Below are 71,606 nucleotides of genomic sequence, written 5' to 3'. Positions count from 1 at the left end.
AGCCACGGCTGCGTTTCTCTTCCTGCCATGGCTCGCCTTCTGGGCATATACACGTGTAAGGGGGCACTGCGGCCGGCGTAAAAATGCACGTACTGCGTTCTCGCCTTTTTTTTTTCTTCTCTTTTTTTTTTTTTTTTTGCACATGCTCAATGCCTACAGGCGCCTTAAGTCAGTCCTACTAGATATGTGCAGTGGTATCCGAGCAAAAAGGCATTGAAATGCTCTCGGCGCCATTTCTTACCTGCCACGAAGTAATGCAGCGAAATGTTGACAACTTCTGAGGAGCAAGCCTCTTGGGTTTTCCGAGGTTTTTGAATATATATTGCTGGAAAGCGATTCTCGATACGATCATAAAATAAGACACGCTATATGCCAAACAATAAAGGCAGCGTGACAATGCTTTGTTAACATGAGGCTAGAGCTTCTTTTATTGAGAGGTAGGAACTTCGGACTCAGAGGCGCTGCACTGAATTCCTGATAAGTTGTATAGCTAAAGCCTTGCCAGACACGAGGGAAAACGAAAATGAGAGCTCCTATAGGGGAGTGCAGGTCCGTAACAGGAGTGCCAAATACTCTGGAATCCATCCGGGACGAATGAGATCACCATCTCACGTCCCCTGGAGCCAGCTCATTTCATTCTTTATTTGGTTCTTGTAGGGTCTAGTCCTTGCATGTCCATGTTGTTCCTTTCTCCTGCTTCTATTTCTCGGCGATCAGGATTTCTTCTCTGCGGCTGGGCAACTTTTCTCCGAAAAAAAAAAAGCGGTCTGTGTGGAGAAACTCGCACGGATCATGAAGAGGCGGGGAAGCATCTCTCGCATCCTTGGCACTGCCCAGCTGCTTTGACTCGTGTAGTTTTTTGGCCTCATGGGAGGCCGGCCTCCTCCGCTTCTTATATCGCACCCGGAGTAGGGCTAGTCACGTTCGAGGCATCGAGGCGCCCGTCATGGATCGGTGATGCTCCAGTAATACAATGTATGTACAGAGTGTTTTGTAGGCTCTGTTTATGATTCTCAAATGTTCCCCTTTTTCTTTACTGACGGTTTAAAGGAAATAAAGAAAGGCCTGACAAAGGGTCAATTAAGCGACGTCTCTACAATTCTGGGCCATGGTGCAGCGGAATTAGCGGCGCGTCCTGCGAGCGCCCTCATTGCCATCATCGGTGTAAACTTCTCGGTCGATAACGGTAATGCGCGTCTTTTGCAATTGTGTCGGCAGAGAGTGTTGCGCTGTCGATAAGGCGACGTTAGAGATCGGGCGCCCAATGTCGCACAAAAGGCGGGAACTGCATACTTCGCAGGGAAAAAAAAAAAAAAAAAAAGCAGCTGCTATCGTCATGACTGGAGCGTCTCCATTGCAGTCGCTTTATGCACCGACATCTTCTGACTTCAGAGGGTTTACGAAGGAAGGAGGACGTGGCGGGAGACGAACAGCTCTCATTTCTCTTCCGTTGCTCTGCTGTGGGCCACCGGCGCTCACGATGGAAAGGCATGAAGAGATCTTTCTTCTTTATGAACTCTTGAGACGTGTTCCCTTTTTTTTTTTTTTTTCGGGAATTCCTGATCACGGTATGTCGTTGCTTCCAAATCTCGATGATATCTGTTATATCTCGTAAGAAATATGCTGAGAATCAATCAATCAATCAGTCAATCAATCAATCAGTTGAACGAATTTATTGAACAAACAAGCGATAAAGCGAGCAAGTGAACTAGCTTGCGAACTGGCAGCCTTGTAATCGACTTAAAGTAAAGTTCAGCAGAGAACATTCAAACAACTACGAAAACATGACAAAGAGGGAAGCCGTCACGAAACGATTCGTAAGTTGTATCAAGAACGAGCGGCTTCAGCAGGCGCTTGAACCATCTTCGGCGTGCTCTGTCCCTACAGATAAACAAAAGGCTACGGCGGCAAAATGCGCCAGCGATCAAGTGAGAAGCGACTAAAACGCGACCCTGTAGCCTTGCAATCACCGTGTCGTTGGAGGATTACTGAAACGGCCTTGGAGGCCCTTAGTTCATTCGCTTTCTCTCTATATCGGAGAGCTCACAGAAACACTGATAGCGCAAAGCCCGAACAAGGGGGCTTTTCGCCGTCAACCTATACGCTTCGCAAAGTACGAAATCACGCCCCCGGAACCTCGTTAGCATTTCCGCGATGTCCCGCGAGAGCTTCGCAGTCTCGGGAAGAGAGATCCGCAAATGGACGGAGGAAGAAGTGGCGTTCCGGAAGCCCACACGAGTGCTTTTTTTTCCGCCGCTTTCTGTTTTCGCCAGCTCCTCGAGCAAGTATCGCCTGTGTAGTAGAGCTCGGGCGAACATTCTGCCTTAAATCGCCGCCGATTTCCTCCCGAACGCCACACATCTCGATTCCCTTTCATTCACTTTTGTTCCACTGCGTCGTATTATTCCCCTTTGTTGCGCTGTTTTTCCTACCATGCCCCCTTTTTCGTGTTTTTTCTTCCTTTCTCGTTCCTTTTCGCATCGTTCACTTTATATCGCATTCGAGACAGTTCCAATTTGCTGGTTTTGTTTTACACTGCTGCATTTCTACTTCGTTAACCTTTATTTCCCTTTTTTTTTAATTTACTTTTGATTCTGTATTCATTTTTTTTTGTTCCTTTTCCCCCTTTTTTATTTCTTTTCTTTCTTCCCAATTTCCTTTATCATTTGAAGAATGAAAGGTGGGACACTGTTTTCATTTCGTATTCGGCTTTGGTTCCTTTCGCACTCTGCTTTGTACCGTTCCTTCTTTCTTTCTTTCTCACTTCGTTCCTCTATTATTCACTACTTTTTCCTCTATTTTGATTCGTACAGCACGCAGTCATCCAGTCACACTCACACAATCTCTCTCTCTCTCTCTCTCTCTCTCTCTCTCTCTCTCTATCTCTCTCTCTCTCTCTCTTTCTCTCTCTTTCCTGGGCCACTCTTTTAGGCTTTGTTGGAACGCATACAACCGAAGTGCAAAAGTTGGTGCTTCCGAAACGAACCCAGACTTCAATGCCTTGTGCTCCTCTACTTCTTCCTTTCAATAAAATAAATTAGCGGAAGTGGGCCGGGATGGGGAGTATCTTATCGAGGCCCTGTGAATGCGCTGCAGAGCATATTAGATTTCATCGAACGGAAATGTGATTGAGCCAAAGGTATATTGCGGTGGTTTGAATTCGCTTCCCTGCTGCGGGTCGTGCCTATCGATCCGAGGGGCCGCGTTCCTGACCGAGCTGTTCTCTTTTTCCAGTATACGTGTGAGCAATAAGTACAACATCGGGAAACGAGAATGTGCGCGAAAAGAAGCGCTCCTTTGCTATATACATATCCTATATGTCGCTCGCATTGACGCCGAGACCGTTCGCGTTTTGAAAACTGCAAGTGCGTGCGCCGATTTGGACGTGATTTCTGGGTCTGTTCTGACCTCACTTTATACATGTTTCTTTTCTTCGGCGTCTTTGACGTTACGCTGAAGTCTGCCTCGGTTATTCTCTGCGGTTCGTTTACCAGCTGGATAGAAGTCGTGATGACGTGCATTTGGCCCCGTATTTGCGTTCTGCAGAGCGTCGCTTTCTGGGAGTCCGAGAATCATTGTGTTCCAATAGATGTGCAGCGTGGGAGAGTGATGTGTAGCTCATTTACCGACGTATGTGTAGTTCTCTTTTTATTTTTCGTCGCATACGCCACAGCATGGTTTTCATAGACATGTGCTCCGCCTATATCGCTCTTCAACGGTCACGTATGAGCGCTCTCCATGGTAGGTGTTCTTCAGTCTCTGCATCGGTGGGAAGTGCGCGTATTTCTACTGCCATGGTGAGTCTCCGGGTCCGCACTTCGCTATAACCGAACGATGCGGTCACGGTTGTTCGCTTTATCCGAGGCGGAGTGCTATAGCCCTAGTGCGCATTTCCACGGCAGTTCCACCCTCGTTCGTAATAAGCGAGTGCTCTTTATAACTGCGGCCGTCGTAATTGGGCTTCTGTTTCTTCTAAAGCGCACAAAGCCGCCGCCGCGCCGTCCTGCGTCTTCTTCGCTATTCTATCCCGAATTACTGAGTGGAATTGTTTTTGTTATTTATTATTTTTCTTTAATTATAAATTTCAGTTATCATTTTCTTCTTGATCAAAGGATAATTATGCCCTCTTAATTACGTCTATTTCTTTAAGAAACATCTTATTATTCTCATATGTCGCGGCTGCCCGTCTGCTGAGCCGTCTGCCATCAACTTGTCTATACCCTCAAATATTTCGTGATATGCTATTCCGCACTACTTGCTCAATCAAGGTCTCATCGAATTGATTTCATCGGGAGTGGTGTCGGCAGTATGCCACTCCCCGTGTGGCGGCCTGCGCAGTATCGCATCGCAAGGTCTGCATTCATGGCGTGCCGACCGCTGTTTCCGCATGCCTAAGCAGCAGCTATCGGGTCGAGGGAGTGCGCAGAACCGGCCTATGATCGATCATTAGCCGGCGGCCAGTGATTAACTGTCGCCGAAGGCGGGTGACCAGCCCGCGTCCGCCCGTATTTCCGGGGCTGTCTCACTCCACTGCTCCACTGGCTACCGCCCCGCAGTAATTAACCACCACCTCCGCCCACTTTCACTGCTCGGTCGAGCAGAGGAGGAAGGAGGGAGGGTTCCTACCGATAGGCAGAAGCCGCCGTGACCGACCCGCTTCCTGGGCACACTTCTGTAGCGGCAGGGCACGTTTCCTTCCCCTCGGCATTCTGCGGGCAACTGTGTCCTCCTCGCGTTCTTCCTTGGCCGCCCTGCCTCGTGGTGTAGAACGACGACCCTTGCATTGTGCCCGCTCACTGGGTCTGCTTCCCTTTCTTTGCATCATGGCCTGAATTCAAAAAAGAAAAAAAAAAGTGCTGGTAGGAAAATGATCCCACTATTGGTTTCGCGCCAGAGAACCACTCGTACGATGATGAGGGTACGCTCATTTGGTTTCGTTTTAGAGAAATACTAGCTAGGAGGTTTGTTACGTTGACGCTTACGCCTGTGTGATTACGCCTCTGTGAAAAAGGGCTTTGATTGCTCTTCGGATTTATTTCGCAACTTTTTTTGCACCCGCCGCATTCCATCTTGCGTTCAAGACATTGCTGTACTTTTAGCACTTGAACGAATGTTTCTTCAGAGATATGTAGCTAACCTTAAACTTCTCTGGCTCCCGTCTTGCGCGCGCACATTGAAATAGCTAGAGATAATTTTGGGTTAAATTTCTCTTTGTTCAGTCATTGTCGCAAATATGAATTATATATCTGACGCGAACACGAATTTGGTCACTATAGTCACTTCTTATCACGTCTGAACGCTTGTTACTTAGATACAAAAATTATTTTTAACCTTTTGTTTGATATATTTTCTTTTTTTTTTTCTTTTTTTTTCTCAGTTTTGCCTGGAAATCGCCATGGGCGTCCACCGCTATCTAGCGCTTACCGAGGGACGCCTGATTTCGTTGTTTTCGCTTTAAATACGGCGTGGAGAATGTTATCGTCTCATAATTGAAAACGACGTCATTGTCATTTTTTCCCTACGACGCCTACCTCGGCCTTGTTTGCGCATTATCCTCTTCGCCTTTTTACCCTGATATTCCTAACAGACAGCCTTCTCGCTCACGCGGGCGATTAATGCTAAGCTCCAGAGCCTTATTACTGGCGCACGCAGCGAGCAGGTACGAAATATAGAGAATAATATTACGAGCTCTTAATCTCTCTGATAAGTGCCTGTAAATAATGGCTCGCAATCCCCAACGAACGTAACGTGAAACAAAGGTTTAAAAAAATGAGCATAAAGATAAGCTTTCATTTTTCTCGTTGACGACTTGAAAGGAGCGACCTCTCAAGGACTCGACGGTAACTACTACTGCTGCGCTCTTCAGCGCGCGTTTCTTTATTTTCCGATTTATGTTCCTCGACACATAATAATCTCGAGCTCGAGTAGTTTTGTGAAATAATCCCTTGGAAGCGTGAAGAGGGAGGCGAGTCTAAAGGAATTAGAAAAAGAGTAAAAAAATAATTCAGCTATTTTATCGCTGCTTTATGATTTATGGTGTTGTCCGCAGTGGAACAATGCATCGATTCATGATCATACAAACACACCATAAAAAACGGGAGCGCATATTTTGGCGCGAAATATGCGCCATGGGAAAAAATGCAATCAAGAACACTAGAGGGAGGGGGGGGGGGTGGAAAGGGGGTAATAAATTTTCTTGCCTTGCCGTGGCGCCAAAGCGGGTTCCTTTTTTCTCCCCCTGCCTATCTGGTGTAGAATCTCATTAAGGCACCTCTGCGATTTAAGTATAAAGAGCAAGCTGGTTTAATTATTGGTGCAGTGCCTCTCGGCTCGGTTGAGCATACTGTAATGAATTGTTTCTTTTTTCTCTGCGTAATCACGCGAAGAGCATTCGGTAGTGGTCATGCCGTTACTGTGTAGAGCCCGGACTGCGGGCAACTGCTCCCTCTTTTCCTCTGTAGGAACAAAAAGTCGGGATTAATGGAATAACTTGTTATATATTGTTTTATGCACTTTTTTTTTCTTTTGAAGTAAAACCGTTTTTGTCTCCGGTTTTAAAAGTGATTGTGGTATTGCATACCAAGATACTTTGTTGGGCGAGTTGGTACTTATTCATTATTAATATAAACAGCGCGAACACGAAAACAAGGGACAAGAAACAAGAAAGCCACAGTACATGCGCTGACTCACAACTAAGCCTAAGCCGTTTACTCCAAGGCCCAGAAAAACAAACATGAAGAAAACGAAACAGTCACGTGAAAAAACCCCTGGGTTCACCTGCTGCATAAAAATTACTTTAAAAAATCACTTAAAAAAGGCACCTCTTTGCTTGAAAGAGCAAGAGACGTCTTGCTGACACACTTATTGTCCGTTGAAATAAAATACGCTTCCACTATCTCTCTCGTTATCTTCTCTTTGTGGCGATATAAAATCTTAACACTGTCAAACTTAGGAGTGCACTTCTTCTTCTCCTTCTTCATTATTTCACATGACTGGCAATGGGATACCAGAAACGTTTTGTCCTTTCTAATTTCCAAGTTTTTACAGTGTTCCTGTAGTCTCTTATTTATACAAACCGGACGGTGTATATATGGCTTTCTTGTTTCTTGTCCCTTGTTTTCGTGTTCGCGCTGTTTATATTAATAATGTGGTATTGCAGCCGGTGGTGTTGAGATGGGAGGGGGGAGGCCCGGCCGGTCATGCGACGCCGGCTCGAATTGCCGAGGAATTTGCGCATCATTGTTTAATACGCCATCATAAGCTCCGGAGCTGTTTGCTGCAACAAAATTGCTGCTCGACAACAAAGTTTCGGCTTTGATTGGGGCTGGAGAGTGGTGCTTGACGCCACTCGTCGGCATCTGACGTAGGAGACGGTCACATGGATCTGCAAAACTTTGCCAAAGCCTGTCGTGTGTCTTCTCCATAATGGTGTTTGCTTTCATTCTTTGAACCCCTGTTGCACGTTGTTTATTTTTAAATGGTTTTCGCGGGTCTTCTGAACCCTCAATCGCCATCATCAAATTAAAAGAATTATCGAAGCTCATAATGATTGGTATTGGCAGTTGTCTTCAAATTAAATGGTACAATTAAATACGTTCCCTTATCGATTTACTGTTTGCTTTTTTTTTTGTGATATCTCTTCAGTGACTTGACATATCAGCCTATATGACACACACACACACACACACACACACACACACACACACACACACACACACACACACACACACACACACACACACACACACACACGCACACGCACACGCACACACACACACAGACACACACACAGACACACACACACACAGACACACACACAGACACACACACACACACACACACACACACACACACACACACACACACACACACACACACACACACACACACACACACACACACACACACACACACACACACACACACACACACACACACACACACACACACACACACACACACACACACACACACACACACACACACACACACACACACACACACACACACACACACACACACGCACGCATGCATGCATGCATGCATGCATACATACAATATTGTCGTGGACTGGAAGATAAAGCGGGCAGTATTGCGCGGAACGTGCTCAATTTATGTCCACAGTCATTATAACCACCTTTCATGTCGTTGTCTTCGTCTGCTTTCCGTCACGTAATGAAATGTTCACGTGCAATACATGTATGTTGCTTCCGTTATTGGCTGCCGACTTATACATTATCTACCTTCATTCAATGAACCTTCACAGATTCATTGATCTGTTCAACTTAGTTTCGTAAAATTGTAGTCCATTTATATTCCCGCTTCGTTAGGCTGGCTGGATCTCCCCGCCCTTGTTTCCCAACGGGGAGTCGACCCCCCGCTTTTACCGCCGTAGCCGCGGTTAAACTTGTATTTGGTTCGTCTGGTCTTGTCTGATGTTTTCCTACTCGATACGACACAGTGCTGTCGCCGAGACAGGGCCCCTCACCATCCCATCGAATTGATTCCAATTACAGCCAGCTACCAAGCCTCTGATATAATTTGTATTGGCGCGTGTCATCACTCTAGTGTTGTTTCTCGGCAGCGAAAAGATGTCCTTCCTGTCCTTTCGGCTTCCTTTGCTAGTATTACTGATTAAGTATGCGTTCATTTGCCTTGGCATGCTGCACACGCAAGCACCGTGCTAACGTGCGTACGAACACACATGTATGCACACGCACGCACGCATACACATACACACACAAATGAAGGGAACGAGCAGCGTTGTGTTTATTCACCGCGGTGGGGTCGGCCTGGTTGATTGGCTGTCACCATGGCTTGGCCCGTTTATAGTGCGTGTGCCTCTGCTACTGCTCGGTCGTTTGCGTTCGTGAGAGCGACAACTTTCGTGGTCAAACAGCGCTTTATTCTGTGTGGGCCTGGTGGTGTTCACTGCTGGATGATGCCTACTGCGTCGTTCATCGAAAGCTATTAACAGAGCTAGAGGCATGCCGGGAGAAGGTTCGCTCTCCGTGAAAATCGTGAGCTTCTTCGCAGTACAAGATAGCCACAGGCGAAGTACCCTTTACAGGGGCAGAAGGGTAACTGTATGAGCGGAGCAAAATGGGTGGGCGGCATATTTTAGATAAAGCCTTATATTGAGATTTTGCGCTTACCTACATTGCACTAGGTTTTCTTTCTGGCTTTTATTATTAACCGTCGGCTGCGTGTCAACTGCCGGCGTTGAGCGGGGGAAAATTTTGCGGAAATATCTGACCGCGTGCCTGTTATTACACGCAGAGGCAGGGGAAATGTGCGTGGTTATCGAAAAGGTTCTCCGGCTATTTGTGGCATCAAAGTGGGCATTTTCAAAGAACATCGGGGAACGTGAACGTGCAAAAAAAGCAAAAAACAAAAAAAAAGAACGAGATGGTGCTAATCGCGTTATCAAAATCTTTCACGTCGATCCAAACTGCAGAATAAATTGGTATGGTGAGACCATTGAAGTCATTCACTGTTTTGTTGAATAAGGGTGTTTATACACTACTGACGTGACGGAGGCGCATCAGCAGTGTGTATAGGCGCATCAGCAGTATATATATATATATATATATATATATATATATATATATATATATATATATATATATATATATATATATATATATATATATATATATATATATATATATATATATATATATATATATATATATATATATATATTTATTTATTTATTTTACCTCTCGAAATTCGAAGCTGGCATATAGGTTCAGATCGACATCTTTGAATGGAAAAATCGTTTTGGAGATAGTTTATACATTGTTTTGGTCACTAATGATTGTACAGTACGTGGTATCCACGCACGAGGCATCGCACAAGCTGTTCCCAGGTCTTCTTTCTCTTCTGGCGTGGCACCGCTGAAAACGCAGATAAACAAGGAGAAAAATGGACGAGCTGGTAATGGGAAAAGCGATAGCCCTCTAACAGTAGCTATTCTGGCTCAGGTACACTGCACCATAAATTGGCAACAACTAGGGTGAGACTGGAATACCTGTCTTGAATTTAGTTTACTGCGTGGCCGCCCGCAAGTGGCTCTTCAATCGCGGGCCGTGCCGGCCGCGCTCAGTGGGCGCGCAGTAGAGGAAGAAGAGGAAGATAAAGCTACGTGCACAATTGCCTTTGTTTGGTTGGAAGACGCCGTCATGAAGGGAGAGTCGAGCTGCAGGGAATCGCGGAAACACGACTACGCGCTGGTGAAGACCGATCTTTCGCAGCGCTTCGAGAACCGGCCTGCCTCTGGGGGAAGTCAGAGTATGTCCTTTACTGCCTTTGCGACGGTCGTGGTGAAATATGAGCGAGATTCGTCGAAATCTGCTTCGCGTGCACTTATTCACCTCCTCAAAGATACCCCTGTGTCTCTGCATGAGTTGCATGCAGTTTCATAGAGCATGCACATTGTTCTGCCACAGTTAATGAGTGATGTAGAATTGAGGTGGTACGCATGCTGCTTGCTGTAGCCGAAAGCCCGCGTTCTTTTAGCAGTTTTAGTGTCTGCTTGCAAATGCGCTGTGTATTATTATTGAGCTTTGCTTTAGCCTCATAGATGGCTGAACAAAGGATTATTGTTTAACATATTGTCACCTACATATTATTATTATGCATTAATATTGTACCATTCTTAGGCTGAGGCGGGTGTCATCACTAAAAAAAAGAAAGTGGCGTGGTCGTAGCATGTTATTGAAGTGGGTTAATTTTTCCTTGTGGCCATATATAGTCACGTTACAACACAATAAACTGCATTCCTCATCACATGGCTAATTTCTTGCAGAAACTATTCACCGGGAATGAAAAGGCCACATTGGAACTATGTCCACTTCCTGAACACGTTTTTTTGTTTAATATATTTACTCGGTTCACGGCAACTTAAATTTATCTTTTTGCCACTCAAATAGCAATGACAGTAATAGTAGTGTCTGCCGGCAGTTGAAAAACCAACACTGACATCTTCTCTGTTTTTTTTTTTTTTTTTTTTTTCCCCTCCCGTGCAGCCTCGTACACAGACACAAGCTCGGACGATGAAGGCGTGTCACCCCGCGAAAAAGTCCAGAAGAACTCCAAGGGCTTCAGCGAATTCTGCGTCAAGAACATCAGCCAGGCGGCGTTCGGGCGACGCGAGATCGAGATCGCCGAGCAGGAGATGCCCGGCATCATGGCATTGCGTAAACGCGCCGAGCAGGACAAGCCCCTGCAAGGTGCCAAGATTGTCGGCTGCACGCACATCAATGCACAGACAGCCGTGAGTATAATAAGATGTCATTGCCATGGTCTGCACCGTGGTTTTTGCGACTCTGACTTTTTTTCAATGGCATATTTTGCTCCTCAGACATGGTGCTGTATCCCACCAGGCTTGTACCCATACTGCACACAAGACTAGTTAACGATCACTTGTAACAGAGCAGAACAAAGCAGGATATTTCTCATTCCTTTCTGTAGAAACAGCGTGTTATCCTGCGTCCTCTCTGTGCGTTTTTGCACTGTTTCTACGAAATGGATCACCAACTCGCCCCATCTTCTGTTTTATATTTGTAATCTTTCAGGATTCACTTGACTGCATATCAGTGTCCTGTGTTTTATACTGTTGTTTCTGATGCTTCGGATGGCTTGGCTCCCAGCAACCATGTAGCAACCCACTCAATTCCTAACTGTTCTGAGTCATGTTCAAATTTGATTAGTATGCATTATATACCTGGTGTGTTATGAAAAGTTTAGCTATGGCATCCACTCTGCTCAGATGCTGCCAGTTGGAGCTGTGCTTGAACAGATACAATGTCATCTTCCAAGGAACATGAGCATTGGGTCATGAGGATGTTAGAGATTATTGTATGCCTGGCAGATGTTTGCATGAATGAGAAATGTTTTTCTTTTTTTCTGTCGAGGCATGTGTGGATGCCTTGTAGTTTGAATCAGAACAGGCATTTTGAGTTTACAGAGACTCGGGCAACCTGACCTGCGTGCTTAGGTACAATGCTGTGATACAGCGTGTTCATAGTTGCTCATGGTGTGAAATCTCAGCTTCATAATTCATCGCTGTGCTTTCTGTCATTGCTGCATTGTGTTTCTTTTTAACCTGTTGCTCAAGTGTGCAATTCTGACCATGTCCGCAGGTGCTGATTGAAACATTGGTGGCTCTTGGAGCAAGTGTGCGATGGGCTCCTTGCAACATCTACTCGACCCAAGTGAGTACATTTGGGCTATACCCCAAGGGAACGTTTTCTCAAAAATTGATGCTTCATAACCACTTTCTTGTCTTTTCTTAGAATGAAGTTGCAGCTGCTCTTGCTGAGGCAGGTGAGGAAAAACATTCTGCAATATTTGGTACACAAAATGAGCAAAGCTGAAAAGCGGGTGTGTGGTAAATTTTCACAGCAATAAAGTATGTATTAAAGGGCCACTCTCCACCCTCCGGTTGAAAATATTCTCTTTCTCAGTGATTGGGAAGCTTCGCCCCCAGAACGCAAGGCCGCAAAAAGTTTTTGAAAAGAGTAATTAATAACGGAGTTACAGCCGCCGCAGTCGACCCATTTTGCATTTCCCTCTCCTTCCGTTCCATCTCAGAGGTTTTTTACTCCACATATGGCACGAGGTGGGGCGTGGTAATCTGCATGCGCGAAAGCGAAATGGGTGAGGGAGCGTGCACCGCTGCATTCAGTCCGGCCGTGGCGAGGAAAAAGCGCACAGCAAGCGGCGGACACAATTAGTGTGTACGGCCATCCTTCACCCGTCAGTGAGCGAGGAGGACTAATGGATGTCATTGCGATTCTGACGTCAGCCTCGCGGCTCGTCGGGTCAGCATAGAGAATGGGGAAGCTGGTTTCCTGAAGGAGAGGATGAGAGAGCTTTGATTTGTATTTTTGCTGCTTTGCGGCACATCACTGTAGCACTTCGCACAGACTATCTCCGGTATCTGATCGAAGCATTAGGCTCCTTTGCTTAAAAAGGTCATACCCTGGACAGTGACCCTTTAGGAAAAGCAGTAATTGGAAACTGGAAAGGGTGATTTCATACAAAAAACTTAGAAAATTTATATGAATAGTGGTCAGAGATTATATGTGAGAGAGGCTTTTGCTTAAGTACTGCACTTGGCTGATGATAGAATTTGCTATTTATGAGCATAACCTTTGCTGTTAAGGCACGTTGCACGCAAAACATAAATGCACTATTTTATTTTTTATGAAATAGTATATGGCATGCAGTTGTACTTTTCTGTTGGGTTGCCAGTTCTCTTGCTTAAAAAATGTTTTCATAAATACAGTAAGGATTAATTTGGTGATTTCTTAGCTTTCATAGATTAAGCTTATTTCAAAGCATATTTTTGTACTTGCTAAGGCTTGATCGTGAGTTATGCCACTTGCCTATTCTTGCTTTTGCAGACATATCTGTTTTTGCCTGGAAGGGTGAATCAGAGGACGACTTCTGGTGGTGCATAGACAGATGTGTTCATTCAGAAAATTGGCAGCCAAACATGGTAATGTATCACTTTCATCTATCTCTGAGGAGGTGCAGTATTGCTAAACATTGCCTAAAGAGCTACGTAGATAATAAAATCATTTGTGATTTTATTATCTACATAGCTTTTATCTACATAGCTTTTTATATCTAGATAGCTATTATCTACCATGCAAAGAAAATGCAGTCATGTATTCTGAGTATAATCAACTGTTTGCGAGCTGTGCACAGATATTGAGTTAGGTACAACTTTCCAGCTCCGCATACACAAAATATTTTATAAAATGAAAGTAATGCAGTATTGTTGCTGATTTTGAAATTGCATGGGGTATCTATGCCTAGCATATGCTACCGCATCCCTTTACACATTATCAGGTCGATAATATAGAACAGATAATTCTGTCTTGGATTCTATTATGCATTCTTTATCTGGAACCTATATTTCAAAACCACTATGCATAAAAACTTTGTAACATTTTTTTTTTTTTCACTGTTCATTTAAAGAAAAGGGCTTTCTAAAAATGTCTACAAATTTGGTCCCTAATAAATTGCATTTTGATGTCAAATCTCACTTATGGGTGGCCATCTCCTGAACATGTTAAAAATATTGCATGGCCTTATCTTTAGCACTTCATAGATCAATGGGCTGGGAAACTTTACCTGATAGGCAGTTCTTCAAGGCCTCCTTAGTTATAGGTAAATGGTAATATCAACAGTATTTTATGCCCTGCTTATTATCAGAGGGTCACTGATCTCCCAATAATGCCCTGACATGAAGCCTCATATGTCATGATGGCCCTCCATGTCCCCGTTGCTCATCTCACAAAATTGGAGAGTATCTGGAAGTTCTTTTATGATCTTAATTGTACTCCAAAAAAGTACTCGCATTTTGTTCTGGCTGGCTACTTTAGTTAGTTACCCAGGGGGAATTGAATTTGCCTTTATCAGTAGGGTGCTGCATTCTATTCACACAGACACTGCTGTAACTGAAAACTGATTTTTTATAAGCTAGGAAAGATAAAAATGAAACATTCAGGTAGTACCATCACTGGGCAATTTTACAATGAGTAAATGTATATGTCGGCACCGACTTATTTTCGGCATCATGGATCTCAGGGGCTAGGAATGCATTTTCTTCCAAGCAAATGCCAGCGTACACAAAGAGAGCTACAGAAATATATTGCCAGTCGCTTCAAATGGTGGAAACTGCAGTCCCTACCAGTGTATTTATTGCGAGTTTGAATAAGATGATGGGAGAATTTTTAAAACAAATTTTCTCTTCCCATAAATGCATGTCTTAATTCCAAACATACAGCATACACAAAGAGAGCCATGAATAAATTTTTTTTTTTTTAAAGCAGTAATAGGATGGAGTTGCCTTAACATTCTCTGAGTCCAAACTCATCACTTACTTGCATTAAAATTTTATCCTTGAGTTCTTCTTACTAATATTATTTTCGATTTGGAGGAGTTGCACAAAATATTGGAAATGCAAGGGCAGTTTCAGAAGTGCTTTGTGGCACTGATCATAGCATGCCTCATATTTCTAACCTTAGCGTAGCAGGCTATTGATGTAGTTCAATAGTAACCTTCGATTTTTGGCATTTTTCCTGGGTATATGCTTCAGATCTTGGATGACGGTGGAGATGCAACACACCTGATGCTCAAAAAATATCCGGCCATGTTTAAGATGATCAAGGGTATCGTTGAGGAGAGCGTGACTGGCGTGCATCGCCTCTACCAGCTCTCCAAGTCCGGCAGGCTCACTGTACCTGCCATGAACGTCAATGACTCCGTCACAAAGGTAGGCATACACATGTTATCTCTTTAACTTGCTGCCTCTTGTGGTCTGTGTATTGGCTCTGTGCTGCTTTTTTACAAATTTACCGTTAGTCATTTCGTCTTCAGTGTGTTAATGGGCTCTGCAGCAGGCTAATCTTGTATTAAGGTAAATTGATAGCATTACTGTAGCTGATCTTGCTTTCCTTTTCATGCTGATGAGGAAGCTATATTCTGCCTAATGCGTTTCATGAACCTAAAAAAAAAAAAGCTCTTTAAGACATTGAAATGAGCTAGTACAGTCGTGGAGAAAAAGTAAAGCGGTGCTAATTTTGAAGTAAAAATATATTTCTGCATTGTCTCATTAGCCAGTAAGACAGTACATAAAACACACATGTCCCCCCATACTTTTGTGCTTTTCAATGACATGCAAGACTTGATGGCACAGAAAGAACTTTTTTGGTCTAGCATCCATGCTACTAGCTCTGTTTCGTGGCTTTACCTGTGCGAATTGTTTTTCCTCTTTGTGACCAGATCTGTAATCATATGCGAATGTTGACCTCAGTATTGTTGCATATTGTGGAAGCTGGTCTTGATATCAGGATATTGTGCCAATATTTTTATTTCCATTTAATATTCTCCTCTTGCTTCCCCATTTGTGTGCAGACAAAATTTGACAACCTCTACAGCTGCAGAGAATCCATCCTTGATGCGTGAGCACATTTTTGTTTTCCTTTCTTTATGTCTGGTTTCAGTAGTCATGTTATATGAACCTGCAGGCAGTATGCATCAGTTCAGTGCCCTACATTTTGCTTGAAGTGCTGCAAACTGTGTGGATGTTTTTCGAACCTTTGTAACAGATGTAATTAGCGAAGATAGTAGTCATATAAAAACCCAATGTCGTAGGAATGTCCAAAAATATATCAGTGCCTAAATCTGAACTCACATTAGTGCCCAAGTACTGATTTTTTGCTCAAGTACCTATCTTTTCAATGGGCTTGGATCGAACATGTGTCGTGTTCGACCTGAACCCATTGCAAAGCTAGGTGCCTGTGGATTGTCGAGTATGTGGATTCATGGAAACGCAAGCTGATCGAAATTTTCAGAGCCATTCACTGTGGCGTCCCTCGTTGCCTGAGTTACATTGGGATGTTAAACCTTATGAAGCAAACGAAACTATTTGGATGTTTGTCCAGATAGTCCAATCTGTTTGTGGTGTAACAGTTTTTGTATTTTGATTTGCTTCTTCCATCTTCACATCATTTTCCTTAGGACTTGTTTGGCAGTATATTAAATGGGGGATATTACATAACACAGCAAAGTTAGGATTGTTGCTTTTGCAGAGATCTGTTCATGTCTCTGCTTGGTCCTTTGCACTGCAATGAATTTCTAAGCCATAAATCTATGTTGGTATTTATTTTATTTAAAATGCACGACATTAGGCTAAAAGTCATGGTAAATTTAATGTATGTATAGTGTGGCCATAAAAGAAATATTTGACTTGTGCACCAAACGCCAGAGTGATCATGCATGAGACTTTTGCTGGATCATTTTTGTATCTGCTAGAGATTTATCTGTTCAGCCTTGTAAAATATTTATTTCATATGCGATATGTTATATGCGTGAGGTCTGATTTTTTGGGGGATGAGAGATTGTTTACGACCTACCATATAAATTGATAGATGCATCAGGAATCTCATAGAATCTCCTATACTAGTCTGCACGCAGGGTGATAACCTTATAAATTATTGCAGTGAATTCCCTTAGCACTGCAGAACTTTAATGTGGTAGCGTTCAAGGCCCCGTGTTCTAAAACCAAGCATCGGCGGCCATCTGCTGACGTTGGTGTTGGGAGCGAAGAATCACGAGCTTGGCACTGGCAGGCAAAAGCTGGCAGCTGACATGGCCGGACACTGATTGAACGTAGAGTTTCCTGACATTACATTTGGCAGGAGCTGCCAACTCTGGCCTCTCCTTTCATATGGGCGGGGATGTCAGAATCAGCCTGCCAAAACCCTTGCATTCACGTTACCCCTAGGCCATGCAGGCACATTTATTCGGCTTGGTTAGAACTGGGCTTTATATTTATGCGATTGTTCCATACCCTTGAAGGCGGAGATTAAGTAGCCCCCATAGTTTTTAAAGGACTCTTTGCATGCAGCAGTGAACTTTTGGCACAATTAAGCCAGCTTCTTTTGTTGATGTTGGTTGGCTTGCAGGCTCAAGCGATCGACTGACGTGATGTTTGGTGGCAAGCAGGTCCTTGTGTGTGGCTATGGCGAAGTGGGCAAGGGCTGCTGTTCGGCCCTGAAGGGCATGGGAGCTGTGGTATACGTCACTGAGATCGACCCCATTTGTGCCTTGCAAGCCTGGTGAGTTAGTGATGGTTGCACTGTGTAATGAAAAAATATGGGGTGTCTTACAGTGCCCCCTCAAACCATTTTATACTTGAAAGCAGTCTCTTCAGGGTATAATTTCTTAGATTGAATTTTGAATTATTCATCCAGCTTGAGTCAAGTCTGAACCTCAAGTATGATGTTGCACATGTGTTTCTCATGCTGAGGTGAGAGTGGATGTGACTTTTGAGCTCTGAAATTACACATTTCCTGCAGAAAGAAAATCAATAGCAGAAACCATCCTCCTCCTTCCGCACACCATGAAGATGGTCACTACATGCACAAATAGTTTACTGACAACAATATATCAGCGCACCTTAAGGGGCCCCTCAGCACACATAGTATGTGCCAATACACTCACTGAGGCACATTTTAGAATAGATTTCGGGCAATCAAGGTATAGGGTGTGGTGAAAGCATGTGTGCTGTTATTTGCAAAATGTAGCCACCGAGCAGCCATCGTACCTGGCCAGACAGCATGCACACAGCATGCACCGTAAGTTGGGAAGCAAGACATCAGTTGCTTGCATGGTCTGCTGCCAGTTAACATCTTGTTGCACATTCTCTCATGACACTAATGCTCAGATGCACTCTATGCCACACAACATTTCATCCATTACATCACGAAACTGGGATGCTCACACAACTTAGTCTGATGGGGATTCCCGGACAGCATCCAGCCACCTTAATATCTCCTCAATACTCTTTTGCCTCCCTGAATTCCTCATGTATAACTGAGCTGGACCGCTCCACCTCCAGAACTACAAACTGCTGCATGGTCCCACCTGGGCCTGTGTTCCGAGTTCGTGTTGTTTTCAGAAGTGTTGTTTGTGCCATTTTTGCCCTCCCCCGATTTGTGGAATAGCCGTAACTCGAAGTGGCAGTGCGCAGTCACTTCCTGTCACTGCTCTCAGCAGGAACGGAACTGACATCCAATTCCAGTATTTCGACCAATCAGATTATTCGAGGTCAGGGTGAAAACAACACTTCTGCAAATAACACAAACTCGGAATATGGGCTCTGGTTGCACATATCCATGATTGCTTGCAGTTTGGACCAATGCTACACAGCTCACGTAATACTAATTATATGACAGACTCAAGAGTGGCTCAAATATGCGCTGGAGTTATCAAATACTTTTTTTTATATCCTGTGCCGTGGCATGTGCGCACCAAGTATTCGGCGGAGAGGCATGAGTGGGCACTGAAACATAGTCGGACTGAAGAAATGTACCTTTTGGTGTGTACAGCTTGTGAAGCATATTGAATGCTTGCCTGACTAGGAGCGCTTGGCATTAAATTTGCGTTGTTAATTGTCATCTGTGTTGGAAACAAGAAATCAACTGTACTGACGCAACTGGATGATATAGTGTATGAGCCTTGGCTTTATATTCATGCTGAAGGCATGCTTAAGTTTTGCACTTCATGATTGTGGCACTCTAAATCAATTGTCTCTCACAACTGGCAAAGGCCGGCCTATTCAGTATTAGAGGAAGTAACTGAGTAGCCTTGTTCATAGCAGGAGTCTTGTGGAAGAATGTAGGTGCTGTCCATATAATGGAGAATATGCATGGTCTTGCTTCACAGGCATACGTTGGAGATTTAAGAAAATATTACCCTAGCTTGTTTTGCTAATCCTATTATAGAGTCATGCCACTGCATTGCAAGAACAAATTGTTGAACAGTTTGTCTCTAGGTATACGCCTACCTGATGAGGTAATACCCAGTCATGGAGTGTTAATAAGCCTCCTGCTATGACTGCTCACCACCCACAATTATAGTACCTTCTGTATTTGGTGAACTCGGTGAGTGGACTGCTTAATGTGACTCTCAGTGTAGCATGAAGTCAAGAGAGTTTTCGTCACAGCCATCATGGAATGCTGTAAATGGTATGCCATGTGAGCAACATAATTGGGACAGTAAAGCATGAAACTATGTGAACTATGTGTGCATGCAGACAAGAAAAAATCACTCATGCATTTGCGCTTTCACACTGCCATTCTCTGGTGTCCTACACTCAAAATACTGGAAAAGGTCTGTATTGCTTTCTTATCATTGTTCATACTAATGTGTCAGAAATGCAAGTACCCTATAGGCTCTGTGCATTGTCATCCTGTTCATTGTTTACGCAGCAAGTTGGTTATTAGTGAGGCGTAAATATATTGAAAAAGTAGGGCCCTCATAAAAGGTGTCCACATGAAAGGGGGACATATTAAAGACGTAATGTGCATAAAAACGGGCCTCACCATACTGTAGTGATGGAGTGCGAATAAATGCTGTATGATGTTTTCCTTACTCTGCAGTAAGCAAGGAAAGAGTATTAGTATGGAGCTGTGTTATTTAAACAGGGGGTCTTACTCATATGGAAAAAATTTTCTTGTGACAGCATGGACGGCTTCCGTGTCGTCAAGATCAACGAAGTTGTTCGTAACATTGACATCCTCATCACTGCCACCGGCAACAAGAATGTGGTCCAGAGAGAACACATGGACAAGATGAAGAACAGCTGCATCGTCTGCAACATGGGCCACTCCAACACAGAAATTGATGTGGTGCGTGTATTTTGCTGGGCCTTGCCTAGCTTTAAAGGGCAACTCCGTCAATTTTTCGATACTCGCAGATATCAACAAAATTTGCACCAGTCGTTCTTCTCGACGTCAAGATCACATGTTCCAAAAAGCACAGTTGAGGACACTTTAATTTTTCTGCAAAGTACTTTTAAAGATAGCACTTAAGGACCCGCGAATCACGCTGCCAGACAGAATTTTTTTACGGGCAACACTGTGCTTGATGACTTCATAGTCATGCAGGGGTGTCAAGCAGACGGCGACGAAAATGCAGCGGCTCTACTTGTCGCGGCTTGTACGGTGTGGCGTCACCTGTACAATCCTAAAAGGTACTACTGGCATGGGGCAGGACGACGGCGGTGCTATTCAGAAACGGCCTGGCACAATGCAGACATGGCTGACAGCATGCTTGCAGACAGTATGGATCGTGGAATCACTGTCTTGTAGTTTCAGCTCACACTTCAATACATTTCTTTGCAGCGATGAGTGGTATAGCTAGTGTTGTGTTGTTGGCTGTATGTGGTATTCTACAAAAAACAACACAGCGATTCACCACCGATTTCCCGAGGAAAAAGAGCTTCGTGACAAATTGAATCCTGCATTCCAGTTCTCCTCTGCATCTGAAAATGCATGTGTGCTCGGAACATTTCACGCAGGACTGCTACCAACAAAGGATGGTTCTTATAGACGAGTTTGACCTCGTGAGTACTAGGCGATGGTTGAAAGCGGATGCTGTGTCAATGATCTTTCTGCACACGACATAAGCTAAACTGCCTGCCATAGTCCGCCTGTGACGGCACGGCGGATTGTTTGCAAGCCACCGCCAGAAACAAAAGCGCGCTAAAATCTGTTGATCTCTTAAATAATACATGGTTGGATAAATGAATGTCAAAAAATAACCCTTACTGAGGATTGCTAATCTGCAACGAGATTCTGGGGATAAATGCACGATACAAGCGCATTTCTGCTCTCAGCACCCAGCTGCTGATATGTGACTCAGCTCATCCGATATCGTACTCTAGCTCTGCTGCTAAGGCATTGCCGAATCTACATCTTTCTGTTACTCTGAGAAAGTTGGGTTGACAGTAAGGCCCGAACAGACCATTTACTATAGTGCTAAACCGCCTTCCGCTGTGGCTTCAGCGTGAAACAGTTTAGGCCTAGCAGCGACTAGGGCACAGCATATGGCCAAATTGCTGTTGTCCGCCGCTCTCGCGGTCAGCACCATTGTGGTAAGATCGCTGCATTCAGTGCGGCAAGCATTTCGAATTTGTCGTCTACATGATGTACCACTTAACGTATATTACGCCGAGCAAACAATTCTGAGAGGATCGGACGGGGCTACATGCTGCGCCATCGGGCACATACTCTTGAAGGTTGTATCCGTTGAACAGCACACTATGCAATGCCTATATTTGTTGCTCTTGAAACTTGGTTTAGTGTGCACAGTGTTCATAGTTGAAAATGCATGGCCAGCCCGTGTGCTTAAAAATTTCACACCCAGATTTTTTCGTACCCTCGACACCAACCCCAAATCGCAGGCAGATTTTGGGTTGGTATCGAGAAAAAAAAAAAGGGAATTTGTAGTAACGATCGGTCGCCCTCAGATATACCGGCCGCTTGCATAGTTATGGCGTATTGAGATTGCTTGCTCGTTCGGCCCTCATTGGACATGCATGCCAAATATTGCTTGTTTTTTTTCTTAATTGCATTTGAATAACTATAGTCCTAGCTGCCCCTGTCCGAGGACGACTCACCGACATCACATAGTAGCTAGTTTCACATGGTGCTGTATGCGACAGTGATTGACGTTCACACACCTTGGCGGAACGGCAGCGGGTGCTTGCAGTGCGGCTGCACGCCTGTGTCATCATCATGTGACGTCCCGCAAAGAAGGGCTCTCTGGGCCTGCATGGGAGTTTTATTCTTGATTAAAGGTTGTTGCTTATTTAAAATGATTTCTTGCGTATTGTAAAAAATGTGAATGTAAATGTAAATCACGTACTGTGATGACCTAGCCTTCAGCAGTATAAATCAATCATTAACTCAGTACGATTGAAAAATCGCCGGAGTTGCCCTTTAAATGAGTGAAATTCAAGGATTTCATTGAGGAATTCAAGACTAAGCGCAATGGACTCACTGTGGCAATTTTTTTCGCTCTTCAGCAAAGCCTGCGGACTCCCGAGCTGACCTGGGAGAAAGTTCGTTCCCAGGTGGATCACATCATTTGGCCAGATGGAAAACGCATTGTACTACTCGCTGAGGTGAGCCTGTTCTGCAGTGCATTTGGAAGCTATGCTAAAAGCACCATGAGGTGTGAACTTGTGTTGAGTGCTGCAAAGCACTAGGATGTCTTTCAACAACAACAGTTATGCTTCTGATATCTTTATAGCTGATAACAATCAGCTTCAGCTGATGCTAAGCTGAAGTGTATGATGTCTGCTTACCTTCTTTGGCTGATGTAGTGAGATCACAAGAAGTGGGTTTGTGCATGAAGTGGGACAGTTTTAAGATTGCAGTTTGGTATTTTGTGTCAAATGAGAAACTCAAATATACAGGAGCAGACATCTTGATATGTCTATAAAGGATGCAATTCAACCCACTGTGCCTTTTTTGCATAATGTGACGTAGTGATTGTATAACTTGTGTGCTTTTATAGGGTGCTGATGAAGTAGGTCATGCACAATACGTTTGAGTTGCTATTGTTGAATTTAGTCTCAGAAGTGGAATTGCCATTGAACGTAATCACTTTTCACCTTCAGTGCATGACAAGCATTATTTGCATTGTTGTTTTCACTGGAGTAGACTAGCTTTGCTTGTTGCAGTCTTAATTGCTAGTGCACTAGAATTTTCAGTGCAGATATTGCATGTGAAGTGAGAGACAAAAGCATAGCTTTTATTTCAAGCTGAAATTACCCCAGTACGTGGTCGAAATTATGCGGAGTCCTTCATTGTGGCGTCCCATAGCCTGAGTTGCTTTCGAATGTTAAAGGTCACGAACTTAACCAAATCAAATTGTACACAAATAAATCACTAACAGGGAGGAGATTTGTAATGTTCTAGTTTTTATAATGCCTTTTGTTAGTTTGGGCGACTTCATAATTTTTTTTCACCTATGTCTTCAGAACGTCAGGAGCCTCGATAGCCCAAGTCTGCTCTGTTATTGTTTCCTTGTGCAAATGGTAACCAAGGAATTGGTGCCCATAGTTACTACATGTTAATGGATGATGCTAATCACTGCTGAAAAATTGGTATAGGGTTAGGTTTGAGATTCAAGCATGAAAGAGCCTCAGATTTTGGCTACAAAAAGCACGCTTTTCTGAATGTGCCAGCATAAGAATGTGCCATCATCGCTAATTATGACTGGGGCAATTCGAAAGACCATCATCGGAGTCATTCTGGTCTGACTTAGATTTGTATTCTGACATCAGGGAAACTGCAGAATGTTTCTATGAAGGAAAGAATTGTTTCCATATCAAAAGAAAAAATTTAATTAAAGGGTTCTTATTGCTATGACATCACCAGATCAAACAGCCGTCATCATCATGGTGGCTAAAAGTAAGCTCTTAAAATATTTCTACTGTATGATATATTGGCCTGACAGATGACGTTTTGTTCACTTTAGGAGTATGTGGTGCCAAAAGGTTTGAAGTATATATAGCGAGTTGACTTTGCAATGCTTACCTTGTTTCTGCATAATTTTCAGTTCAAGGCATGGTGCGTATCTATTAATTGTGTGCATTTGTATGCCTTGGTGTGCAGGGACGTTTGGTGAACTTGAGCTGCTCCAGTATCCCCTCGTTCGTGGTGTCCATTACTGCGGCAACTCAAGCTTTGGCTCTGATCGAGCTCTACAACGCCCCTCATGGGCGCTACAAGAGCGACGTGTACCTTCTGCCCAAGAAGATGGGTGCGCACCTGTTAATGTTGTTCCGCACTTCCTAGAGGGTAGACTTTTACGCAGCGATAAATACGATTGGCAACAGTGTGCATCACGCAGATATGCTATCAAGAATTGGCCATGTGTTTTCTTCCTCTTACGTTCATTATTAGGTAGAGGAATTAAATACAATCTATTAGTGACCAGTTAGCAATAAGCTTTTGTATGAATACATTGGACATAATTACATGCATATTGCATTGCTACATTTAGCTAATTACGTCCTAGAAATATGTGCGTGGGGAATTCTGATCCAGCTTTGCTTTAGTAAGCGCCAGATTGGGTTAGATTTCTGTAGTGGTCAAAATTATTGTGAAAAGTAATTGCCATTCAGGAATTAGACAACCGATAGGAAATGTGTGAGGTCTGTTTTGGGTGTTTGGAGTGCAAAGCTGAACTATGGTGTGTGATGCAATTCACTAAGGTGGCTGCGAATAGAAGTGTTCAAAATCTTTGTGTTCACTTGCAAAAAAAAAGAAAAAAAGAAGCAAAACAGTGAGATCCAGATTACATGTGAGAAGACAGAAATGACAAGATTTGTGTTTGCATTTGCTTACGACAGTGCATGCAAGGAAAGTTTTTTGTGCAGTATGGTTTATTCCACAGTCATAAAACTTTTCTTGCTCGCTTTCAATCCAACATTCAGTTCTGTGTGTGAAAGTGATATTGTTGAAAATTTAATTATAGTACTTAGACTCCTCTGTGGCGAAATTTCGTTTTTCCCCTATTGTTATTGTTCTTTGTCAGTGATCACTACAATACAAGGGGAAGTTCAAAACTAAGGTAACTGAAGCTACTGCAGGTGTGATATTCCTCTTGTTCTAATTTCTGCCCATGGCAGCAGCGGAGACACAGCTTTCCTGTGTATCTGTTGTGGCAATTTCCAGTGGTAGTTCTGAAGCAGGTTTTCATGCTCCGGGATAACGATTCTCAATACCACTGGTCAACCAAGATAGGTTGCGTGCATTCTGCTGGTCGTTTAGAGCAACTTGGTGTGCTCTAGCTCGATCTGCCTAGCAGAATCCGATCTTACCGAAAGTCTGGTCAGCGATTTAACTTCAAGAGGCTTCGGAAATTTTTAGGCCTGTTTTTGGCAGTTTCACAGATATCGGCAGAAGATACTGGGCATCACCGTTTTTGTTTTTCGCGTGTATGTCGAAGTGCGTGCATAAAAAAATATCAACAGCATTAAAAGCATGAAAAAGAAAGTTGCAAAGTGCCGTGCTTCCGCCTATATCATACTTCCTCATACTATATCATACTATATCATACTTCATACTATATCATACTGACTTCCTGAACCGGCTTAGAATTACTTCCTTCGTGCCCTTTGCATGTTCCACTGGTCAACCAAGGCTGATCCACTCTGTAGAGGTTTAGGTTGCTCTGTTCAGATTCGGGAGCCCAGCTCCAATCGACCAGTGGAAATCGCCATTATACATTACATACGCAGGAGACACAAGTGGTTCATGCTGTATTGAGGTACATTGGCAGACTGATGTGCTGAATGGGCATTGGTCTGAGCAGCCAAGCCCGTCCACCACAGATTGCAATTTGTGCTGTATTTAAGGTATGAATCAGGGTGTTCATGGTTGTTCACTTCATGGCAAAGGACCTGTCATCTCGGTTTACTGTGCACACAATATTGTCCGTGGACCATGCAGGTTATTAAAAATACAATTTGGTCTGCTACTTTGTGACTAAGGGAAGAAATTTGATGTGGATTTTCCGTCTGTGCTTCCATCAATACCTATGTATCCCACAAGAACAAATGCTTGTGCAAATTGGGCAAATAAGTTGAAAAATTAAATTTGCTGGTTCCAATCGCATACTATTTAGTATCAGTATATGGACCTGTGAAGTAAATTTTATAAGCTTGTTTTTCATGTGATGCCACATGTTGGGGTTTTTCATTCTGACAAGAACGTTTTCTTGATTAGTTTGTAGACATATACTTATTGAAGAATCTGCAATGCCTCTTTTTGCTGCAGTTCTATATCATGCATTTTTAATTCTGTCAGTCGTAGTGCTCACATTTGAAGTAAAGGTTTTGCCATGTGAAGAGGAACGTTTAGGGACACTGTGCATCACATTTCTTCTCTGCACTTATTTTCTTCGACTGTTGCTGTTGCTTTCCGATTTTAAAACACTGCCACCTCCAGCTTTTGCGATCAACAGTTTGTGCCAATGTAGCAAAGCAAATGTGAGAGTGCGCTTTGAACATCACAGGCTGTTTTTCAGAGGTGTGTTAGCTCAGGTAAAGTGCACCAAGCCAAAGTACATGCAAAATACACCAAGCTTTCAGTGGAGGCTAATAATAACCAGTTTTGTCCTTCAGAAATATCTACTGCTCGTGTGCTGCCCTGTTATGCTGTTATTTGCAGAGCCTAACAAGAAGACACCCAGAAAAGATTTTGATAGCGATTATCTAATGCCACACACCTCTGGACGGGATTTTTCTTAGCATGGAATCAAGTTTAGGAGCTCTGCTTAGACCCCATAGTTTACAATTCTTGAAAAATTGCTACTCGGAACCGCTGGGGTGATAGGTCACCCTGCATTCTTATTTCCCTCTTCCTCTCTGAAGTAGTGGGAGGAATCTGGATGAGTGTCCTTACTGGGCGTGGCCAAGTGACATGGCGAGGCAGGGTGCTTTTTTAACCTTTTTATTTTTTTTCCAGTGCATCAGCACATATGCGCTGTAGGGGAAAGAGTAGGAGCATCATTTTTATATCACTGGTATCTTCAACATTAATGAAGCTAGCTTAATTTAAAATGTTCGCGGTACAATGGCAAGTGATATGGAATACCAATTGCTCATAGACTTTGGCTGACTGTAGTAACTACAATTTCTTGTTTTTTTTTAAGGGAATGAGGTAAACAAGAAATCTAAAAATTATCATTTTTTGTTTTTTTTTTCTAAATACGAAAGTGTATCCTTTCTATCTTTTCAATGTGTCACACTTATCTTGTGCAATTCATATCAAATTAAAAAAGCGATCTGAAAGCAAACAGATCAGTGAGATACCCCTGTTTACTGATGGTGTTTTCTCAGCTTTTTTCAATATGATTTTAAAAGAAAACAAAATTTTCCTGTGTTTAGTTGAAAGGAAAACTCCTCTGGCAACAATCCAAATTGTTCCCGTCTTGTTCTAATCCAAACTTGGGACTGAAGGTTTTGTGGTTTTCTCAAAACAAGAACTTTTGTTATGTCAGTACCATTATTTTAGAAATGACAATAGATACCAACCTGATTTTTCTTTAGCATGCCGTATATTTATGTGTCAATTTACTATACCAAAATTATAAGCGTGCCAATAATATTGTTAATTCTATAATAAAAACATGTACAAAATTTGGTCGAAATTAATTTGTGGATATAAAAAAAATCGCAAATAATTTGCTTTTTCTACATACTCAAATAATATTGGTGCAGTAGCTACAGGCTGAAATGCTGAACAAAATATATTTGGCAGCTATCTTCATTATTTGCTGAGAACAATGCACGACAAGGTGCACCACAAGGGGCACCACAATACATGGGAAATATGGCACCTACCCTGTCTCCTTAAACAGTTGGCCGATTTGTTCTACAAATAGATGTGCATTTGTATAAGTTGTGTGCTTTCATTGGTGTTTTAGCGTGGCTAACAAAATTCCTTTATGTGCTTTATTCGTGCACAGATGAGTACGTTGCGAGCCTCCACCTCCCGACATTTGATGCCCATCTGACTGAGTTGACTGATGACCAGGCCAAGTACATGGGCCTTAACAAGGCTGGGCCTTTCAAGCCCAACTATTACAGGTAAGGCTGCTGTACTGGCAGTTTACTCTAGATTGCTGGACATTCATGCCCAGCTGTTGCATTGCTATTCAGAATGGCTTTTAGGGGCAGTAACAAGTCTGTGCAGAGTACTGACTTGCATATATATAGTAAGTTATGCAATTTTTACATTAGAAATGCGCTCTTATCGATGCTTAGTTCGCATTATAGTCTGGCTGGGGACTGAAACCAAAGATGGCACAAGCTTTTTTGCTGTTGCGCTAAGTAAAAATTAGTTGAAGGAATAGCAAAATGTAGGTTGCTTAAAAAAAAAAAACTGCAGTGACCTGATTGTAGTGATTTCCAATTCTATTGTGCACCTAATTTGTAAAAACTGATAACGCACACTTTGTGCGGGAGCTTGAAGCTGTTCACATCTGTTTCTACATTAATCACATCACTTCTTTGAATTGTTTGTGGTTGCTTAACGACCGGTAGTGACTGGTACTTGTGTAGAATGATGCAATGGCATCACTTAGCGGCAAATGTAGCTGAAAGAATAAAACGGTGCACCCTTCATGTTTTCCACACTCACTCACAACCCGGCTGAGTGGCTTCTTCTGGATAAATATGGAATATTCTGGATAAATGTGGTGGCATCTCTTGTCACAGAGTCGTAAAGCCTCATGGCAGTGGCTTTGAGCTTGTACAAACAAAACATTACAAAGCTTTGCAACAAAATTGAAATGCTTTGTCTTCTGTTCTTGCTTTTCAGGTATTAACTGCAGTGTCGTCACATAGTAGAGCATGGGAACAGCCGAGCATTCCAGTGGGCACAACAGCCAGAACAAGGAAGGGAGAGAGAAGCTTTGGAACGCACCTGACCGCAGCATTATGGAGTGTGAAACCCGCATGTGTCGGAAAAGCGAATGCGAAGAGGAACAAATATCCAGAGGGTGGGGGATATTGGAACAGCTCAGTGGAGAAAGGTTGGGGGAAGGGGCAAGTGTAAATTTCGATACTGTTCTTTCCTTGTTGCACCTTCGGTGAAAAAGGAAGGAAAATGCCACTTGACACCCGTTTGACTCCCCTATTGTACATTTAGGGAAGAAAGGTTGCACCTTCAGCAAAAAGGGGTTGAGAGCTACTTGACACCCCTTTGACTCCCCTCGTGTGCATTTAGGGAAAAAAAGGGGTATAAAGATGTCAGTTGCCATGGTTTTCTTCCCTCGTGTACATAGGCTATAGACTCTCTCTTTAGTGCCTGTTCAAGACAGCGAGATACGTGAACCGATGACACTTCTCCCTCTTGTACATAGGCTATAGACTTCTCTTAGTGCCTGTTCAAGACAGCGAGATTAACTTGCAGCTGATAATCTTAGCAGTTACACAGTGTTAGAGTGAGTGGTACCAGCCTGGTGCGGGTAGTTAGTTCAGATTGATTGCTGGGTTGATTTTTTTTCTTGCTCCTCTCTCCAAAGGCTCGTCCCCAAAATATGGCTGGACCCCTCCTTGTTTTTTGAAGTGTTTTAATGCTGAAAAAGATTTAATTTGCTGCGCAATTTCACTATTGTTCACTGCCACATTTGGCACCGCAATGCAACAGAGCACAAGATTTAATATGATCAGCTGCAAAATCTTGTCTTTGCTTTCATTATAAATGTCCTGGCACTGAATTTTGTGAAAACTGCTCTTTGTTGAGCAAAACCGATATCTTGAACAACAGTTTCTATTAGGTACTATTGGGTGCATGCTTGAATATGCCACCATGTATTAATTAGCTGCTTCCTGTTGAGAAGTGTGTGCAGTTTGGATAATTTCGTCTTGTTGCTAAGATAACTCGGTACACAGTGATGTTGGATTTTTATTGTCGATGCTAGAGGCTATAGAGACATTCATGTGATCAGAACATTTGAAAGCCTGTGCATGATTACTCACAACAGTGTGCACTGTAAATTACAACCATGCTGCAGACATAGTGCCTGATTTTTTCCTAAAATGTTATGATTGGGAGTCCAGTGTAATTTTGTTTTAGCTTTTATCTAGCATTAATCTGCTCTGAATTCTCTAAATTAAATCACAAATAGTACTGAGCTAGCACTTAAATGCTAACAAATGTTTGGGTATCAATTATGTATTGAATGTAGTTATCGCATTGGTAGTCACCAGAAGTATTATTTACAACAGCATGAGTTTGTGTGATGGTTATGCTAGTAGCTGAAAGTTTATTTTTTGGTCAGAAGGCAGAATGATTTGAGCAGCTGATGTGATTGACTTCTAAGGGGCAGGCCATGTGGCATCTACAGGATTTTGTCTGCATGGTGTGTTACCTTGGAGGCTATGTGTGTGCCGGCTTGATATTATGGCCTTTAATGAGTTAGGGAGGCAAATTCCCGGACAAAAGCTAGGCATACAAAAATAAATTCCTTGCCACAATTCATGTTCTGCATGTTCAGTTTAATAATGCATTAACTGCCGAAATGTCAATTACATACTCACAAGCCGAGAATGCAGTGGCGAAATTTCTCGAAGGTATTTGTCCAGAGAGAGAGGAATTTACCAGCAGCCATGCAAAAGAACTTTTTCTCTCTCATGCCAATGGATAATGAAAGGCATAGTGTTGGCGACTGGTACACAATCTGTGAAAGAAAGGAAGGAACGGCCTTGGCAAGCATGGACAAAAGTCCTTCCCTTTGGAGGGGAGCCAGAGTTGAGAACTTGCACGGCTAGATGAAAAGACTTCATTGAGAGGAATTTTTTGCTGCATTCTTGATTTGTAACTGAGTATAGATGCGTGTAAGCATTTGGTAGATAGGCTAAACTGAAGACAAGACCATGCCTTTAGTGACAAATATACACTGACGACATATTTCTCAAAATAGACATTCAAAATGATGTTAGGTTTTAACAAAGAAACCTATTTGATGTGATAATTTATGTGGTGGACACAAATTAATAGCCTGCTTTTCTCTAATCCCATTGATTCAACATGCAATTTCTGCCAGTATTACTATAAACATTGGTAGTAATGACATATGCATAATTTTTTTTGTATGCCCTTTTTTAATTTTAATGTAATATTGAGCTGCATCAGCTGCTACTTTTGTGCATCTCCCAAAAATTAAGTTAGGAAACAAGCCTGACTGCAGGATACATTTTCCTAATGTGCCTTTTGTTGGATATTCATTTTCATATTGGCTTCTTCACTGTCACCGTGAGGTTCAGATAAAAGTGAACAAATGCCCTTTATTCATTCACGTTCACTTATCAATGTGAACTTTGCTAGTGCTCCACTAGGTGTAGTGTCAAACCGCAGGCATTGGGCTAATGCTGATGGCTGTTCGTGCCGTTGTCCCCCGCTCTAACTATGGTTCATAATCCTGAATTGGAAGATCAAATTGAGCCGTGACAACCTTATTTCAACCCTTTATGTTTGTTCTCTATTTGATTTTGAATCTTTCGCTTTAGCCCTTAAGGGTTTCTGTTTTTATACCATTAGCTACGGAGTGAATCACTTCGAGAACGTGGCTTAATTGGCATGACGAAAACGGTCCTTACAAAGGGGCATGTTGCTTTTCGGGGCGGGCCTGCTTTTCTCACTTCTCAAATTTCTCAGCTTACTTTGCTAGCATTTTTCGCTCTGCAGATTTTCTGATGTAGTGTTGGTAGTGTAGGGCCTTTGAATAACCAGCAGAGCTTCTTTCACTACCTACCTCCACTAATGCTGGCATGTTTCTTCTGCTTGCTCTGGGAATTTGAAATGAAGTCGTGCACAAGAGCATTGCTTCCTTCTACTTCGCTGCTTTCATTGTTTTCTTACCTTCTGGGGATCACTCTTAAACTACACAAGCTAACATACAGCCCCAAATACACAATCATTTTGTTGTTTTCGTGCTGCTTTGAAAATTATGCTAGGTGGCCAAGGCTGCGTTGTTGTGAATTGAGCTGGCTGAACTTGTGGCTACCATCTTTCATTTGCTGCAATATGAATATATACTGTAGTCATGCTTCGCAATCTAGCTTCGTTGAAGAGTTATCTATAAATATATATATATATATATCTTTGTACTCATATGCGTGTGGTGATGAGAGGAAATGTGACACAACATTCCCATGCGACAGAAAAGCAGCTAAGCCGCAGGGCACTTCATACACCAGTGCTGCCGGGCGGCTCTCGGTGTCTTAGACTACTTAGGAGTTGAGCTGTGTGAATATTGGTGGGAAATCAAAATTTAGCATGGCTGGAATCGCAGCTTTGTGAAACAAAAGGGGACTTGGATCATCAATGCCTCCAGTTGCATCAAATAGTAATAATGATAGCATACAGCACTGCAGTTTCCATGTGGTAGTGGCGGTCCTGCATAACTGATGGCTTATGTATTTGAAAGCATCACTGTATGATAGACGTGAAAGGCTTCGCTGTATATAACATCTAATTTGCTCTTGGATCTAGGTACATAATGTGTGGTCCATCGAGAACTGCAAGAGTGGACTTTTAAACATAAAGATGCCAATGGGTTGGTCTGTTTCGTTATTGCTTGTCGGAGATCACCATCTGTTCTAAATTAGTATGCAGACCTTTCTTTGTTCAAGAGTCTTCAGGAGACGATGTTTCCTTTAGATTTGTGTACATGTGCAGTTACGACACTCCCGACAGTTTGAATTTTGTGAGAGACAGGAGAACTGATTTCTTCTCTCCATACTATTTGAGCTTCATAGGTCCCGCTCAAAAGCTAATTCTGTGGCCTGAAGAATTTCGGTCAAGCCCATGTTCATTCGATAGCCAGTTCAAATGTGGTGTGTCTAAAATTGCAGTTCCAAAATTGTGACTGCTAGCACAGCAGTTCCAAAACGAAATCCAGCAGCTTCTTGTGTAGCAGATTGTATACATTGTGTGGGGTCTTTTGCCTCTGCCTTGTCTCAGGATGTGAAGCGCAGTGTACTCCAGTGGTCCGCAATGGTTTACAGATGAGTTCGCATGGGGCTTTCAATTGTGCGGCTATGGCCTTGCCTTGCGTTCTGTCATTCCTACCATCTAAAGCACATGCACTCTGCATTTAGGTGCAAAAATGTATTGTGGATGGGGAAAACACGAAAGACGACGAAAAACGCCTCACAACGAGTTCACTTACTTTTCTTTTTCGCCACTTTTGTTTCTGTGATGTGAACCCACTAGTGTTTACTTTCGACGTTTTTCTTATTTTTGTGTTGAACATGACAATGTTGATTTGAAAACACTTGTCTCATTCTGCAGAACCGCACATACTGTCTGTAACACCAAAGTTTTTGTCAACTTTGTGTGTGGGCAGCTTGTCCAGAGGCCTCCTAATTTGGCATGTGTAAAAATCCTTGCCATTGCGGTTGGCTGAGTGGTTGTTGGATGTCTCATTTATTTGGCACCTGCAGTGATGTGTTGCTGTAGAGTGGAATTTATTGTGCCAGAGTGTCACGTGACGATTTCCTTTTTGCCTCGTGGCTAAGAGGGAATACTTGAGCTGCAATAGTGTGTTCAGTTACAGAAGCTCAGTACACACCTGATTACTGTCTCTTTAGTGATATTTTAAAAACTCAGCCATGTAGTATGTCCATATAACAAAGGCTGTAAGGTCGTATAAGGCCAGAGTATAATGTTTACACAAAATCTTATACAGCACTTTTTGCCATCGTGTGTACTTTCATTTGCATTTGCGTTGGCTTTGCTGCATCTCACTGTGTTTGGTTCGTCAGTGTCATTCTTCTTTCGACTGCTTTTGATGCTCTTGAAACGTGGAAGCATTTTGGGTGTGGTTATGTTAAAGCGCAAAGAGTGAGATTCACTCACCACTATTTTTGTTTGTTGCTCTACATTGCTTTTGTCTGCGATTCTTCACAGAGGTGATGGTGATTGCAGAGATCGAAGGGCATCTACAACGTATGAAGAGTCATTACTGAAAAGTGCTAGGTGGGTGTTGCATGAAGACAGGATCGCAGGGTGCCTTGAGAACTCTTCCGCAGTGATTTGCTGAGTGAGGACAAGTACGGTCTGTTGAGGGTGCACGAAAAAGAAGAGGTGCAGACAGTGAGAAGGGAAAACCCCTGAAAAACTAATTTCATACCGTTTGATTCGTTGACGTTTTTGTCCTCTGGCTGCGCTGCTTACTTGTCTTCTGCTTTTTTCTTTCTTCATTTATGTGGCCTCTGTGTGTTGTAATGCTACATTGTTTTTGATAGTAAAGTATTGTTTTTCAAATTGGGTGCTTCTGTCTACCTGGAACCTTTCTTCAAGACTGTTTTCACACATTTCATTTTATTTGTACCATACAGGAAGCCTTCTATTCTGGTCAATACAGGTAGTGTAAGGAAGAATGTTGAAAATGATCACAGCAAAGACAAGGAACAACTTGCGGAAATAAACTTTATACTGTATTTTGCAGGCACATTATAGTAAGGAAAGGTAAACATGAAAGCTATAGTATGAAAGAATGTGTCCGGTCACTTAGTGCCCATCCTGTTGCGTCCACTCGTGCGTTATTCTGGACTTTTTTTGCCATCGTGTGTACTTTCATCTGCTTTTGATCATGTTACAAGGTACAGTCGTGGACAAAAGTGGTATACTCCACGCGAACCACAACGATTGCATTTTTTCAGTGTAAACAAATATGCCACACAAAATTGCTCGGATAAGATGGAAAGTAATCGAGGAGGGTACGTTATGCATATCTCAGAAATAACTGCTTCTCTGTCAGAAAAATCTAGCGGGCAGGTTTCTCGGAAGGCGTGGAATACACCACTTTTGTCCATGGGGGTACCTTGGGCAGAGCACTTGTCATGCGTTTTTTACAGCACATTTTCAAAACCTTCTAACCAGCTTGCTTGCTTCAGCTAGGGTGTGTACAGAAGATTTACTAGTGTCCCCAAAATAAAACTGAGCACGGGCCTGGGGAAAAAAGGGCTCTCCTTCGTCCAGGGTGCTGGTGAGATGAACAGCAATGCCAAGGTGAGCATCTGTCCACAGGCACTTAAGCTATACATAAGCACATCCTTTTGCAGGACATGTTCCAAATGGAATTTTGTTAGTTTATGTGCTTTGTTTTATTTTAGGGGAACAAGTACATACCTTGCAGTTATAATCCTGCCCATTTCCAATGAATGTCATGCTTACATGGTTGGTGAAGCAATGCTACAACCATTTAATGGTAGGATAATTAGTTTTTAGCTATGTTGTATAAACCAACTCCGTTTTCTGGCATTTGTTTTGTGCTGGTAAACTGAGGATGCTATGGACACTAAGCATATATAATATGAAAGTGGAAAGATGCGATTACTGTGCAATGGCTTTGATGCCTGAACCGTAGCGCCCAGAAATTCTCTGCAAAGTATTCTTAACTAGCAATGGGGCCATTGACTGATTTCTGACTTTTGTCGCTACAGCTTAGCAGGTTGTCTGCTGGATAAAAGCATTCACACCGTGAAGGAAATCATTGCACTATGAAGTGGAATGACTCAGCACTGTTTGCTAGTATACACACATCGGAGTTGTTCTGACAGTGTGCATGAATATCTTCATTATGTAACATGCATTCTGCTTACAGAACGTTTCAACTGTCATTCTGCAATTTTTAAAAATTTTTAGAAGACCTTTTTCTTTTGTATAAAAGGGCAAGTGGTGCTATGCACTGGAATACAACTAAGCCATGCTAACTAGCAGGATGGTTACCTGATATTCTAGTCACCCTCACCATAACAGGATCCTTGGCAAAACCATTGTCAGAAATTCCAAAACACCAATCAACAATTGTATCGCAGGACGAGTTTTCCCAGAGGTAGAGCGAATTCAATGTAACATCCAAATTCTTGGGGAAATTCGCATAGTATGGGCACTCGCTCACGCCTCCCTTCCTGGTAACGAGGCAGCATTGTGAACTGACTCGATGTCTTGCTTTCCGAGTCGGTCACTCCGGATCAGCTGAGTGTTTCACGAACAAGGATAGGCTACTCAAGCACAGATAAACCTTGCAGCCTGCCAGACAGAAATACCCACCCGCGGACAAATTGCTTACTAAACAAGCGTCTCTTTCCAGATGACTCTAAACCAATCCATTTCCAAATCCCCAATTATGTAGCCTCTGTTATGAAGAACAATACTCAGACATGCAAAACATTTATAGATAGGGTCAATCTAATCATTATTTGGAACTGCGCTGAGGATTTGCAAGCTAGTGAATTCCTTGAAGACTGTATGGGAGACACCGCTCAGCTTCGATCCGGAGATTCCAACTCATCCGACTGGCCAAAGACACCGCCGAAGCTCGAGGGCTAACGGCCGTTGTCTAGGCAGGGTGATAACCTTTAGATGAAAGCCCTCCTTTCATCGAGAAGCGTTTACGGCGTTGTAGAAGGCGAAAATATATAACACATCAAAGGTCCGCCAGTCCACCTTCATCAAAAAGAAGCCACTGTCCTAAAGTTTTGCAAAACGCGTCAAGTGCCGTACGCTTAACGTTCACAAGTAGCCGAAGAAATTAATCGGCTAGTAGAAAGGGGTATTCTCACACCTGTCTCGCATTCCGAATAGGCTGCGCCCATAGTTTCGGTAGTCAAACGCAACAGCAGCATAATACTTTGTGGGGATTGTTAATCAAGCCTGTCATACTGCACAACATTCCCTTTCCTGCGTGGATGATATATTGGGTACGTTAAACGGGGGAGAAGTTTTTACTACAATCGACCTCCGCGACGCGTACAACTAGCTTTCTTTGGACAAAGAATCTCAGCTGCTTCAGTTCAGTTCAGTTCAGTTCAGGCGTTCAGTCGTGTCCGACTCTTCGTGACCCTATGGACCATGTCACGCCACGCTTTCCGGTCTCTCACTATCTTCTTAACATCACATAGCTTCATCTGCAATGCCTCGAGAATGCCATCTAACCATCGCGTTCGCTGCCTACCCCTTCTCCGGCGACCCTCAACCTTTCCCAACATCAAATCTTTCTCCAGCGACTCCTCTCTTCTCATTAGATGACCAAAGTAGCTGAGCTTTAACTTTAGAATTTGACCCTCCAATGAGCAGTCAGGGTTTATGGTCGACAATATCGACTGATTTGATCTTCTGGCAGTCCAAGGAACTCTTAAGAGTCTTCGCCAGCACCACAATTCAAACGCGTCAATTCTTCGGCGGTTACAACCGTGCATACGCGCGCAGAGGAAGCTTTTCTGTTTTACTTGACCACGGGCTTCGTCGGCGCCAGCATTGTTTAAGAGATGCATGGAGGCAATACTGCAAGCTTTGCCAGGTGTTGCAAGTCTATCTAGATAACGTCATCATAGCAGAAAAAAGGAACGATTGCACCATCCTTCGCAAAGTGCTGAAGTGGAAGATTCGGGAGTGCGTTTGCACCAAGACAAGCCCAAATTTCGACAGCCTCAAGTTATGACTTCCTCGGTCACCGAATCATGCAGTGAGCATGGTGTGCAGCCGAATACAGAAAACATTTATGCAATCCTCAAAGTCCACGAGCCGCAAACCACAGCTGAAATGCGGCCATTCTTAGGACTGGTCGCTTACCAGCGCCAGAGGACCTTTGAGAGGTAAAAGGGCTCAAATTTCGAGCCTACCTGCTCGGCAGAGTTTTCACTTTACTACAGACCGCAAGCCCTTTGTAGGCCTCTTCCATCCTGACAAGCCCGTCCCTGCCATGGCTACGCGGGCCGGATCCAGCGCATGGGCCCTGATCTTGAGCGCCTACATTTGGGGGGGGGGGGGGGGGGGGGGGTAGAGGGTACGGCGGCCAGCAGCCTTGACGGGATGAAAAAGAGAGGACCCATCATGCCTATTCCCGTGGCTTGTACATAGCGGCGACTGCTTGAATCTTCCCACCCTCTCTCTCCACAGACCTGAATAAGGAAGGCTGCAAAATGCCCGCTCGCTCCGGGCAGGTGTTTGACCTTCCGGTAAGTGCCGTTGTGGGCATGGTGCCGAGATTCCGTCTCCAGCTGAGTGTTGTCTCTTCAACTGACAAAATAGTCCTGTTTATGGACAGCGGACCCTTGGATGGACTCGACCCAACCGGACATACATGGACCCTATGAGCGGCGATTACGGCGGCACCTCGCGCCGAGAACTAGCCGATGACACCCGACTCCGCTTTTCTCTCCATCTCACCCCTCGCGTTTCCATACTCATCTCCTCTCCCACTGTGCCCTGACTGACTTCACCGAATCATCTTGACCGCGTTTACAAGCCTCCTGCAGCAGGGTCGACCCAGCTTGCGGAAGAGTTGGCTCGCCCCATCCTCCATCTTACTCTAAAAAGCATGAGAAAGTGGCGCAGACAGATGCTATTTCCTTGCCTCACTCTGCATCATCACCCTCAGCAGGACTCTATACCCACTGCAGGGCGAAGGCCTCCCCCATGTTCCTCCACTTAATCCGGTCCTGCGCTACCGGTATCCACTTGACCCCTGCTAACTTTTTAACCTCATCCACCCACCTTTCTGCCGCCCACTGCTACTCTTTCTTTCCCTTGGAATCCAGTTTGTTGCCCTTAGCGACCATCGGTTTTTCTCTTCGCACTACATGCCCTGATAATACCCATTTCTTCTTGATGCTAAGCTTACTCAGTTTCAAAATCACCCCTAGTTATGAATAGCATCACCTGTGGAATGTAAGAGCCTATCTTGGCTCAGCGGTTAAAATGGTTGCTTGCTCATGCCTAGAAAAATACTGTTTTAAAGGGACAACTTCACACTACGAAAAATGCACGAAAGCCTATCACCGAATCAAAAACTCTGTCATTTCATAGAAAAAAATTACGACCGATTTGCATGGTTAATCAAATGCGAGGTAGGTGCTTAGCACTGCTTAACCGTTGTGCTTCAGCACGTCAAGCACGGCGAACCTACGCCGCAATGCCTGACGGCCTGGCTTCATCCATTGCGACGTGAAGCAAACGCCGCGTCTTCAGCTTTCCTTCACCATCTCAGAAATGAACGAAGACAGATACAATGTACCTATTTATAATTAATTAATTATTAATTATTTTTAATTGGTTCACTGGAAGGGAAAGGCGCGGTAACTGTCTCACTCGTTTTCTGTGGACACCTGAACCGCGCCGTGAGGGAAGGGAGGAAGGCGGGAGTTAAAGTGGAAAGAGAAAGAGGAGCCGTAGTGGAGGGCTACGGAGTAATTTCGACCCCCTGGGGATCTTTAACTTGCGCTGACATCGCACAGCACACAGATACCTATTTATAATGCACTCCTCAGCGGCCGAAAAGTCTGGGGTGAGATCATAGGGGGAGAAAAAGAGAGAAGAGAGAGGGAACCGCGCTTGAAGGCGAGCGCCAGTTAAGGCGCGGAGGTAAGCACAAGCGGCTCGGAGCCGATGTCCTTCTTTGATCTTTGGGATATTCTAGGGGGGGGGGGGGGGGGGGGGACACCGGACGCGGCTTATGCCGGCCTAATGTCGCGGCGGCACTCTTGGCGTCCGGGGGAAAGGGAAATGGGACGTGGGGAGGGGTGGGGTCCAGGGAGCACTGCGCGTGCACGCTTGCTGTCCGTAAAGGCTGAGGAGGGAATTATGCGAGGGGAGAGAAGCCGAAGTTGACGCGCGAGCGGCACACGACTGCTTACTCCGTGTAACACACGCTTGTGAAACGCTGCTCTGGGACGGCCGTCACGTCTGAAACTGCCACGCCCCTCTCCCATTGTCTTACTCTCTCACTGGGTGCATCTATGCGGCCGCTCCGCCCCCTCAGTGTTAAGTCGCGTAATGCAGGCGTCGTCACTTTCCCTTCCTCCTCTTCAAGTTCACGGAGAGGCGGATGGACAGAGAGAGAGAGAGAGCGGCTTCTGCTGCAGCTATGCGTCCGCTTCGCCTCCTCAGTTCTCAGCCGCGCGACGCGCGCGTCGCCACCTTCTTCCACTTCCAAGTTCACGGAGAGAGAGAGCGGCTTCAGACAGACATCGGCGAAATCCGTGATTGCGGCTAGTAATGCTACGCACTAAAACGAAATGAGAGTTTAAGGAAAGCAACTCTTTGGCGGAAATGTCCACTTCGACAAGAGATGCTGCAAAGCGCGAAAAAGGTATGCAAGTCGATTGTCTTCTCATAAAATCGAAGCAGACTGTATGGTCCATAGGTGTTATTCTCTGAAATACATGGATGGGTTGTAACCGCATTATGGCGAGCGGCGCATAAAATGCAGAAATTTAGCTAGTACGTGTTTTGGGTGCCGTGTTGGGATTGTCACTCCTGCTGCTGTTATTGCTTTGGCCAAGTTCTGCAATGACACGTCCATTATTAGTACATAATTCGTGTGATTGGTTTCACTCCGTGCGCACTTTCAAACGCCTCTGTCCAACCCCCCGGTGTAGCGATGTAGCGATGACGCACTACAGTGCATGCCATTGTTACTTTAACAAAGAGATTACAAGTAGTCAGTGACATTGAGCCACGTGAATGCAGTCAGCGAAGTCTTCTGTAATGAACCGGTATATGGCACAGCCTATACGGTCTCCGATTTTCGCTTCTCAATATAAATTAACAGTATAAAAAGTAATGAAAAATGCGTTAAATAGTGTCAGGGGAAACGTGTGGCAGCTGGCCACGGGGCAGCAACATCGGAGAGCTAGGGGACACTGCGGCGATCATCACGAGGGCATCGGAAGAAGTTCCTTCTTGAAACGGGGCGTGACGCTCCTCACGGAACCCATAAGCAGCAGAGAAATAGGTCGCCTGCTCAACACGAGGAACAGGAAAGGCCGATCCACCGTGAACTTCTCGTGCTCGGGCGATGACCTGCGCGACGCGCTGCGGCTGACGCGGCCCTTCCAGGTAGCGCGGAACGCCGCCGCATGCCGTGCGGCCGACACAAACGCCCCCTCCTTACTGCACATGCCGGACAGGTCGGCGGCGTCGCGGTGAAAGAGGGTGTCCACTCCCATCGATGATAGCGCCGTTCTCAGGTCCGCGATGCCACGAGCGTGGAACTTGGGCAGGGTGAGGTCCACGTCCTGGCGCCTCTTCAAGGACCGCAGGCACTGCATCAGGTTGGCCGCGGTCATCCGGGCTTCAAGGTCCGCGAGGCCATCCAGTCTCGCAGGCAGGATGACGACCAGGTACCGCGAGCCATGCTTGTAAGGCAGTTCGAGCGCGGTCGCCTCCAGCTCACTGCAATTGGCCATGCGGAAGTTGCCCGTCTGGTGCATCATGATGACCGCGTGAGGGGAGACTAATTGATTCTCTCCCTCTGCCGCGGAGGGTTCGTAGAAGACGCCCTCGCAGACGCAGGCGGGGTCGAAGCGGCGGCGCCAGCGACCTTTGACCCCAAGGGCGCTCAGGAGCAGGAGCGACGTGTCCTGGTCCACGATGCCTCGGGGCAACGTCTCGCTGGAGGTAGAGTTGCCCAACAGCGGGACAGCGTCCGCCAGCTGCGTCTCCATCTTCCAGCGCTGGTGTACTGAGTCGTTCACAAAGTCGTGGGTGCAGCTACGTAGGCACCGACGTCTACCGTGTCCGTGGCTGCAGCTTCCGGCGCTGTCTGACTGGCGCAAGTGTGAGTCTCGGAGGTGTGCCAGCCGCGCCTCGAACTCTTGCTTCAGCAGCACGCGGCGGTCCCTGTGTAGGCAGCTGTCGAAATCGACGGTGAAGCCGGATTTGTTATGGTCGGTGCTATTTAGGAAGAGTTTCTTGTCTCGGCGGGCGAAATATCGGACCACCAGGTCCACGGATGCGCTGGGCTTGCCTTGCTGCTGCTCCTTCTGATGCTCCTGCTGCGCAGTCAAGCCGAATAGGCGGCCTAGTTGGGCCTCCGTCTCTCCCCGCGCACCGTTGTGCATCATTTGCAGCGTGCTGGCGATCAGGTACGGGGAGAAGAGTATGTTCCGCCTCGTTGTCCCCGAGCGCACTGCCGCTCCGCTCAGCATCGCGTGGTACAGGTCCACGCCGAAGCTGAATATGGCGTTGTTCAGGCTGGTGACGGCCTGTCGGCGGGCGACGCATTCGCTGGGTAGCCTGTCGGAAAAGGTAAGGATTCCTACTCAGCATCGAAAATGCATACTTTATACCAAATGTTTCTGCTCCGGCCCCCCAAATTATGCAGTTTTTGTTTTGACACAAAAGGAAAGCTGATAGAATTTTGGTATTGTTCCTCATTGAATTAAGTCTCAAATATTACTTGAAGAAAAACTTCACATTTTTTTTTTGCGTCCTTATTTGAGAAAGTGGAAGACAGACGCGGTAGAAAGTTAAAGGGCCCCCTGCTAATATCCATAGAAGTTCCCTCAAGTACTTGTATGTTTCCGGATTTAATACCCATATTGGGGGTCATGCCTGGTATATGTAGGCTTCAGCTATTGAGGTGGGTTCACTACGTAGCCATTGTTGCGGCTACCTGACAGCGTTACTTCGAGGTATACATAGTGTACAGCTCATTACGTGCTGAACGCGTTCTTCAAGTCATCACCCTCACCTGCTTCCCTCAGTGCTGCTCGACCTGAAGTCACGTTCGAGGCCTTCGATGGGGGAAAAGAACGGACTTTGCGTGCACGTGGCCTGCGTCAGTGAGGCGTGCGTAGTTGAGGTGGGCATCTGCAGCGAGTACTCTGGGCTCATGATGCCGGCCTTGCGGTCGCCTCTGAGCAGGGAAGAGGAGGACTTCCAGGTTAATGCGAAACGGACGCCGGCTCCTCAGCTCTTCGTCTTCTCTGCGCGAGCCTAGGAACGTGGGTCAGGCGCACGCGATTGCTGACTATTGAGACCTTCGTTTTCTTCCCACTACAGAGCGGCTTTTCTTTTTCGGTCGATAGAGGCTCATCTTGAAACATCTAAGGGCACACAACAAAAATGCATTTGCCGTGGGTCCCTGAAATGCAGCCTACTTTCCTAACTGCGAATCAGATCTTCTCACGTTGCGATGCACAGTACTGTAATTTAACGCAGTATCGATATTTCGTATGCCATAATCTCTTTCGTTGATGTGCGGCAACGGTTTTACTTTCGGTAGAAGTGGAGAGAGAGAGAGAGAGAGAGAGAGAGAGAGAGAGAGAGAGAGAGAGAGAGAGAGAGAGAACAACTTTTATTTAAAATGCCTGCAGAATCGGTTAGGCTCCCTCCAAGCAGGGAGGACAAGCTTTTACCGCGACGCGGCCACTACGTCAGTCTCGTGCGTTGTGCTCCTTGAGGTCTTGTTACGTCCCTCGCTACTTCCGCGGGATAGAAGTGGTACGGTAGAAGTGGAAAGAAAAAAAAAACTGGTGTGCGGACTTCAGAGGCACACTCGAAAGCTTAGGCTGAAGATCGTGGAGATTATATAGAAGGTGGCGGAGTACGCCGAACAATTGGCGAGAGCCAACTGGGACAAATTCTGCGACTCTCTGCTGGAGCCACACAGCACTTACAAGACATGGTGAATCCCAAAGGCCATCATGGACCTTACCAAGACCAAGAGAGAGGGGCAAAAGTCGCTGGAGCGGTTGCTACACATATTCCAAGGCACGAAGGAAGATGTGATCAAGACCGTCCACGACAAATGCTACAGAGTAGAGCTAGAGGATCCATTTCTATGCACAGAAGAGTAAAAAGGAGACCCAAATATGAAAATGGACGAGTCGATCACGGAGGAAGAAGTTCGGGCGGCAACAGCCAGCGCCACTTGAAACTTAGCGACTGGCGACGAAAAAGTCAGTAATGCCATAATTCGGAACATGAGCAATAGCAATACCAAGGCACTGGCAGAATTGACACCGTTTGATTACTTTCTTTGAACTTCCGGGATCCAGATTCCAGAACGATGGGAGCGACATTCCCGCCGTAGGGAAGTAAGGGACTGCACCAGGAGGAAAATAAAAGACAATACTGATGGGGGTATACATGTTCACTTTAAAAAGAATTATTCAGTACTAGTGTTAAATGATCCCTGCGGGTACTTTGGTGTTTACTGACACGCTATAAAGCACACATTAGGAACCTGTCTTTTCATACTGCGTTTTAACCCAGTCGAACGAGCGTGCTGCGTTGGCGTAGGGGTAACAGGCATGACTAGCGACTGAAGAGGTTCGAATACCCTACTTCGCCACCCACATTTAGAACACAGCTATTATGCACCCGTTCTGCCGTTGGACCGCGTCATTGTTGTTGCCGGTGTAACCGTGCGAAATAGTGTCACGAGCCACGAGAGAGTCACGAGACAAAGAAAATCCCTCACAAGAAGAGAAAGAACAGCCGCGAGCTCTGCACCACTCGCTTATCAAACACCAGGGATGGCCCGTCGGACAGAGTGCAGGCGTCATGCACCGAAACCGGCATCAACAAAGGCCCTTGACGCGCTCTCACCCAGGCTCCCAGGCTCCACGACATCGCGCTCTCCATTCGCATATTATTTTTTTTCTTGTGCAAGGAAACGAAAGAGCTTCGCTCAGATTTCGCATTCGAGGATGCCGCAATCGTCCTCAGAATCCTTATCAGGTGACTATGCCGCGGCCCTTATACACCAATTAGGATTTTCCAGTCTCGTCGATGATCCCGCTTTACTCAACCGAAAGGGACATTTTACGCTGATACAAAGAAGATATAAATGTTCTTCTTCACCGGAGGCGCAAAACCATGCAGACTCATCAAGATCGCATTGAAAATTAATGTGTGTCCGGTAGATGCGCGGCCGCAATATTTGTGGACATCATTAACGTTGAACGAAAACTGTTCGAGAAAAAAGTAGGCGACAGTATTGTGGAGACACCCCTTGTAGTATGCTGTGGTCGTGGCTAGAGCCCTATACCAGTTAGAATATATTTTGCTTTGCTCAAGTATTGCCAGTTCAGTTCAGTTCAGTCGTTCAGTCGTGTCCGACTCTTCGTGACCCTATGGACCATGTCACGCCACGCCTTTCGGTCTCTCACTATCTTCCTAACATCACATAACTTCATCTGCAGTGCCTCGAGGATGCCGTCTAACCATCGCGTTCGCTGCCTACCCCTTCTCCGGCGACCCTCAACCTTTACCAACATCAAATATTTCTCCAGCGACTCCTCTCTACTCATCAGATGACCAAAGCAGCTGAGCTTTAACTTTAGAATTTGACCCTCCAATGAGCAGTCAGGGTTTATGGTCGACAATATCGACTGATTTGATCTTCTGGCAGTCCAAGGAAAAAAAAAACTCTCAAGAGTCTTCGCCAACACCACAATTCAAACGCGTCAATTCTTCGGCGGTCAGCCTTTTTCACAGTCCAACTCTCGCATCCATACATCACAACTGGAAAGACCATAGCATTGCCACCTGTTTTCATTTTCACATTTTTGTTACGTCACATGAGAGCAGGGATAAACAGTAAATAGTTCCGAGTGTGTACGCTATGCGTGTTGAATAACATTCTCTCTCTCTCTCTTTATATATATCTCTCTCTATCTCTGTGGCTATCTACTCTCATTTGACTAACGTTTTCCTGGGAATGAACATCGTACATGCCCGCTTTTGTAGTCAACCAATCCACGTTGACCTTCACACAGCTCATTAATTAAGCGCTGAAGCATGCACTAACTGGTCCCTCTTAATCGCTTACCACCTGTTTGTCACACACGATCGAGCGCAGTATGCTGGGCTATGCATGTTCAATCCCGGAAACGAAAGACCGCCGAAAGCTTACGCCAGATCGCAAAGCATCGAGAGGTCGATGCACCGGAAAAGGAGGGGAAGAAATTCGGGGCAACTGGTACTGTTAGCACGTGTGACTGCCACACGCTTTGCACATACGGTGAACTCATCGCCTACTTTCTTTAGCTTAATTCACTGTCTCACTTGCCCCTTCTGTTTTGTTCGCCCCAATCAGAGCCAGAAATATTGCGGCGAGGGACAGAACGATCAGCAAGCCGTTGCGATGGGGTCGAGATGGTATGTATGCAAGTGCATATTGTTGGATGTGGACATTTAACAAACTCGCATGTACTTATCATGCTCTACTACTGAGCTTTGTCTAGTATGGCCTCACTGGTTCTCACTCATTGAACATGTAATCAGCATGGAATGGACATTCATTACCAATGAATGATAGCGGATATGATCCCTAAGGATAACGGAGAGAGTTTCAACGCAAGGCAGGCGTAACAGATGGTGGAAGATGAATCTGCGGCGAACGAAGAGCCGCAAGCAATGCAAGAGATGGATAATTGGCCAGCATTGGTTCTGAAGCATGCATGCAGGTGTTGGAGGTATGTGTATTATGCAGGTAATCAACAGCGTTAGTTGTAAGTTGTGTGGGATGCTGAAGCACAATACGAGCATGTGTGATTAACGTTGCTTAGAACCGAGCAACTTTACGAGTCGCCGTTGGACAGGTTGCAATTGTGCCACCGTACATGTCCTTTCGAACGTGATGAGTTCAAAGTTTTTACCCGGGGAGTTATAAAATCGAAAATTCACTCGCGGGAAGCCCATACATGGTGAGAATATTTAACTTGGGCGGTGACCCCCTTGTCCGACGAAAATATTTAGGTATAGAGGACGTGGGACGAGTATGCGAAACGTATGGAATGTGCCGTGCCTGTCTTGGTCAGGAGTGCCGGCACTAATCTCAAGGGCCCAGAGCGTACTCATCCGTGGGGTGTGAAGAGAAAAACAGTTTGATCTCAGTGTCTCCAATCCAAATGTTAATTTGATCTCAACGTTGCAGTTTCTGTTGGATCCAGGTAAGTGCAGAGCGGAGGCAGCTGATCATATTCTACCTGTTCGGCTTTGATACCGTGAGAAAGTTAAGGCTCCCGTGTAAAGGAGAATACGCCGGCGATGACGTTGATGTGAGGAAAGAATCCGGATTGGTCGTACATGTAGCGGCAGAACTGAAAATAAATGAAGTGCTATAGAAAGTGCTATAGAAAAGATAATAAGGAAATTAAGAATTAAACGTCGAACCCTTGTATTCTCTATCAGAACGCTACTCGTATACGGCATATCCGTATACGATGTGGGGCTTTGTGCCTGTCTTGTGTGCTCTTTCACATAAAGTGGCATATCTTCGACTGCACTCTAATTAGTGTAATGCACGCAACAAAACGATTAAGCAAGTAACGAATTTTCACGTTTGTGAGGAAGGAGTGCCAGGAACGAGGATTCGCAAGAGGAGTCGCTTAAGGGAGCAGTAAACACTGTCGCGTCCTCATAAAGGCGAAGCTCAAATGCTCCAGACATTTTGTTCAAGTGAACTTGAAGTGCCCTTAACACATCTCATAAGGCTTACACGCGTAACCTGCATACAGGTCGGAAATGGGCATGGTATGTGGCGCATCACTCCTTACTGACCGTGCAGTAATTAGGTGCGATGCGTTAGGGCATTACTCGCGTACTGTGCTTCTTATTACAATGATGTGAGCACGTTGTGGGTGCCTTCTAGTACATGAAGCGGATGCCTCAGCAATTTGCACGACCGACATTTCCTAACCGATTTACTTCGCATGAGAAGTTTATCAGTGACAGCCAATAAAAAAAAAAAAAAAAAAGCCGATACAAGACGTGTGTAAGCAGATGGGGGCTCTACGTAACAGTGCTGCTGTGAACTATGCGCCCGCTATTCGGGCTAAGGTTTAATATTTTCCGAATGACCTGATACCTCCAGTACAATTTCTGAGTGCTTCAAACTGCTGAAATTACTCGTCAGGGTTTTCCTGGTGCTGGGGATCAGTATTGCCAGTGCTGCGGTATTGGACGACGATGACGCAAGTTCAGAAGACTTCTACCCAAAGCCCACGTCTACCTTTGCCCTGCGAAAACAGGCTCACTGGCGGTTCACTTCAGGTAATACTTGAAACACGACGGATTACCGCAAGTATGCTATACAAAACAAGTATTCGTACTGATGAATTGTCTGCAGGCCTTTTCTCTTTTCTTTCCTGTTGGCTACGAAGGACGGACAAATGACCGCGGTGATGTTCTACGGGAATTATTGATTAAACACTTTTTTTATCATCGATATTTATTACCTCAAGGCATCGGATGAATATGTGATGAAGGATGAAGAAATGGACGAATTCATGTGCCTATTTCTCCGCATGTCTTCTTACGTTACATTTGTTACCATTACCATGTGTTGGATAGACATCGGAAATAGTTGCGTCGTTAATTTTCCTGGCCCTGTTTCGGCTATACCTCTTCCCCTTATTGCCCACAACCGGCTACTCATTTGCCATAATACTCATTTGCTCGAGAGCGTCTCGCGTCTTACCCACTTTTCACGTTTCTGTGCAGACCTCGATGCCAAGGTGTTACGAATGGGCTGCCCCTACCTCGGTGGTCTCCAGCGGCGTACGTTCCCAAGCGTGGCTGTTGAGCACAGCGGCCCGCACCATCACTCGAAAAATGCCGTACGGTTAAATTCCGGCAGGTAAGTGTAAGGCACATTCAAAGTCTAGATTTAATTTTTTTTTCTCCTAGCGATTACAGGAAAAAACATTACAACCAGGCTTTCTGTTTTTCGATGCTGTATATTCTCTGTAGGCATTCGGTTTGTCACTCAGTTCGCACAGTTGTGATGGTCATGGGTTGGTGCAGTTTGTTGTCAGTACAACTTTGAGCATGTATTTTACAGCAAGAGCCCATTTTCTTTTTCTTTTTATATAAATCGGATATCACTAACCGGTGCTCAGAACCATCCTGCAGACTACTCCTTCTCAAGCGCCTCATCAACACCTTTCTTGCCACAGCACCCGAGCACGTCTCTCACCTGCCTATCTGGCACTTCCTACACAAACTGTCTTAACCTTGTATCCAATCTCAAGCCCTATCGCTTTCAATGCTCGGTAGCTATCTATACTCAGTTCTCTAATTCCTTGTCTTTTCTCTCCTTCCCCACTGAGCTCCTAACTGACATTGAACCGCCTTCACTACCAGTGCGCCCTCATAGTTCGCCCAGAATGCCGTGGGTGCTTACGTGGTCGCTTGCAAATAGTCATCGCCTCTTCTCCCTCAATATGCGTTTGCTTTGAAGACTTATCTAAGCTCCTTCTTTAAACTTCTTTCATCCGATTTACTTTTACCGTATTTACTGAGCACCATAGGAACAATAGTGACACATCGCTTATCGCTCTCTTTTACTCGTCTCTTATGACGCTCCATTGTAGGGAAGTCACAATAGAGCCGGTGAGTCACGCCAACGTGAGCTTTCGTGAGACGACGAACGTGGCGACAAGGTGCGTTCCTGGAGCGAAGAGAGTGTGCGACCCGGCAAAGCCGTACTCGGAATTGAACGGCAGCTGCAACAACCTGGCCCATCCGGACTGGGGCGAGAACTACGCTTGCCTCCGGAGACTGCTTGAACCGACGTACGGAGACGGTGAGAGGCGCGCCAGCTAGACCCGTTGCATGCATGTTTGACCGTCTTGAGCTCGTGATGCGTGTTTGATGGAAAAAAAAAAAATTTGTGAGATACTCAGTGCAAATGAAAACCACGAGAAATTCCAATATCATAGAAGAAAGCGCCCCAGTAGTTCTGGAATGGTGGCCACCGCGGAATCAAACCCAAAAACTCGGGATCCAATCCCTGTCATAGTGGGCCCTTCTTGATTTTTTATGGAGACGAAAAAGCAAAGTTCGCGTGTGCTGTGCGATGTCAGTGTATGGCAAACCCTGGTGGTCGACATTTCCTGAACCCTTCACTACGGCGTCCATTATACCATGCGTCGCTTTAGGGGGTTAAAATCTATAAACAGAACCAAACCAAACTCTGTTTTCTTTTCTGCAATGGCGAAGTAGTAATCTCTCCCTGTTTGTTATGCATGTTGCAGAAGCCGGCCACGTTCGGCTAGCCAGAAGTGGCCGCGCCCTTCCCTCGCCAAGACTCGTCTCGACGACTATCCACACCGAGGAGGAGACATCCGACCAGAGGAGGACGCATATGCTCATGGCCTTCGGACAGTTTGTCGCCCACGACATCACCCTCACGCCAAACAGGCCTCTCAGCCGCCTAGAGATCAACCAGGGTATACGTCAAACTTATCTTAGTCTTCTGCACTGCAATTTCAATTTGTATGTTAACATACAAATTGAGCAGGGGCTTCACAAAACAAGGTCACGTGGCTTGTTATATTGAAGCAGCCATCCGAATTCCAGGATGGCTATAGTTTCGCAACGGACGCACCAGTCTTTGTATGCGTTTCATTAGATAGTGACGGAACCTCTAAAGAACATGGACTGTGCGTCCGATGGAGTAAGCACTACAGTTCACTATCCAGGTCATTAGCAACTAGATTCTCTCCTCTGTTAAGACATGCGGGCCCACTGCACACAAGTTTCGGAGGCTCAAGGTTGTTCACAGTGAGCACACAATAAAATGATAGGACGTCCGAAAAAAAAAGAAAAAAAAAAAACACTAAAAAAAAAACAAAAAGCACTCCCTAAGCTTAGTTCGGATATGAAATATTTGGATTCAATCACTAAAAGGATGGATTATCTTCCAGAAGGTAGAAAGTTACTGAAAATTTCCGTAATGCTATTTTTCAAGGGATCGACATGACGACGGGTGCGCTTCCGATTGACATCCCCGAAAATGACACATTCTACGGCCAGTTCAATGCGACCAAAATGGACTTCCAGCGCTCGATGCCTTGTCCAATGTGCCGATCCGGTAAGCGTATCTATTTCACCGGTATTCAAAGCATAATGTAAATATTGTTTAACATCATTGCTATCAGTTCACATTTGCTTTCCAGGTAGATTGCAAAAGTGCCATCCTGCGAATAACTTACATACAACGCAACTTGATATGATTGGAGAAACGAATAATTGAAGAATAAATATACGGTAGATCATATTTTTGACGTATACATAAACGGTAACTTTCAAGCAAATATGCTAACGTCTACCCTTTGAATCTTAATCATGAGTACGCAAATTATGCCACTTGAAAATGTCTTGCGGACATTACGCCACCAAAACAAGCATGAACAAAGCATATTAATATTTATTTATTTATTTGATACCTCAAAGGCCCTTGGTATATGAGGCATTACATGAGGGATGGGCATGAGAGTTAAACAACAATGGTATTGATAGCGCTCTTAAAATGGATGGCGTTGATATGATGCACGGCGTCCTGTGGTAGATCATTCCAGTCCCGGGATGACGTGACGAAAAAAGATCGAGAATGAGCGGTAGTTCTTGCGGAGGGTGCGTAGACGGTCTTATGGTGATTAATACGACTTGAGAGGCGATAAGCAGGTGATATGACTGATTCTCCTAAATATGAATGATAAAACATATGAAAGAGGCACAATCGAGAAATTTTCCGTCGGGTTTCAAGGCTAGGTAAATTGGCTATAGATTTTAAAGCAGACACACTAGTCTAGTCACTTGCTGGGTTAGAGCAAAGCAGAACTGTGTATGATACCCGCGCAGCAGAACCTTGGCATGTTAAGAAATGCCGCACAAACTATGGCAAACAAATGTTGCAGCATACCTTACCGACCCTTCTGAACCAGTTGTACTGCTCCGAAAATATAGATTTAATCAATATTTCTTTGAAAGAATTGCCCCAAATGTTCATGTAGTATTGTACTGTACAAGTACAATGCACTGCGTACTAAAAGTATGTCTCTTTCTTTGTGCCGACGATGTTTTTTTTGTTTTTTTTCCCTCACATCTTGTTTGATGTATTGTACTCCGCCGCCGTCAATGCTGCTCTGTAAGAGGAAGCCAGGACCTCTCAAGCTGTTTATACAGCTTTTTCCCTGGCTGTCCTCGCAACACCAGTTGCGGAAATAAACCTTCAACCTTCAACCTTCAACCTTCAACCTAGTATGAATAATTAGAATAAATGAAACGGATAGCACGCTTTTGTATATTTTCTAAGGTTAAAGAGAGGTTAGACTGGTGAGGATCCCATATTTAGGACGGACAAAAGTTATGTATGCTAATGATTTGATGGATGGGGTGGCAAAACGTAGATTGCGCCGTATGAAACCAAGGGTACGATTAGCCTCGTTAGCGATGTTCATGACATGAGATGACCATGTTAGGCTTTGCGTAACATATGACAGCAGTAACAGAGTGGCGATCACTTGCAGTCCAACGGCCTTACTTTCAAGGTAACTGAGATAAACATGGGACCCATACTTTTTTTTTTTTTTTTGCTGGACAATTTCCTGCACGTGGAATTTGTTTGCCGAAAGGACCAAACTAATTTCTCCCAACTGATGGCAAAGAACCGTCATTTGTAGTGCAATGCGCATAGCAAAGCACACTGCTTAGAATTTTTCCGAGCTTTTCACTTTCGCAGGTCCCCGGGAACAGCAGAATTCGAGGACGTCCTACATCGACGCTTCGCAGGTCTACGGAGTGAACGAAGACACCGCTCGTCTTCTTCGCCAGTTCAGAGGCGGTGCGTAGCTTTACTCACCTGTTGAGAGGTCTATAAGAACGAGAGTGTCGGCATCTAACGCGGCAACGTGTAGTGGAGGGGTTGATGATTGCCTTACATACTGTTAAGAACTTTCACGTTGAAAGGTAGACTTTCTTCACTTGTAAAACTGACAAGTGCAACCTAAGATGACATCCGTTTCAATGCTATACTTGCAGCTTCTAGTACAGCTCCAGGGGTTGTTCATAGCAACAACCCTGGAAATGGCCAGCAGTGAATACCACCGTGTCAAAAAGGCCTACCTAATTCACTATGTGCATGCCGAGGCTAGGCTCGTGCTCCTTACTACGTATAAAGTAAACCTCCGGCCGAGGTATTCGTTAAGTAAGAACTATACTGTCACGCGAAATGTAGACATCCAGTGCTAGTTTTAGAAGCGTGAGTGCTACAAAAACTGATCATACTTGCTTACAAAACACAGCAATAACGGAAGGGCTAGTTCGATACTTGCTTCGACACACTGTAGGACTGACTGTAAGGGACTACTTGTCTACCATTCAGTCGGTTGGCCGGTCATTTTAAGAAAAACTCTAGCTCAGGAAGTTGAAAAGAAGGCAGGTATGAAAGCAGCGTACAGTAGTGCTTCAGTGGGTTACAAAAAGCTTTTATGGTCAGGATGATGATAAGACATCAGAGCTGGTTTTGTCTTACTTGCATCACAGGTCTTCTGAGGTCTCTTTCTCTGAACGGCGAAGATCTTCTGCCGTCCAGCATGGATCCAGCGATGGATAACTGCAGCCAGCATGCAGACACGGGGATGTGCTTCCATGCTGGTACTGTTCGCTCACACCTTTCGTCATAGCCGAACTAGATAAACAAAAGCATAAAAAAAGCACAAATATTGAAAAAAAACCTTTTTTTTTCAGTGGAGGAAAAAGTGAAAAAGAAAACGAAATTTCCAAAATGCGATTTCAAATTTTTGCGACTGCTTGCTTCCAGGTTGGAATAATTTTTGCTTTGCAAATCACTACAACTAGCAGCTACGAGATAGTAGAGAGCAATTGTCATCGCCTATATTTTTAAGTTTTTGTGAGGTTTGACTCTCCAAATCTGCGTCGGCTATGAGGGACTCAGTAGGGCAGGATTTCGACAATTTCGATTACAGGATATTCTATAACATGCACTGAGATCCAAAAACACACCGGCGCCTTGCGTCTTGCACCGAAACGCGACCGGGATCGACCCGGGTCACCCGACTTAGCAGTCGAGTGTCTGTGTCATCGCCTGCTGAAATTCCGTCTTTCAGACGTTCGTACTGCGAGAAAGTGAGCTGAAGCCAGGGCGCACGCATGCGCCGACTGAAGACAAGTCTAATTTAATGATTTATTTCACGGCTTGGTCGAACGTAATGGCTTTATATGCTATAGTGCGATGAACACGGCATAAAACCAAAAAGCCTTTTGCCCGCGTAAGCTGCTTTATTCGAATGCAGGCCTTCTTGCGGGGGACTATATTATTTTTGGAAACGCTATAGAATAAACTGCATGCGAGGTATAAATCGCGCTGCCATCTAACGAACTTTAACGCAACCAGCCAAAAGCTTTAACTTACGTTTGCGCAGTGATGGCATGTGTACTTTCACAAATGAAACAAATGAAGAGGGTATACGTGCATGACAGTTGGTTAGAGTGGTGTAGTGTTGGAAACATTGTGAAAGGTTGGCGCGTGGTTTAATGTCTGGAAGCACTTTCTGCGTGTTAAACGGCTGGTGGAAAAGCCAGCAGTATGCATCTACTGCAACGTTAAGCATGAAATTCTCTCTATGGGTGCATTCCGCGTCATGTAGGAGATTTAGGCTGGACATCAAGAAATGAAATGCCAAGCATCAGCATTATCTATAGGCGCGGTCATGAACTCCAGCACGTGACTCGGTACATTGCAGAGGCGAAGAAGAGCACCACTAAATGAGAGAGCATCGAGGGAGCAGCGTCTTTTCTATATACCATCTAGAGCTGCAAAGCAAAACTGACGTTTCCTCAGCTAAAGCTTTTCGCTATCTTGTGAGTGGAGTATTGCTCAAATAGAATTGCTCGCAAGTGAAGCACCGTGTAGAGAGGATTGAAGATTGAGTCGTGCTGGACACTTTTGAGAAACGAATGCACTAATATCCGTGACAAGGTGTATTGGTAGCAGTTTCGCATAAATCGTTACTGTGCTATTCAGTCATGGCGTTTAACGTCCCAAAGCGACTCAGGCTATGGTTGACGCCACAGAGGGGGGCGTTGGAAATTTCTGCCACCTGGGGTTCTTTAACGTGCACTGACATCGCACAGCACGCGGGCGCCCTGATTTTTGCCTCCATAGAAAAGTGGCCGCCGTGGCTAGCATTCTATCCCGTGTCCCCAGGTTCAGGGGTCGAGTGCTCTAACAACTGAGCCACCGCGGCGGGGTTATCAGTAGACGCAGACAAAGATTCTCATACTTAAGCTAACTGATGTGACTAAAACGCACAGAAGCGCTAAAGTAGTTTAGCGGAAAACACCAGCAACATACAGACAGACGTTGGTACTATTGCAACGTATCTGCGCGCACCACATCCATTGAATATGCGACATATTCTTGCTTATGAATGAATTCATGAAGCTAAAATCAATATTGATGTTTGTGTGTTTTAGTGAATTAATCCACGCATGTACCTCATTATTTTCATGATTTCAAATTTTTAATTAAAACCGGTTTTTTTTTCTTAGCCACTCACACTTTCTGCAAATTTCGCATCTCTAAGCCGAACAGAAAAGCTTTGGTTAGAGGACTGGCGGTAGCGCCAGGGCCTGGTGCAGTTTCTTTACTGAAATTCAAGGAGACATAACTTGAGGACATCCCTTCAGTTATTCGTGGTCGTTCTCATAACCGTATGACTTGAGTTCACTAGCTGCGATTCAAAGGCGGCAAAAATATAATAGAAACCCACAGATATCTCAATTCACAGGGCTGCATATAGGCTGCGTGAACGCAAGACATGGTCAGGTTACGGCTATGACGTAGCACCCCTCAGGGAAAACTCATTCGAATTTATCTAAAGGAGTTCGTGTACGCGAGGTATTTCTTTAACGGCATTTAAACACCCAACCACAAAGAAAAGAAGCCAGAATTTAGGAATAAAACAGGCTCGAGTACACGCGTGAAAGGAAGCGACCTTTATATTCTGGCTACTGCCAACCACAGTGTTGTCAAATATCCTTTGAGGCCCGTTTTTGTTTGTGTCTTCATTCGGGCACCGCTTGTGGAACACGACACTCTTTTCTAGCCGTTGGGCATTGTGTACTCTGTGTTTTGCGCCTCTATGTCACTGTTTTATAGTTGTATATGATAACAGAAGGCGCGAGGTCTATTTATGGCTGGAAACAGAATGGTGCCACACCGTGCATTTTTTTAAGACAGTGCTCGAGCTTTCAGCACATTTAAAGGAAGAAACACAATCAACATGGATTTGTTGGCTGAATGAAATGAAAGATATACATCTTTTATTCAACGATCAAACAGTTCATGTGAGCCCTGGACTCACGCTGGAAGCGCACGTACACTTTTTACTCATCAGCTAGTTTATTCGGCGAATAGCAACGCGCCTCATCACATCGACAGTCTCCGTTCCCTGCCATGACCGAGACAGTATGAAGTCCCCTCCAATAGAGAGTTTTACGCGTAGCGTACTAGGCTCATTACACTGAAAATCCGTCGCCGTACGGCCGTACCCCGGTTTGAGAGGGAGCGGTCACAAATTTCTACCTGCGCAAATATTGAGTTGCGCCGTCATGCTATGTGGCAGCCACCGAAACTACAGCCATGATACGTGTTCGCCAAGGTAGATGGCACATCCGCGTTCGCATAGGGTGCCTGGAGGCGCGCATCACGGCACCCTTCTAGTGCGTCGTCATCAAACTGCGCTTCAAGGCCGAGATGAAAGAGATTCTGCTAAAATGATAGACGGCTTGTAAAGAGTATATGACATACATATAGCGCAGGTTGATCAAGTGAGAGTTCTTGAAAATGTGGTTGGTTGACTGATTGATTAGTGAGGAGTGATTGCTGATTAGTGAATGACACAAGCGTGGTGTAGACAAGTAATCTTTGGTGTTTGTCAGTGAATTCGAGGTGTTTGTCAGTGTGGCTGGTACTAGTGCGACAACGTTGTCTGATATTGTACTAGATGCGTGTAATATTTCCGGGGTTCCGTTTGAGATGTCTTCTGTCGTAATGATGCTGCTCGACGAGCAGAGAGAAGTCGTAAGACGAATGCCGAGATGGAGAAGAACACTCTATACGAGGTAGCTAGACGTGAAGCGGGACGACGAGGTACAATGTTAGAAGCGAAGCGTCGTAAGTGCGAGGAGGAAGTCGAGCTTGACCATCAGGAAGCTGCCGACGATCGTAAATGCAGCGGCTGAAGGTGAGTTGGTCCGTAAAGCCAAAGATGCCGATCTGAAACGTCAACGCCGTTTAATAACAGGTAAGCAGCTGTAATGAAAGAACCATAAGAGTAGCAACAACAACGTCCGCCTAATTTTAGTAAAACGTAAGTGTGCCCGTACGTGATGGCCTCGTCTTGATAGAGACGGTTCGCAAAAATTATCATGAGGATTTCCACCTTAAATGCAATAGCATGTTGCTTCTATAGGTTTTTCATTGCACCCCAATATGATTGTTTCGCTTATTTTGATGATTTTAGTTTAGCCCCTATAGCAAGTGTGCATCAACCTACTGTCGCTGCTGTCTGCCATGCCATGTGACCAGTGCATTTCCCTACAGCCAACTACCAGCGCACCTGAAAGCTTGACCACGTGGTATCGTGCCTTCATGCACCTCCGCGTTTGGGCATGCCACCTGCGAGTTGTCTCTTGCCAGATCATCCGCCAACTCGGGAATGTTCCGCAGCCTCGTGACGTCATACGCACCGCAGACGAGTCAGCACACGGCCCTGTAATCTGCCAAATTCCAATGGCAGCTGTTATCCCGGGCATGAAATTCCCTGATTGGACGACACGTCGATGTCGCGCGGGTTTGTGATGTCACGCTCTGGCTGACCAGTCAGCGATCAGGTCACATGATCTTTGTGACGAGCGCTGACTGGTCGAAATGTTTTCATCGGAAAGTTCCATCATCTATCGATATACCGGGAATTTCCTGGCAATTTTTCAGCGGGGTTTAGGTGTAACGAATGCAATTGGATCGCATAAAAAGGCGCCCATTTGCTGTGTGGTATCAGTGCAGCCTGCACATTAAAGATCATGAGGTGGTAAACTAACGAGCTTTTCATGAGCACTTCTCTATTTTTCCAGTCTGTCGCATCTTTACTCTTTTCCTTTCGAAGCGATTCAGGTATCTGCCAATAAATCAGACAGTTACCGCGCCTATTGTTTCTATAATATGTAAATTTGATTTTAGGAAAGGAATGGCGTAGTATCTCACGCTTTCTCCGTGGACACCTGACCCCGCGGTAGGGGAAGGGAGGAAGGTGGGAGTGAAAGCGGAGAGAGAGAAAGAGGAGCCGTAGTGGAGGGCTGCAGAGTAATTTCGACCGCCTGGGGATCTTTAACGTGCACTGACATCGCACAAATATGGACGCCTTTGAGTTTCGCCTCCATCGAAGCGTAGACGCCGTGATCGGGTTCGAACTGGGGTACTCCGGTTCAGTAGTTGAGACTCTTGTCCACTTAGCAACCGCGGAGGGCATTGACGGCGAAAGTATATCTTCAGGGGGAAGGGGGGACATATTTTTGTTTACTGTTTATGTACTTGAACAGTACTCGCTCAAGCTGTAGGTCTCTTTTGCCGCATTCCTGAGAAGAGCAATATGCTTAATATGCCAGCGAGCAATGTGCTCTCAGCGTTGGTACCCACGGCAGCCTGTTTTTATAGTCGAAATTGCTTGTCTATGAAAACCAATATTATGACAAGCACCTCTAATACTTGCCTGCCTTCGTGTTTTGTAAACATATTTATTTATTTGTCGTTACCCTCTGGGCCGTACAGGCATTTCAGAGGGTAGTGGGCAAGAAGAAATACAGAAAAAAACACTGTAAAAAGCGGGTACATAAATAATCCTATATATACAATATTAGCTATGAATTCGGCAATAATTGTATTAGTAAACACAAAACTAGTAGTACTTATACAATGCAGGTTAAAGCTTTGCGAAATTTATTTGTATCAGTAATAGATATAATTTCACTAGAAAGATCGTTCCATTCTTTGGAAGCACGGGGAACAAATGAGCGTAAGAAAGAATCTGTTTTGCATAAGGGGATGGCTACTTTGCAGGGATGATCAATGCGATGCGATATGTAATAGGGTCTCTGAAAAAAATTGCTGTGTAAGACGGAATGATAATATAATTTATGGAATAGGGTTAGCCGGCAATATTTTCGTCGTGAAGCCAATGATGGAAGACGCAAAATAGTTTTCATTTCTGTGACACTTGCTCCTCGGTTATAGTTAGAAAGAATGAAACGGGCAGAGTTATTCTGAACGCGTTCAAGTGCAGTAATTAAGTAGTCATGGCTTGGATCCCAGACTGCTGCTGAGTATTCTAATTTTGGAAGTATTAAAGTTTTATAAAAGACTGATTTCAAAGTAGACGGGGCGCGCGAAAAATTACGTCACAGATAACCTAGCGTTTTGTTAGCGTTGTTGATGACGTAATCTATATGAAGCCTCAAAGTTAGGTCGGATGAAATTTGAGTGCCTAGGTATTTATAAGAATGGACGATATCAAGTTCAATGTCATTCAGAGTGTATAGAGGGTACGAATTAGCAGTATGGGTGACACGCATTACCTTGCATTTGTTAGAGTTTAGTTCCATCAGCCATTGATTACACCAATTAATTATAGCCGTGAGGTCGCGCTGTAGAATGTTAATATCATTATCGTTTTTTATTTCACGAAAAATAACGCAGTCATCTGCGAATAAATGTATGTTAGATGACACATAGGATGGAAGATCATTTATATAAATTAGGAACAATAACGGTCCGAGTACGGAACCCTATGGAACACATGATAGTACATTAGAAAAAGATGAGTTGTAGCCGTTAGCGCAGACATATTGTGAGCGATTGGTGAGAAAGCATTTGATCCATTTGAACAAATTGGTGTCAATGTTTAGCGGAAGTAATTTTTGAAGAAGCAACTGATGACAAACCTTATCAAATGCTTTTGAGAAGTCTAAAAAGATGCAATCAACGACTGATGACTTATCCAGTATATGTTGTAAGTTATTTGTAAAAGAAATTAGTTGAGTCTCACATGAATAAGTTTTGCAGAAACCATGTTGTGCTGACGAGAAAAATGAATTTCTCTCAAGAAAGTTCACGAGTGTGGCGAATATGATGTGTTCAAGTAATTTGCAACATGTACTAGTAATGGATATGGGGCGATAATTAGCAGGAAAGGACTTGCTCCCTGATTTGTGAAGTGGAACGATCTTTCCAATTTTCTATTGTTCAGGAAGTGTGCCAGTGTCCAGTGACTGTTGAAAAATATGAGTTATAATAACTGAGCTATCGGCATAAGTGCTTTTAAAAAATTTGCATTAACGAAATTGTATCCTGGACTAGAATGGTCTTTTAGAGTATTAATTAGGCGAGCAACACCAGCTATGTCAACAGTCACTGGTGGCATCACGAGGTAATCATGATGACATATAGTAGGAAGACTGGTACAGAGTTTGGATGAAAAATTATTAACAAAAGCCTCATTTAATACTTCAGCACATATCATTATTAACTGATTCACCACATGAGTTTAAGAAAGCAATAGGATTGCTGGATGTGGGATTGATTACTCGCCAGAATTTTCTGGGATGTGTTTGTAGCATGTCCGGTAGGGTGTTAGATAAAAACTGGTCCTTGGTATTTTTTAGTGCCATTAGGTATAATTTGGAGGCAGCTTTGTAAGCAGCCCAGCGCGAGTCAGTTGGTGAACGTATTGCGATGCGATAAAGCCGTTTTTTCTTGTTTGATAATTTTTTAATATGGGCGTTGTACCATGGCGCGTGCGAGTTAGAGACGATGTTGCGGACTAGAATATATTTGTTTGTTAGACGGGCAACTTCCCCTGCGAAGATATCCCAGTTTGACTGAATGGAACGATCATGAAAGTTTGAAAGAAAAGATTCCATGAAAGTGCATAGTTCATCATTTATTGCCACGAAATTTGCTTTTTTTGTAGTCGCGTAGAATCATTTTTGCCTTGATATGTTCGGGGGTGCCGCATTAAGGTGAAAAGTAATTGATAAATGGCCACTAATGCCTGGAAATAAAATGTCTGATACAAAATCCGGATGAGAAAAAAAAGGATGAGATCAAGTGAGGCATTAGGAGATATTCTAGTTGGTTCAGTAATTAGCTGCGTCAACGAAAATAAGGAGCACACGTTAATGAATTCATCACCCTGCGCTGAGAAGTGAGACAAAATGGGCATCGTATTAGTGTTCCAGGAAATGTTCGGGAAATTAGTCTCCGAGCAGGAGTATAGAAGTAGAAGAGAAAGTCGTGCTTATTTTATTAAAACAGTCATGAAGTTCGTTCATAAAGGTAGGCGGTGCAGATGGGGACCGGTAGCGTGTACTCAGTATCAATTTACGGTGATCAAGAATTAACTATATCCAGACTGTTTCAAGACCAGTGTTAATATTGATACTTGAGGATGAAATGTCATTAGATATAGCGAGTAGAACGCCGCCACCACGATGAGCCAACCGATCACATCTGTATAAGGTAAAATTATCTGTGCTGGGAAAAATTTCGTGGTCTAGAACATTAGGCGTGAGCCATGTTTCAGTAAGAGCAATAATGTGTGCCGAACATGTATCAGTAATAGATGATAATGCATGATGTTTATTTTGAACACTCCTGGTGTTAGTAAACAGAACAGACAGTTTCGTATTGGACGGAGAAATCAGACCACAGCCCCTCTCGCACCCCTAAACAATGGCGGAGGATGATGCATCTGAATGACTGGCAGTGCTATCTGTGCGTGTCCGAAGTTGTTTAACGGAGTCCGACGGTATGTCATACGTGTACAATCTGTTGTTGATTGATAGATTATCATATTTTAGTTTGAATTTCAGCGACTGAGGTAGAGATTTTGCGAAATCTATTAGCTTTTTGCGGACGGTCCTAGTAGCAGCCGAAAAATCTTCGTTTACTGTGACATCGCTTGATTTCAACTCACTGCGCAGTGAAAGCACTTGATCTCGCATTTTGAAGTTCGCAAACTTTGCGATAACGGGGGCGACATTTGTTAGAAGAAAAATTGCCCAAACGGTGAACACGATGAAATGAATAAGCGGGAAATGACTCAAACACAGCCTTAATCTGATTTGTAAGTTTTTCTTCTGTTTGGAGCCAGGATTCTTGAGAATCGAGAATGCCGTAAAAAATTAAGTTATCCCGACGAGAGCGATCTTCTAGCTCGTTCAGACGCTATTGTAAGCGGCAGTTTTCAGCCTTTAGTTCTTCTACTGATGCCTGAGCAGATGTTATTTTATCTGAGAGACGGTCGAATAAATCGGATTTCGTTTCTAGATCGTCCAATCGCTTGCGAATGCCAGTGATGTCTGTTTGTATAGTTTTCTTGACCGGTTTTTATGAACTTTATGTCAGCCGCCAACTAAGTTTGACACTTCGCGCTTTGTGACGAACGGTTGTGCAAATCTTTGAGTAGCTGGAACAGGACAGACATTTGTGCGGTAGGGTCATCAGGCAAATTTTCAAGTTCAGTGACAGCGGGTTGACGCCTAGGGGGACCAGGATTGGATTCGATGTCCCCACAGCATAACAACAGAAACAACATTGAGAGGCAATCACACAATGCTTCACGCAAGGTTCCGGGGCACGGGAACACTACTAAGCACCTGTTATCGGATTTCTTAGCATATAGTGCAAATGTTTTACACACCTGCATGTCGAAAGAGGGCTGAATCAAGAGGATGCCTTGAGCAGTGTCCCCGTACCCAGCGAAGTCTCGATCGATGGGGTGGCTGCTTAAATAGCTGGTTGGTAGCGACGTCGTTGCCGATGATGCCGAATGAAGACCATCAAGTTGTGCCGAGGATATCGGTAGGGAGGGAGCGTGCAATTGTAGTCATTGAGCGGTGGGCTTGGTACCGGTAACGAGGCCAAAGGTACTGGCTGGTTGAGCTGCGCAGCTGATAGCAGCGATGCGAAGAAAGCTAGGAAAGCCTGCATGTCGAAAGAGGGCTGAATCAAGACGATGCCTTGAGAAGTGTCCCCATGCCTAGTCATATAAATGTCAACACAAAATTGCCCACTACGGCGTTTGCCATTTATGAAAATAAGGGGGTCCTAAGTTAGGTTCCAGAAAAAATACGTCAAATATGCAAATAATGCAGGAAGCCAGGTGGAGAGAAGGCGCCTATTGAGCCTCCACATAAGAATATTTGGAAGGGGGGCTGTGACCACTACTGTCACCCGTTTTCGCGTCCCTGCCACCGGCGAGTCCACCAGGAGAAGGAACTCTCAGAATCAGTTTTAATTTGCACTCGGTCAACATGGTGCCTACCACGCAAGTTCAGCTGCCCTTCCTACCGCTCCGTGTCGTTTTGGGGCAGCACATCAGCAACGGCAGTCAGTCGTATAGACCGTCTATTTGCGCTAATTAAGTCCTCGAAATAAAAGTGTACTTCTTTCACGCTTTCCTGCCGCAGCTGCGTGCAGAGGCCTTGTATGCGGGAAGGTTTTCAAAAATAATTGCGAGCATGTAATGCAGCGCTATTGTCTACCATTGCGCAGGTGACGCGAGGACGAACCAGAACGTCGGCCAGGTCACAATGCACACCATCTGGATGCGCGAACACAACAGGATAGCGCGCAAGTTGCAGGCCGTCAACCCCGGCTGGGACGATGAACGCCTTTTTCAGGTCACGAGGCAAGAATAACTAGTTATTCGAATGGGCTTCGCTAGTGTTTTTTGTTGAAAATGTTATTTTATTCGCAAGCGGAATAGTATGCATATATACGAGGTCGAGAGCGCGTAACTTGGTTTCTCGGCATGCTCTTTTTTTTCCAATCCTACAATTATCTGCGAAGGTTGATGATTGCTGTGCGTTAGGATAATCTACGTGTTCATCACGAAGCGTGATCATCGATTATCCACTGAATACATGTCCTCCGGTCCGTGTTCTTTTGTACCAGTGGATAAACTGGTGCTAAACTGGTGAACACGCTATAGGTGATGTTGACAGGCGTATGGAGACCGGGCGCTCCGAGACTCTCTCTCTCTCTCTCTCTCTCTCTCTCTATATATATATATATATATATATATATATATATTTCCCTCCTGCACCCTCACCATGGATGGGCATGTGGGTAGTCTTAGCGCTCTTTTGACGTATTTGTCTAGGAGTGAACAATACGTGGACAGAACTGTAGCGGAGGCCTTGCGAACCTCTCAAATCGAAAGACTCAGTTACAACAGAAACACGAAGAGATATGTCTAAAGTTGGAATAAATCGAGGCATGGGCTCCACGTAAAAATTAGAAATAGACATGGATCTCATGAATTTCTCTCCGCAATATGATGTTGTTTTACAAGCATGACCAACTACAGTACAAATATTTGAGGCCTATACTTCATGTTGAAATACCTTACCCTTAACGAGGCACACTGAGATACAGCTAGTTAGGTATGAAAGAAAACAGTGTTTGCACATTGAACACGTTTTGTTACTTCTAAACTGTGCCTGAAAATCTCTCAAGACAGAAAATGCCATTTAGAATAAAATAAAAGGTGTGACTGCCATCCGTAGTTACCGATAGTAATCATTGATTGAATGTTGATAATGTGTTCCAATTTATATTTGAGCGACCTGTACATTCACGCCGTACGTAGGAGGATCGTGCAGGCTCGCTTGCAGCACATCGTCTTCGGAGAGTGGGTGCCTGCCGTGTTGGGCGAAGCGCTTGCCGCCCAATACGGACTGCTGCCCAAACGGGATGGCTATACCCGTTACGACCCGAACGTGGACGCGACGCTCCTGAACGAGTTCGCCGCTGGCGCGCTGCGCTTCGGCCACACCATTGTCAACAGGCGCTTCTACCTGTAAGGCGCACACGTCTTCCTTCTGTTCGTTTGTCCCAATACATTCGCCTTAACAGCAGGCGTAGTTGATGGAAAATGAGATTTTCAGTGACGCATCGTGCAAATCGAACGGATGTAGACATTTAGGAACCTATGCAGATTCTCTGATCACAGCGAGACGGACAAGATGAGCTTTGACTTGACATGTTGTTCTCGCTGTCACTAATGAACTGTCGTAGGTTCCGGAAAGTCGTTCTTTCTTCAGGCACTGTAACCTCATTTTGCGCTTTTAATGCCTGACCATACAAATTTTCGTTACATACTTGATAGTTTCTTTTAGGGCCAACTGTCATTTAGTAGTAGTAGTAGTAGTGCACGAAAGGTTTTGTATGTCAATAAGAAAAATTCACTGATGTCACCACTCTATAATCATGCGATCTGTCCTGTGCGTACAGACGTAAATCACTGCTGAGTGCCTTACGGGCAAAATTGACTTATGTATACAGATGTATGAGAGTGTGGTTCATCGCTCCTTCTGCGTGTCGTCGCATTAGAGTCTAAGGATGCGTTCAGTGAGGGCGGGGAAAGGAACATATAAGGCACGACGCCACCAAGACATTTTTCAATACGCTAGCGCTACAACCCGCATGCGCCAATTTTCCCGAAGTTTGTTCGTCTCCTGTCCTCTGACAGATCATATTTGGCAGGCAGTATTTGAGGCTAAAATAAAGTTCATGACCATGAGTGGGTATTGAACCCGTGGTGGCGCGGACAAATCAGGTTCATCAGCCACTGCATTCGACCATCGCCGCAGCTGAACATCACTGTCAGTTTTTCGCGGTGTGCTTAGCATGCTACCGTCTTCGTTAACGTCAACCCGTGCTCAGTCAATCCAGAACACCGCTAGCGCATTGCTCTCTTAAGGTGTGTTATGCAGTCCCAAAGTTTTAGTGTGCTACTTGCAATCCCACCAATCGCCAATTTCGTAGATCTTTGACGTCTTCTTGAGCTTGAAAATTTAGTCTGGAGTCGAGACTAAAGTGAAAACCAAAGTGCTAGAACACCTAGTTGGTATTTGGTCTAATTGCATTAAATCGTACACCATTTATTTTTTTTTTCTAAAGGCGCAACGCAAACTGGAGCGAAGTGGGCCACGAGGGTCTGAGGGGTCGATTCTTCGCTCCGTTTCCGACTCGCAAGGCACTCTGGGATCAGGTGGCACGGGGACTTGTCCGTCAGCCTATGAACGCTTTCAGCAGGTGAGTAAAGAAGACAACAAAACTTCTATTGATACGAACAGCACGAAAGGCACAGCCAGAGAAGCGAGTGACACGAATGCCAACTAGTTACCGAAAACGTGTATTCAAGCTGCAGAGCGAGTTCAAATTGCAGTGCACTTAGAGCAAACTCGAGGCCACAAAAAAAGAAACCAGAGGAGAGAGTGACGTTTCACGAAGTTTCTAAAGAGCTGCAAACATGCTTTAGGCAACTGAGACCGAAAAACTGTCGGCACTGGGTAAGATAGAGAGCTGTCTTCAGGCCTATAAACGTTAATAATATTTGTGAATAGATTACGGGCTGCACAGTGGAAGTAATGCCAACAATACAAAGCAAATTTAATTAACAGAAAAGTATGGGCATCGTACGTTTCTCTTTATTTGTGGACACGTCAATAACACTGTGAGGGAGGGGAGAAAAATGGGAGTGAAGGAAGAGAAAAGGAGTACCACAGTGGAGGACTCTGAATTAATTTCGAATACTTAATAGAGTTCTTTAACGTGCACTGACATCGTACAGCACACGGGCGTCTTATGGATTTCTCCTCCATCGAAACACAACTGGCGGAACCGGGACTCAATGCCACAACTTCGTGCTCAACTTCGGACTCAACCACGCCATGCACGAGCACTGTATGGTCGCGGTGGGTCCGAAGCGCCGGCATCAGCGGCCACAGTGATACCTCATTGCTGAGTGCGATATATATGTGCATGGTGAAGTTGCGGCGGAGGTGTTCACGGCACCTCAGCTGATTTGGCTTGACGGTGAAGTCTTTTTCAGCAAGAGCCCTGCTTAAGCGCTTTCACGGTTAAAGGAGGCTCAGCCCACTACACAGGGGGACTGCATGACCACGAACTATTAGCATCGTGGAGCCTAGGGGCGGCCTGCCATGTCTGCGGAAGTGAATGAATGAATGAATGAAAACTTTATTGGTTCTTTAACAAGTAGTAGCGATAGAGGACGGAGTCTTCGTCTTGAAGTCTGTGTCCTCCTTGGCCGTGGGTGGGCCCCCAGTCCAGGGATCCACTGAGTCGGAAGTGAAAGATTTCCGCGATTCTGAAATTAGTCTGACGATATTTAATTAATGCCGTATAATGGCCTTGTTTGTTGTTCGGCTGAGTCATTTGATCATTCGAGCGGACATTCTGTGCTGTGTTTTTGTTTTTGGCGCGTAAAAAACGTCGAAAAAAATGCGAGAGTACGGAAAGAGCCCCAAGAAAAGCAACACTCTTGTGGTTTGGCCTCAGATTACCTTCATTATGAATTTAGCCTATTTATTGACAGCAAGAAGTGTCAACCAGTTCACTTCAGTCTTGGTGGCGCAGGCATGGCGACCGTGCTCTGACCATGGCGGCGCTCACGCGGCCCGGTGACCTGTTCGGCGTGGACCTGTTCGCCACCGACATTCAGCGCGGTCGAGACAACGGCATCAGGCCATACGTCGACTACGTCCGGCTCTGCCACGGCCTCGAAATCACCACTTTTGAGGACCTGCATCGCCACAGACTCATGCCAGCGGAGGTCACCTCACTATTCGCGAAAGTTTACGAGTGAGTAAGAAGCGCCGCAACCCCCCCCCCCCCCCTCCCTTCCCTTTCACTTAGCTTGAAAGTGGAGGCTTCGCCAAAAAATAACAAATACACTGAAGCTCACAGAAGTTAATAATAGATAAGAGCAGGCAAGATGAAAAACTGAAAATCAATGATAAATTTAGAAGGAACAGACCTGGCTTACCGAAGCATATACGAACCTGCACATGCACGCTTACGTTGCTGGCCGCTGTTGATGTCACGTGCTCTTTTACGCATCGTAGGGGCAGCGCAAAAAGTGGAAATAAGGCACATGCGTTACAAAGTAACGTAATTCTATTACGCTGTATCTGAATGACGTGTGCGCATGTCTGTGGTTGCAAGCGTGCTTGGACAAGCAAGTTTTGGCTTGCAGCACACTCCGATCGAGTACTGCTTGCGATGCAGCAGAGACGTATTTTGGGAAAATATAAAATAAACAAGATGGGGCCTTTCTTTCTGTGATGCTACAAATCGCTAGTGGTAATGTGCTTGCTCATAATAGCTGGACAGTTAACTATCAGACTGTAGAGCGCCGTTAATAGGACCCGAACAAGTCAATTGTGGACTGAACTAAAGGCTCTGTTTCTCTGCCTCCGGCGATCAATCCTGGAGTCCGAGCGTTCTCGGCAAGCAGCATGTGTCCCTTCTTTTTCCGCCACTCTTATCGTCTAGATAAGGCGGTGCTATAAGATTAGGACACATTCATTGTGACCGTCCGATAGAAAGGAAAGGCTATAAGATTAGGACACATTCATTGTGACCGTCCGATAGAAAGGAAAGGGCCCCATCACCATCGCCATCATTAGTTAGCAAACTAGGAGTTTATTGCGCATTAACTGCTTTTGAGGTCTCTCTCCCCAGAACACGTCATGCCGAAAAAGGTCTACTTTTAACTGAAAAGACCTACGTTTAATAGTCTCCGAGGAGACAACCTGCACAAATTATTTTATAGTTAGTTTCAATGAAGATATTTTCACGCTCTTAAACAGTGGCGCTCATCTGTCTGGCGTTTAGCCCCGGTGAGCCAGAATGCGCGAGAGTAGAAATTTACAGCAGAGTTTGCGGCACCACTATTACTTCCTGTACGTCTCTTGTCTTTCCGCAGGCACGTCCGGGACGTGGACTTCTTCTCGGCGGCCATTAGCGAGTACCCATTGGGAAACGCCACCATGGGACCGACCATAGCCTGTATCACCGTAGACTCACTGGGTAGACTCAAGTGGGGCGACCGCTTCTACTACGAGCACGCGGGGCAGGCCGGATCGTTTACACCAGGTAGACACGGGCTATTATACTTATCCCTTTTTTCACTGTAAGTTGCCGATTCAAGTGAGCTGTCCGAGTTGTGTTTAACTATATGACATGATTGTCTGCCCCATCCCACTTGTTCTTGAGGCGAAGCTTGGCACACATGCATATATCTACGGCCAGCGAGAACACATGAACAACTGTGTTCAACATTACCACTACATGACCCTGCTGCTGTCGGGGGTATATAAACTTTTTGCGGCCTGCGTTCCTACTGTCAGACCAGCTTGGCTTAATGAGGGCTGTACGGTTGTAAAAAAAAAAAAAAAAAAAAAAAAAAAAAAAAAAAAAAAAAAAAAAAAAAAAAAAAGCTTCAACATTGTCTCTGCCGTTCGAATAACAAGTGATGACAGAAAGTGGAGAACTTTATAACAGCATCACGGACATGCGGCGCCCGTCAGGTAAGTTGGACGCCAGATCTAGTTTTCTGGGGAAACGGATTACTAGATGAATCTGCGCATTGCAAATAAGCATGGCTGTGCCGATTTGCATAGCGACATAAAGAACAAGCATGCATTTGGGAATACTAGTCAAATGCGTGGTGGCAATGCAACGGGCTTGGCCTCGATAACCGTTAACTATGTTGTCTCGCTGCCAGAACTAAACGCGCCACGTGAAGCAAAGCTGGAAAGGGTACCATTGTGCAACCGCGGCCAAACATGCTATAGCTAACCTAACGAGACCTTGTAGCCTCATATGATGCGACATCTCCGCTCAGCGTAGACACCAAGGCCACTAAAATCATGGCCAGTATATAGAGTGCAACTAAATAACTACACATATTGTTTTCCTGTCCGTGAAAGCTCAACTGCGAATCATTCGGGAGACCACACTCGCCAAGGTAATCTGCGAGGACACCGAAGGGACGCACCGGATTCAGCGAAACGTGTTTCTGCTTCCGAGTGAAAAGTAAGTAAAGCGCTTTACTACTTTCATGGATGTCAAAATCTTGCGCAATAATTTAGACCTTTTTCTTGATCGGCCACGATCGATGATGGCTTTGTGCAAAGGATCACGATGATTTTGAGATTAAGGTAACGCGACCACCCCGAAGTTGGGATAAAGACACCCCAGTGAAATTGAGCAAGTGGACAGATTTCCGTGAGCTCAGTCAATCCTGTCTGCTTTAGCGAATGATAGGATATAAAGTCAGATGTGGTTGAACATCTAAATTTTGCGAGAAAACAACCAAGTGCTATACCTTTTTTGATACGTGATAAGTTAGTATGCTTCAGTAGGAGACGCTGCAAATTTTGGTTTTATGATGGTGGCTGCAAGTGGTAATCTAGTGCAATCCCCTCCCAGTTCTCTCCTGGCGCATCATGCGTCTCCCAAAAAGCCTGGAATACGCTTGTACCGATTAGTTGATTTGTTAAGAACGCGCAGCAGTGGCAGAGATAGCCTACTGGTTAGTCGGAGAATGTGACTTGCGATGTCTCATAAGTGTTCAATGCGAGCAACGAACACATTGTTGCCCTTCTTCCCGCCGACAAGGGAGGTGGTTTTGTTGTGCTTTCTGAAGTTGCGTGTAAGGCGGGGACAGGAGAGGCTGCATACTCTCGGTGTTCGAAACAATGAGTGAGGTGAACGTTTTGTGATGTATGCTTTTTTTCTCTTTGTTCTTGGTCGCACTGTGCGTATGGAAGCCTGATTACTACCACGCCCAGCAACTGGTTTTAAAAATTTTCGCTGTTATTGTTTTTGAAAGGGACCTTGGAGAATTCTCTGTGGGCTTAAATCCCTTCAACACAGATTCGCAACAGTAGCTGGAATTTTCAAGGGCTGGAGGCCATTGTGGCCATATTTGAGAAATCATTTTATTTTGCTTGAATTCGCAGGAACCCCGTGGTGTACTGTTCCGACATACCAGACATCGACGTCAATCTCTGGGCAGAGTAAACGGATCAACATGCATCGAGGCCCGCCTTTGCCAACATTATAAGGCGTGCTCATAGCAACTGTGTCACTTCCAGCATTTTTTTTTTTTTTTTGAGTCAGTCGAGGACGACCGGCGCTGAGGTGCGAAAATATTTTTAGCTCGTACGTGCGTACATATACCGCGCTACCTCAAAACGAAGCAATGCTATGAATAACGAAATATAATTCTTGCTATGAAGTTCTGCCATCATCTACACTCATACTGCTTTTGGGTCGAGAGACAATCCAGGGATTTGGAAAGTTCGCGCTATAGAAGTAAGAGCGTGCTCGCTCCGAAGACATTCTCATCACCGGAATCTGCCATGATAAACTTTGTCTAGATGCACTTCCTAGATACTACCGGCACTGTATCACACGTCGCACATTGTCGTCTCAAACTGCTAAAAAGTACTTGATAATTTTTTTTTTTGTCCACAATGACACATTGCGTGTTCGGTGCTCAATATCGTGGTGCAGGCCATTTTTTATTTCTACCCTAAAAACACTCTTTGACCCGTAATACCATTGTGGCGGGAAATTTAGGAATTATTTTCCACTGTATAAATACTTTATTCTTCTTAAGTGTGAAGCTAAATGAATTCCGGTTGGCTACCCTGCAAAGTAGACGCGATAGAGTATTCGCTCATTGTCTCATTTGTTGGTACTCTTAAGCTACATTGATCACGCCCGCTTCTATTTGTTATTAAACGACGTTGAAGTTTCAGCTCGGCACCTTTGGCCGAAAAGACCAACTCAGCCTCAGCTCTACGCTTATGATCGTTAGCAGCTTACCAACGTTCCAGCTCGGCTTCATCCGTACGATTACGGCGCTTCATTTCTAGCTTTCGTAGCTTGAAATCCCCTCTTCGCTCCAACCGTACAACTGCCTCATACCGAGCATTCTTCCCCGCCTTCTCGGCATTCGCCTCAAGACTTTTCTCTGGTCGTCGCGCAGTGTCATCCCGACAGGAGACATCCTCAAACAGAGCACGAAATATTACACGCATGTCAGACTACGTTGTCGCGCTAGTACCAGTCACAGGTTATTGCTCGTGTTCGAATTCATGTGACACACACCAAAAATTATTTGTCTACACCTCGCTCGTCTCATTAGTAGTAGTAGGATGAAGCATTTATTTTGGAAAATGGCTTATGGGTTAAAGGCGGGGTTGGTCCGGTCCTCAGTACGG

At 44.8% G+C, this 71,606-nt stretch overlaps 3 protein-coding genes across 8 annotated transcripts in view; 2 read left to right on the top strand and 1 right to left on the bottom strand.

Moving 5' to 3' along the window:
* LOC146178322 (S-adenosylhomocysteine hydrolase-like protein 1) overlaps window positions 1-34,160 on the top strand; it is a 266,939-nt gene extending 232,779 nt beyond the window's left edge. For 5 of the 6 annotated variants that reach the window (XM_084578136.1, XM_084578133.1, XM_084578134.1 and 2 more), the window contains 12 exons: window positions 11,031-11,278; window positions 12,147-12,218; window positions 12,300-12,330; window positions 13,413-13,507; window positions 15,116-15,292; window positions 15,934-15,980; window positions 17,487-17,639; window positions 20,048-20,213; window positions 22,394-22,492; window positions 23,991-24,138; window positions 27,853-27,973; window positions 28,707-34,160. In XM_084578136.1, coding sequence (XP_084434262.1) covers window positions 11,031-11,278; window positions 12,147-12,218; window positions 12,300-12,330; window positions 13,413-13,507; window positions 15,116-15,292; window positions 15,934-15,980; window positions 17,487-17,639; window positions 20,048-20,213; window positions 22,394-22,492; window positions 23,991-24,138; window positions 27,853-27,973; window positions 28,707-28,713 — 1,364 coding nt within the window. In that variant the 3' untranslated portion in view covers window positions 28,714-34,160. Of the gene's footprint in view, window positions 1-11,030; window positions 11,279-12,146; window positions 12,219-12,299; window positions 12,331-13,412; window positions 13,508-15,115; window positions 15,293-15,933; window positions 15,981-17,486; window positions 17,640-20,047; window positions 20,214-22,393; window positions 22,493-23,990; window positions 24,139-27,852; window positions 27,978-28,706 lie in introns of those variants that run through there. The other variant, XM_084578135.1, reaches the window with a different exon arrangement.
* A 6,395-nt stretch (window positions 34,161-40,555) lies between these two features.
* LOC146178321 (iris-like) lies at window positions 40,556-43,329 on the bottom strand. Its single transcript, XM_084579676.1, has 3 exons — window positions 43,304-43,329; window positions 42,376-42,540; window positions 40,556-41,918 (listed from the first exon to the last, which is right to left on the bottom strand). The coding sequence occupies exons 1-3, from the start codon at window positions 43,327-43,329 to the stop codon at window positions 40,556-40,558; spliced, it is 1,554 nt and encodes a 517-aa protein (XP_084435802.1).
* A 1-nt stretch (window position 43,330) lies between these two features.
* Window positions 43,331-70,864, top strand: LOC146178320 (immunomodulatory peroxidase-like). The gene is made up of 15 exons (XM_084579675.1): window positions 43,331-43,444; window positions 46,570-46,585; window positions 48,138-48,273; window positions 49,010-49,221; window positions 49,673-49,867; window positions 50,389-50,511; window positions 52,162-52,263; window positions 52,965-53,075; window positions 63,055-63,190; window positions 64,154-64,363; window positions 65,467-65,601; window positions 66,946-67,170; window positions 68,297-68,466; window positions 69,303-69,408; window positions 70,338-70,864. The coding sequence occupies exons 1-15, from the start codon at window positions 43,331-43,333 to the stop codon at window positions 70,396-70,398; spliced, it is 2,052 nt and encodes a 683-aa protein (XP_084435801.1). The 3' UTR covers window positions 70,399-70,864.
* Window positions 70,865-71,606: the final 742 nt, after the last annotated feature.

Source organism: Amblyomma maculatum, chromosome 9, assembly GCF_055883805.1.
Source record: "Amblyomma maculatum isolate TAMU_Amacu chromosome 9, ASM5588380v1, whole genome shotgun sequence".
NCBI lineage: Eukaryota > Metazoa > Arthropoda > Arachnida > Ixodida > Ixodidae > Amblyomma > Amblyomma maculatum.
Note: the sequence above shows the minus strand (reverse complement) of the source record. Positions and strands in the feature narration are given on the sequence as shown.

Bases quoted from the DNA above. Each gene is read 5' to 3' on its own strand.
- LOC146178321 (XM_084579676.1), bottom strand. From the start codon at position 43,329: ATGGCCTTTGGGATTCACCATGTCTT. The intron at 42,541-43,303 runs GTAAGTGCTGTG...TTCCCTGCTCAG, and splicing joins TTTGGGATTCACCATGTCTT to AGGCGACCGCAAGGCCGGCA. The intron at 41,919-42,375 runs GTGAGGGTGATG...CTTTTCCGACAG, and splicing joins AGCAGCACTGAGGGAAGCAG to GCTACCCAGCGAATGCGTCG.
- LOC146178320 (XM_084579675.1), top strand. From the start codon at position 43,331: ATGGACCTTACCAAGACCAAGAGAGAGGGGCAAAAGTCGCTGGAGCGG. The intron at 65,602-66,945 runs GTGAGTAAAGAA...TTGGTGGCGCAG, and splicing joins CCTATGAACGCTTTCAGCAG to GCATGGCGACCGTGCTCTGA. The intron at 68,467-69,302 runs GTAGACACGGGC...TGTCCGTGAAAG, and splicing joins GGCCGGATCGTTTACACCAG to CTCAACTGCGAATCATTCGG.